This window comes from Humulus lupulus, chromosome 2 (assembly GCF_963169125.1).
Source record: "Humulus lupulus chromosome 2, drHumLupu1.1, whole genome shotgun sequence".
Taxonomy (NCBI): Eukaryota; Viridiplantae; Streptophyta; class Magnoliopsida; order Rosales; family Cannabaceae; genus Humulus; species Humulus lupulus.
In genome coordinates, this window is record NC_084794.1 from 69,444,808 (window position 1) to 69,516,896 (window position 72,089).

Sequence of the window (72,089 nt, forward strand, 5' to 3'; positions counted from 1 at the left end):
ATACAAATACAATTATGAATAAAATTCATGGATTAATCTTGTGCATAAAAAAAAAACAAGATGGGGAAATGATAGAATGCTAAAAATGGAATAAAATAGTGAAAATTGGCCCAAAAAAGATCCTTGCACGCGCCCCCACGCGCCCTTTCTTTTTATATATAATGTCCGTACGACATGTCGTTTACCAAAAACGACATGTCGTTCCGGACGAACGACGTGCAGCAGGGAGGAAATGACGTGTCGTTTGGCGCTGAAGGGAGGCTGAGTGTTCGTACGAACGACATGTCGTTTTTTGCCTGACAGAGGCAAAACGACATGTCGTTTTTATCGTCCTTGTCACCCAAAATTGACCCGTGGGTCTGCTTCTCGGGTCTACGCGACCCGGTTCGTGACCCGGTCGGATAGGCCATCTCCGGCCACCAAATCTGACTCCGTTTGAGGGGTTTTGTTCCATTTTTAACCCTTTATCAATTTCCAACATCCATTTAACTCAAAAAACACTAAATAATGGCCAAAAAAATTATGAACCCGAAATGGGTTTTTCTCCATTTTTGAGCTCCATGAAAAGCTCGGTTTTCACAACAACAATGCATGAAATTTTTTCCCAAAAAAATAGCTAAAACCCAATACTCATTATCAAACCCGATTTCCCCATTAACATAGCATGATTTCGAAATTTCTTGTGAAAAAATCATATTTTGAAAAAATTGGGTATATATCAAAATTTCAAACCCTAAAATCAAGTGAACCTGGCTCTAATGCCAATTGTTAATATTTCTAACATATGAGCATTATAACATTATCAATTCTGAAATCAATAACAATAAACCATGCTCATGTAATCTGCAAGATCAAACTTTATTTAGGGTATTGAATTGAATATATAGAGATAAAACATACCTGATATTGAGTCTCCAATGTTCATCTTTGAATCTCTCACGATCTACACAAACAAAATTAGAAAATCGCAATACAAGAGAGAACTTATGGAGAGCAACCCTTACCAAAAACTACATGCATATCTTCACCCAACAACATATATGTTCTATATATATGTCTCGTATACCTTCTTACCCTAAGGGGTATATTGGGCTTATATTATTAGATATGGTGGACTATGGTTTAATGGGTCAACCTATAGTCTTTAGGGTGCTACCATGTGCCTCAAATGCAATTAGATTAATATTAATCATCCCATTGTGGTCTTTAACTATTCGTAGGCACTCTAGAAAATGATTGTGATAATGGAATTATGTTTGTAATTATATTATTCCATATAAAATTCTAACACCACACATTTACAGAAGTACCATTTTAAAGTACCATAATCAACCTAACAATTCGACGCCATTTTGGCTCTTATTTTCTTTGAGAATGAATTTTTTAGACTCCCTAATGTGCATTCACGATAAATTTGTTTTATGTGGTTACTTGTCACTTTACGTAATGAATTATTAAAATTTATAATAAAGTGTTCCATCTCAATCTAAATAATAATTCAAGCATTTTTTAGAAAGAAAAACAATGGTGGAAAACCACTTATACAAATGTGGGAGATATTTATTTCTTCTCAAATGTCTAACCTTGTGATGGTATTGGAAACAATGAAGAGAATTTTTAAAAAATATGGCATTTACACTATTAATGTACAAAAAATATGAGAATTATTCTAGAAAATTTATTAAAGACAAAATTAAAGTATGAGAAACACAATTAGTGACTAACTAAAATATGAAAATACTACATTTTTTTTATCATAGTTATATTTTCTTTGATTTTGAAAGTGATTTTATTTTATTTTTTCAATTTTTTTATTTTTTTCTTCATTTTTTCATTATTTTTTCAGTTATTTTTTCTTTTTTTTTCATACTTATTTTTTCTTCAATTTTTTCCTTTTGTTTTTTTTTTCTATTAATTTTTTCCTATATCCTTTTTTTTATTTCAATTTTTACATTCTTCTTCTTCATTTTCATTAATTTATCTATTTTTTTTTTGTTTTTTTCTTCATATTTTGTAAGTTTTTTTTTTCATTTTTTTCATTCTATTTTTTCTTCATTTTTGTATTTATTATTTTCTTCTTCTATTTTTTTTCTTTCTTCACACACATGAGCTTTTTTTTTCTTTCTTTTTTTCTTCTATTTTTTTCTACCAATTTTTTCATTCATATTTTTTTTCTTTCCATTTTTCCATTATTTTTCTTCTTCTTCTTTTCATTTTTATTCATTCATCTATTTTTTTTCCTTCATCATTTCTTTTGCTTGTTTTTTTCTTTGTATTTTAGTTTTCTTTCCTAATTTTTTTTTCCTTCTTTTTTCTTTTTTTTTTGTACTTATTCTTTTCTCATTCCATTTTCTTTCTTTTTTTTCCTTTTTTTCACACATATTTTAACATTACATAATTATTTTACTATTTTACTATTTTTTATTTATTATCTTTTATTATTGCAATTTTTTTATAATTTTTTTCCACTATTTGTAAAAAAATTCAAATCAATTTTCTCAGCATTTTCTTTTTAGTGTAACACTTGGAGGAACCCCAAAATTTGGAAAGAAAACTAATAAAAATATGAAAACGTGAATGGGTAACCAGTTACCCTGATGGAAACATTCAAATCTAGAAAAAAAAATTATATAAAGAAGATGGGAGAGAAGGGAAAGGGGGTGGATCCGATTTTTTTTCTATCGTCAAATTTTTGGAAACTTGTTACCTTCCCATTCTTTGTGTGTATATTTTTTGGGGTAACTGGCAACATTCACGTTCTTTGTGTGTATATTTCTGGGGGTAACTAGTTACCTTCACGTTATGATGTGTGTGTATATTTATGGTTCTTTATGGTAATTGGTTACTATTATCCTTGTTTCCTGTCGTGGGCCCGGGACCGCGTTCCAGGCCCACTAACTACCCAACTGAGGTTGGGCCCAGTCCAGGTCCTTTTGGCAAGGAGAAGGATGGATATCGACAGCTCAATTCTGGGCGAGGCCTGGAACGTGTCCGGAAAGTATTGTCCGGGACGGTCATCCGGGAGACGGTTCAACTGGCTGGGGATAACAGTCGAGATTGGTATGAACGGTCCCGAAGCCTAGTAAACGATCCAGGCTCCTGGTGGATGATCCGGGCTTATGGTAAACGAAGAGGGACAGAGGTAAACGGACCCGGGTCGAGTCCCCAAGGTTGGCAGGATAAAGCATCCATGACCCTGACTCCGCCCTATGAAGCGTGGGAGTTGTCCCCACGTTTCACCTACGGAAAAAGGCCACCTCGGGATTGTATGCCTCTGGTTCAGACCTGTACCACCACTGCTCTGACCGATCTTGTCTCCTGAATCTATCTCGTAATTCGAGATGCCTAGACCAAAAGCTCCAATTTGTCAGATGATAGTTACAGTTTGGGCTGGCCCAATGGGCTCAAGTTAGCATTTTTCTTTAATGTTTTAATTCTTCTGTATTGGGCTTCCGATAGAGAAGCCAGCAATATTTATACCTTTATTGGGCCTTGGTCAGCCCGGCCCACGTCCAGTGCTCCTGTGAACCTATAAATACATGTAACAGAGCACTAGAGAAGGGACTCTTTTTTAGCAGGCATACTGTTACTCTGCTAAAACTAAGAGAAAACTCCATTGTTGTAGACTCTCTAAGTTCTAATACAACTGTCTCGTGGACTAAGGCTCGTTAACGCCCCAACCACGTAAAAAATTTTCTTATAACCTCTAAACCCTTTCTCTTAATCTCTCTTATCTTTTATTATTATAGTTTCTGAAAATCTCGGTAAACATTTTGGTGCTTTCATTGAGAGCCTGAGAAAGCTAGTGTTGACATCAAACCTCTACAACAATGGTGAATACAAGACACACCATTTTCGACCCTACTAACCCAGAATAGGGCAATGGAGAGCCACTGCCCACCCAACCTCTTCCTCAAAGTCCACCTGAGGATGCTCCTCATCAGATGTCCCACCCTGACGAGTCACAAGACTACGAAGGTGGAACGGAGTACGAGGAGGACTATTACGAGGAAGAGGAGGGGAATGAGGGGGAATACCATGATGAAGCTGAGGATCCCGAGATCCCAGGAATGGACCCAAACCAAGAGGATCTGGAGGTGACTAGACTGAGGCAGTGAGTCCTGGACAAGGAAGCCAGGATTGCTGAGCAGGGGGAGGCATCTCGGCAGATGCAAGAGTCCCTCCAAGCCTTACAGGCATTCATAGTCATGCAGGGTCCGGCGACCAATCTCCCAGCTAGCCCGCCTCCGGGAGTGTAATAGCCTGCTCCGCAAGCCAGAACCGGAGACCCCGAAGATGTGAGGCCAACCCCTCCCCCGGAGCAGTTTCCTGAGCCAGGCCCAGGAAACCCGGACCGGGAGCAAAAAAAGGCCGGGGAAAAAACCCAAGGGAAAAATCCCCCTGTCCCGAGAGCTGAGACCCGTCCCCAGCCGCTCCCTAGGAAAGAGAAGGTGCGCCCCGTCCCAGGATAGGGCCACCCGACCAATCCGCAAGGGACGCGGCCGCGGGATGCTAGGCCCCAGTATGCCCCAGGGCAAGCCGGACGGGAAAGGACTTTGCACCCCAGTGCTTCGGTGAACAAAAATCGCTGGGAACACCCGCCTAGCGGGGAGCATCACGCCCTTAGTTCTGGGGACGACACGTCCCGTGTGGACCTGCGCGATGGGCTGAACGCTCGGAAAGAACGGGCCCGTAAGGAAAAGATCTGCCCCCGGGGTGGCGACCTTAGGAACAAAATCAACGACAGGAGGAACGAGAGAGTTCCCCTAGAGGATGGCGTGGCCAAGCAGCTCATTGAGAAACTGGCCGCTTTGAAAAAAGTCACGGACCGCTTGGTCTGCAAGCAAGAAGAAGTGGACACCGACTCCGATGAGGAGGACAAAGAGTCGTGCGCAAGGCACATCCTGGACGTTGTGCTCTCCAAGGGGTTCAAGATGCCGAGTCTCACTACCTATACCGGGAACACCGACCCCAGGGATCATTTGTCCCGGTACAACCGACTTATGACCATGGCCCACGTTAGTTATGACGGCAAGTGTCTCTGTTTCTCAATCACTCTAGGTGTTCCCGCCGAAGAATGGTGGAAGAGACTCAAGCCAGGATCCATCCAATCCTGGTCAGGGCTACAATCGGCGTTTCGCAAACAGTTCATGGCCTCCATGAGGATGGACATGCAAATTAGTGCCCTCGCCAATCTTAAGCAGCTCCCCGCGGAGACATTGAGGGCCTACATCCAACGTTTCACCGAGTAGGCCTCCAAGACCAAGGTGGACGATGGGCAACGCCTGGTGGCGTTGCAATCCGGGATCCGGGCCAGGTCCCCCCTCTAGGATGACATGCAGCGTAGCAAGGCTGCTACCTTAGAAGAATTCATAAGGAGGGCCCAGGGGTTCATCAACTGAGAGGAGGCTCAGATCCAAGCGTTCGGATAGCCGCCGGTGCCTCACCCCAATGCCCCAGTGTTCCCGGGATACAGGGTGCAGTTCCCGGCATAGCCCTACGTCACTCCCCCGATTGCCTCAGGTTTGGCGGCTACACCCGGGGTTACCTACACCACGCCTACAGTGTACGGTCCTGCCTCTTCAGGCTATGCCCCGGTCCAGTCCGCCTCCTTTTCCGGATATTGAGCCGCACCATTGGGTTATAGCGCTGCCCCCGTTGGGGCCCAGCAGTCCCAAGTGGGGGGAACTGAGGCAAGTGCAAACCCCTCCCGGGGGAAGAGGTCCGGCAAGGGCCAAAATCGGTCTGAGCCGACTAAGAAAGGCAGGAGGGGCTACGAGCCGCAGTATTCGGAATACACCAATTTGGTGGACTCTAGGGAGAACATCTTCCTGGCCACAGAAAGGGCGGTTCACTACCAGAAGCCTACCCCCTGTGTTCAAAGGAGGGAGGAATTAGAGAGATACCAATAAACGGTGTGCCTACCATAAGGACGTGGGCCACACGACTAAAGAGTGCCAACAGCTCAAGGATGAGATCGAGAATCTGATCAAGCTGGGGCATCTCCACCAGTGGGTCAGGATGCCCGTGGGAGTCCCGGGCCTGTCAGCAGGTCCCGGACAACCCGCGGTCCCGGGTGCGCCCAATGCATATTCGCCTCTGGGAGGATATGCACCGGGCCCAGCAGCGCAGACCCCTCAGGGGGTCCCCGTCGCGCAAACACCCGGCCCTGGAATGCCTTATCCAACCGGGACGGCACCCCCTCGCTTGGACGGACATGTGGCCACCATTTCAAGCGGGCCTCACATGGGAGGGCCGTCTAGGAATGATCAGAAACGCTACCTAAGCAAGCTCGACCATGATCAGGAGGTGTGCGCTCTGGTCCAGGCCCCGGCTCAGCGCCCGAAACTGATGAACCTCCCTATCACCTTCACGGAGGATGACGCCCGTAACGTCCATTTCCCGCACCACGACCCGCTGGTCATAGACGCTCAGATCGCCAACAAGTTGGTGTCCCGGGTGCTGGTGGACGACGGAAGCTCCGTCAACATCTTTTTCATGCCCTCCTTTGCCGCGGTTGGCTTGACCAAAGCGGATCTGGCATCGTGCCCAACCCAGATCTACAGCTTCAACAGAGACGCATTCCTCCCCATGGGAAAGATCCAGTTTCCCATAACATTGGGTAGCGAGTTGCAGCACTCTTCAAGTTCTGCACATTCGTGGTGGTGGATTGCCCCACTGCTTACAATGTCATTTTCGGCCGGCTCGCACTAGTCGAGTTCAGGGCAATCACCTCCATCCGTCATCTCTGCATGAAGTTCCCTTGCGACAACGGAGGGGTGGGGACAGTCCAGGGAGATCAGAAGAGCGCCCGCATGTCTGCCCAACCAATCTACATGGTCCGGGAGGAACCCTTCGAGGAAGTCATCGGCCCGGTTCCTCCTCCTCCCGCTGGAAGAGTTTGACCCGAGGATAGGAGACGACCGCGTCCTGGAGCCCATGGACGAGATTGAGGAGGTGTGCATTAGTGACACCAATCCGACCAGGATAATCCAAGTTGAGAAAAATCTGCCGACAGAGGTCTGAGACGCCATAATTGCCCAAGTAAAGGAGAACTAGGATATCCTGGCCTGGTCTCATTCAGATATGATGGGGATCGACTGTAACATCATCTTCCATGCATTGAACATCGGCCTGAACGCGACCCCGGTACGATAAAAACGAAGGCCCTTGGGAACGGAGAGGGTCGAGGCCCTCAAGCTAGAGGTAGAGAAGCTGTCATCGATCAACTTCATCCGCGAGGCCGTATACCCCGTGTGGCTGGCATGCATCGATTTCACGGATCTCAACAAGGCTTGCCCGAAGGATTGCTTCCCGCTTCCCCGGATCGACCAGATGGTGGATGTAACATCCAGGTATAAGATCTTAAGCTTAATGGACGCTTACTCCGGCTACAATCAGATTTCCATGCATGTAGCAGACTAGGAGCATACCAGTTTCCAAACCGACAAGGGAATATACTGCTACATTGTCATGCCCTTCCGGCTAAAAAACACCAGGGCCACCTATCAGAGGCTCGTCAACCGAATGTTTCGGGCCCAGCTGGGGCGAAACATGGAAGTCTACATCGACGATATGCTGGTCAAGTCCAAGACATCCGGGAAACATTCGGGCAACCTAGCCGAGGCTTTCGCGGTCATTCGGAAGTATGGGATGAAGCTGAATCCCAAGAAATGCACTTTCGGTGTGGCCTCCGGGAAGTTCTTGGGGTTCATAGTGAGCTTCCGGGGAATAGAAGCCAATCCGGACAAGATCAAGGCACTGATCGATATGCCCTCTCCTCGGAGGCATAAAGACGTACAAAGTCTGACCAGGCGGATAGCCACCCTAAGCTGTTTCGTCTCTAAGGCCATGGGCAAGTGCATCCTGTTCTTCAATGTTCTTCGGGGAAGCCAACGTTTCGAATGGTCGGCTGAGTGCGAAGAGGCTTTTCAAAATCTGAAAGAGCACCTGGCCCGAGCGCCGATCTTGGCAAAACTGGTGGACAGAGAGCCTCTATATCTCTATCTGGCAGTGACCGAGCACGCGATCAGCGCCGCACTAGTGCGGGAGGAGGAAAAATCCCAGCTCTTGGTCTACTACGTGAGTAAAAGGTTGTTGGGGGCTGAGTCACGGTATCCGCTGATTGAAAAATTGACATTTTTTCTACTGATGGCGTCCGGAAACTCCGGCCTTAGTTCCAAGCCCACGCCATAAAAGTTCTGACCAACCACCCCTTGCAGCAAGTGTTGCAGAAGCCCGAGTCATCAGGGAGACTCTTAAAGTGGGCCATGGAGCTAAGTCAGTTCGATATAGCCTACGTTCCTAGAGTTTCAATCAAGGGGCAAGCCCTAGCCGACTTCATCATGGAATGTTCCGGGATCACCCAGGCAGACAACCCTGCGGATCCCGCGATGCCCGTATGGAAGGTGTTCGTGGACGGGGCCTTGAACGAGAGTGGACCAGGGGTCGAAATCATCCTAATGTCGCCACAAGGACACCAGTTGCGAAACGCCATGCATTTAAATTTCAAAGCATCGAACAACGAGGCTGAGCACGAGGCATTGCTGGTCGAGTTGGTTTTGGCCCGGGAAGTAGGGGCCACGAACCTGGAGATCTACAGCGATTCCCAGCTAGTTGTCAGGCAGGTCTCGGGAGAATATCAAACCAGAGGGGAGAGAATGGCGGCCTATGTGACTCAAACGAGAGAAATACTGCAAGCGTTCAAGAGACACACCATCAGCCAGATCCCTAGAGAGCAAAACGTGTTCGCAGACACGCTAGCAAAATTAGCCACCGATGCCGAAGCGGAGTTGTCCGGACTGGTCCCCGTTAACCATCTCCCCGTGCCAAGCATTCAAGTCTCCGCGATCAATGCCATTGACCACTCCACGTCCTGGATGGGACCCCTTATCCACTATTTGACAACCGGTGGGTTGCCAGCAGACAGGACCGCAGCTAGGAAGCTCCAGTACAAGGTCCACAGGTATGTCATGATGGACGGAAAACTCTACCGCATGGGATTGTCCATGCCATACCTCAGGTGCATGTCTGGGACCGAACTAAGCGCCATCATGCATGAAGTGCACAAAGGATTCTGTAGAGACCATACAGCCGAACTTAGTCTATCCAAAAAGATCCTACGCCAAGGATATTTCTGGCCAACTATGAAGAAAGACTGCATTGACTACGTCCGCAAGTGCGAGCAGTGCCAAATGTACGCGAAGGTCCCGCGAGCCCCGCCAACAAAAATAACCCTGATGACAAGCCCCTGGCCTTTCACGGTGTGGGGAATCGATCCGGTAGGATCGCTCCCGACCGGGAAGGGAGGGGTGAAATACACCATCATGGTCGTCGACTATTATACCAACTGGGTTGAGGTGGAACCCATGAGTACAATCACCTCGAAGAAGGCCCTGAATTTTGTCATCAACAATATCGTGTGTCGGTACGGGCTCCCCTACAAGATTGTATCCGACAATGGGAAGCAGTTCGACAGGATCCACTTCACAGATTTCTGTGAAAGACATGGTATCGTCAAAAGCTTCTCTGCGGTCGCTAGGCCCCAAGAAAATGGGCAGGCAGGGGCAATCAACAAAATCTTGAAAGGGACATTAAATAAAAAACTCCAAGCCTGCAAGAGTAAGTGGCCCGAAGAGCTGCCCCGCATGTTATGGGCTTACCGGACCACCGAAAGGACATCCACCGGGCACACTCCTTACTCCATGGTCTACGGATGCAAAGCCATCATCCTCGTTGAAACGACCATCCCATCTCACCGAAGAGACATGTACGATCCCGCCCAGAACCACGCCTTACTTCAAGAATCCCTAGATCTCATCGAGGAGATCCGGGAAGAGTCACAAGTGCAGCTGAAGATGTATCAAGGCAAGATTGCCAGGCATTTCAACTCTAAAGTAAAAAGTCGAAGGTTCGAAACCGACGATCTGGTCCTGCGAAGAGTCTTCCAAGCCACCCAAGATCCGGGAGTGGGGGTTCTGGGCCCGAATTGGGAAGGTCGTACGAGATCCAGCACGAAGTGTGCCCTGGAACGTACCGTTTAAAGTGGCTCGATGGCACGGAAGTCCCAAGAGCCTGGAACGCGGAACATCTCCGTAAATACTATCAGTAGTCAGGAGAACATGTTCCATTTTTATATTTTCGTTGTAAATAATGTACGCCTCAAGGTGATTCCTTGAATAATAAATATGGTGTGTACAAAACGCCATAAAGAAATGTTATTAAACAATGAAAATTCTACTCAAGTGACCCCAGACCAGTCTCCGCTCACTTGGGGGGTATCCTCGGTATGAACAAATACCAGGCGGGGCGCAAGGCTCAGGCCTAGTCCCGACCCAGACCGGAAAGGTCTGGGGGGTACAAACCCCGTTAGACAAAGCCCCAAGCTGGTCCCGCCCTAGATGAACGATGTCCGGGGGTTATAATAAAGAGGACCAAGCCTCAGGCTGGTCCCGCCCCTGACGAATGATGTCTGGGGGTATAATAAAGAGGACCAAGCCTCAGGCTGGTCCCGCCCTGGACGAACGATGTCCGGGGGTATAATAAAGAGGACCAAGCCTCAGGCTGGTCCAGCCCCGGACGAACGATGTCCGGGGGTATAATAAAGAGGACCAAGCCTCAGGCTGGTCCCACCCCGGACGAACGATGTTTGGGGGTATAATAAAGAGGACCAAGCCTCAGGCTGGTCCTGCCCTGGACGAACGATGTCTGGGGTATAATAAAGAGGACCAAGCCTCAGGCTGGTCCCGCCTCGGATGAACGATGTCCGGGGGTATAATAAAGGACCAAGCCTCAGGCTGGTCCCGCCCCGGACGAACACTGTCCGAGGGATAAAAGTATCTGGTATGCCCAAGGGCAAGGACATATCCCGCGACTGTTAGAATGCAGGTCCCTGGTGTGTGCAAAAGTAGTACGGCCCAGGCCGTGGGAACCTAGTCTAGGTTTCAAAATAAACTAATCGAACAACCCCGATGGCCCAGGCCATCAGATTTTTAAAGTTGAGGACTGGACGGGTAGATTCAGTAATGACTATCAACTCCCTAATGGCCCAGGTCGTTGGGTCCTGGATAACGGGATTAAAGTAAGTTGACAAATCAAGAATAATCTATTCCAGGCCTTTGGAACCAGGACCAGATGCTCAGCACGGTGATAAAAAAAAAGAGCAACAAAAATAACATAAACTGGATAAAACACTACAAATTGTCTTGGACGCATACGCGTCCGTACAAATGTTATTACAAAATAAGGGAAAAAAGGTGAGGTGAAGATCTGTGTCTACGCTTCATCATCCAGGAGCTCCGCGTCCTCTTTCTCCTTGGCCTCAAATTTGGCTCTCTTTGAGTCCGGGTCAGGAAAGATCAGGAGGTTCATGCTCTTATCCTTGTGCCAGGCCATGTAGATGGCCTCCTCAAAGGTAACGTGCAGCATGTCGTTCGCCTGCTCTTTTGCGCGGTGGGTCTCCTCATGTGCCTTCACCTCCTTGCGAAGCGAGCCGTCCAGCTCATGGATCCGGGCCTCCAAACCTTTGACCCTCTCCCAGTCCTGGATAGAATGAGTCGCGACTGCCACCTCTGCGGCCTTTACTCGGAGAAGCTCCGCATCCAGAAGGGCCATCTTCTCATCAGCCTCGGCTTCTTTCCGGGACATGGCCTCTTCAAGCCGGAAAGTGACCCGATCGAACTCCGCGCGGTCTGCTTCAGCCTGAGTAACCGCTTTGGCCACGGACTCGTTTGCCTGGGCTGTCTCCCTGGCCAAGGCCTCCTTGGCGGCTTCCCTTTGGTTCACGGCCGCCTCCAACTCTAGCTGGAGCGTCTCCATCTTCATGGCCGCCTTGGGCACCAGGTCAGCATTCCGATAGGATAGTATAGCGTCCTGGAACAAAGCAAAGTTAGAAGAGTCCTTACTGAACAAGGAAAAGGAGAAAGAAGATGCAAAGAAAACTTATAGCAGTGGCTTGATGGCGGAGAGCTTAGGAAATGAACAGCATGTCCGGGTTGGCGATGGTGGCGTATCGCTTCAGTTGGAGATTAGACATGATGTTCCCCACCTGATCCAGCAGGTCCGCCGCGAATGGGTTCGTGTCCTGCCCCAGCTTAGGGCGGAAGCCCGTCTCGGCGACTAGCCGTTCCACGATCGGCTGAGGGGCAATGAAAGTCGGCAAGTGCTCAGCAAATTCAACCTGACGACGAATCGTCAGGGCCTTGTAGGTCTCGTCCCTCCTTTCCCGGCCACTCTCCTAGGTCCAGGAAATAAGCTTGGATTGTTCGTCCCGCAAGACGGCCTCCCCCTCCTCAGGTAAGGCAGGATGGATGGGAAGGGCCGGTGTTGCCGGAAGGTCCTTCGCGGCGAGGCGACTTTCCCCGAAGGACTCTCTAGCCGAGCCAGCCCGCCTCGTTAGGGGCCTCTTGTTCCCGGTATCTGCCTCCGCCGCACTTGGCCCCGCGGCCCTCTTCCCGGAACTCTGGCTTACCACAGGCCCCAGCTCCAGATCGATCACCGGGGGGTGAACGAGAAGGTTAGGGACGGTGGCTGGGTCCACGGCCATAATGGGAATCGCAGCAAGTGCAACCTGGCCGGGTCGAGGATCCGCCCCTGACGTCTCCTAGCTGTGGGGGAGTTCTGGGCCTAGCGCCTCAGATGTTTTCTTGGCAACCTTCTTTGCTGCGGCCTTGGCTGCCTGGATCTCAAGGAGCTGCCTCATCTCGTCCACAGGATCGAACATGTCGGAATCTCCTAAAACAAACACAAATGAAACAGAGTCAGTACAATTAACATGCAAACAGAGAAGTCAAAACTGAGAGTGGCCCGGGACGAACCCTTATCTAAGCCCCGGACATGACTCAATTCATCTAGTGTGAAAGAGTAGACTCGATCCCCATGTCATCCGGGTTCAGGAAATTCCCGTATTAGAGGAACTCGGATAGGTACATGAGAATTTCCGAGCCTACAGGAACGGGAGACGAAGGTCTCGTCTCCCCGTCACCCCCGAACGCGGGGCCTCGAAGTGCTAGCCTATCCCTAGCTAAGTCCCCAACTTGAGGAGCATAAGTCAAAAGCATAGGTGAGTTACCTCGCCCTGATATGCTAACCCCAGGGGTCCCCGTGTTCGGCAGTGTCTCCTCGAAGAGGGCTTCCAGCTCCTCGAAAGTGGCCACCTCCTTCGACTGGGCCAAGTCCCTCTTGCGCATGGCCGCGTCCGCGAGTGACGCGGCCTCTACATCCTTGATGTGCTCCAGGGCCAGCTGCTCCCTTATAGCAGGGTCTTTCTCGCACTGTATTCCCTGGAGGCTCGGACCGTTGATCGTCTGGTGGGCCGCAAGCAGTCCGATCAGTCGGAGGCTTTTGGTGTTGACGTAACCCCCTACGTCCAGATCCTTCGTGCTCAACTCGGAGTAGAGTTTCTTCCGGTCCAGAATGAACTGGGTGAGAGGAGTCTGGGCAAAAGGTCCTGCCACCCGAGGTAATACAGTGAGAATAAAAAATAAAAATAAAAGGGAAGACAGGCAATGTAGAGAATCTACGAAAACACTTACCCACTCGCTGGAAGTCCAGCATCAGCGTGGGGTTCTTCTCTACGAGGAACCCGGACGTCATGAACTAGTAGTGTCGGACGTCTGGAGGGTGCTTCCAGGCGCTAGTAGGAGCGAGGTAGTTGCCCCACGGCTTGAGCCTATAGAAACCGTCCAAGGTCTTGTCCTTGGTGTTGACCTGCGGCTCCATCTTGTAGAAGTACAAGATTTCCGCGGGGGTCGGCTCTGTGATCTCCTTCGCGGCGCAGAAGACGCGCCATCCAGCAAGCAATCGGTAGGCTTGGGGCAGAATGATAAACTTTTCTTCTAGCAAAATGTTTTTGAGGTCATCCAAAAGCTTCCATCCAGTCAGTATCCTTCAATTTTGTAATAAACCCACGACTTAACTTTTCCATTAGCCCATCAAACCCATGGCCTTAGCCATTCCTAGCCGATCAGACTACTTGGATGCATGCCCTTGCTCCTCAGACATTACTCCTCAGGCATGCCAGCCTCTCCTCGGATGCCCAGCTATTCGGACACCCAGCCCTTCAGCGTGCCCCTCGAACCACTCGTACACGCAGCTCCCCCAGCCGCTCGGCAATGCACCTCAACCGTTCGGGCGCGCATCTAGCTGCTCGGACACATGCATCCAACCGATCGGACGTAGCCCCACTGCTCGGACACGCAGCTCCTCCACCGCTCGGCCATGCACCCCAACTGCTCGGCGTGCATCTAGCTGCTCAGACACATGCAGCCAACCGATCGGACACAGCCCCACTGCTCGGACACGCAGTTCCTCCAGCCGCTCGGCCATGCACCCCCACCGCTCAGGCTTGCATCTAGCTGCTCGGACACATGCATCGAATCGATCGAACGCAGCCCCCACTGCTCGGACACCAACCTTCGGACGCGCGCGGGCCTGCCTGGGCACACTCAGCATCCGCTCGGCCATCACCCAACCGATCGGGCATATGGCATAGCCACTTAAGCCTATGCCTAAAACTTATCCCTCAAAATGCCTTGTTCGAATCTCCCAAAAGTATTTTTAGAGATTGATTTCTCTCAATCAATCTTGGGGAAAAATTGACTTCTCTTCTCAAAGACATTTTTTCACTATGTAGTATTTACTTTGCATGCATTTGTTCATGTTTGTTTGATTCACTCCAGGGACTCATCGTTGTTAGTCATGCTCAACAACAGAGTTTCCTACTTGACCAGTGATATATGCTCAGCCGACCAGGGAAGTTGTATCTGCTTTTCCGACCAGGAAAACTTTGCACTTGATCAGCAAAACTTTGCACCTGGCCAGTAGTTTACTCTTTATTCTTGTGAAGACAATTGTGGCTTAGCAGCTTTGATATTTTTCTCGTGCAGCCGAGCTGTTGGCATTTATACTTTACTTTTCTTTGTTAACTTAAAACATTCTAAGTCTTTTTTAGACTTAAAAAGTTATAAGTTTTTTGTGAATAGTAAAGTCACTCTGATGTATGCTTTATACTTTTGCATGAGTACTTAGTTTTCTAACTTTGAAATTCTAGACATTTCATAAGTCCATACTAAGTATACTTTCTCACACTCTTATTGCTCTAACATTTTATGAGCATAATATTTATTGTCACACGAATATTTGCTTCTAACTTGGAATTTTGAAAAATTCCAAGTTACTTAAGCTTTGTCAAACAAGTTCGCTTAATGGCCTATTTTGACTTCAAAATTTTACAAGTCAGCCTAAAAAAAATATGCTTCCTCGTGCTCTTATTTCCTGTGTTAAATTATATACTAGCATACCCCATGTGCCCCCCAATCGATCGAGGGTTGAAAGATCATGGGTCACTTGCTACTTGACCGAATCTGTTCGAGCAATTAATTGCTTGTGAAACACATAGAATATATTAAAAATATTCGAGTGGTTGAACACTGCTTGAACGTATCGACCAGTTGAACAATGTTCGAATAATTAACACACATGCACATTTGTAGCAAGAATCGACCACGCTGTGCGTAGTCTCTTTTATTACTCGTAAATTAAAAAGGACAAAATGTGTCTAATAACGAGTCTTAAACAACAAAAATAGATGACTGGTCAGCAAATAACCAGCTCATAAACCAAATTTAAATAACAAGTTAAACAACTTGAAATTAAACCACCACTCTGAAAGCGGTATTTAGAAATAATATATTCACAGACGCCCGTCGTTCCAGTGGCTCCTGATCCTAGCACTCCCGCTCATGTCAAAGTGTCTCGGCATACCACTCCTTTGCTTTGTTGCTATCCTCAGCCAAGTGTGGACCTCCACATATAGTGTCTAAGGTAAAGTCCACAGGCCCGGGCTGCAAGGGTGGAGATCTTTGTCATTTGAAACCAGGATTGCTGCTGCCTCCTTCTCCTTGGGGTGTCTATGCCCGGTACTTTCTCAACTTGCCCGACCGGAGAAGAAATTCTATCTCGTCCTTGAGGTGATTGCATTCATTTGTGTCGTGACCATAATCTCCATGGAAATGACAAAACTTATTCATATCTCTCTTCCTCATCTCTTTCCTGATGGGTGGAGGTTTCTTGTAGGGAACCTCTTCATGACTAGCAAGATATATTTCCGCTCGGCTGGCCGAGAGAGTGGTGTAATTAGTGAACTGAGGCTCATACTTGGTTGGATTTTCATTTGAACTCAACTTTGCTTTCTTTTCCTCATGGTGGTCTGACCCTTTATTTCCTCGTTTCTTTCCACCATCCTTAGGAGGGTCAGTTGATCCGCCCGGATTGTTTATGCCATTCTCCTCTTTCTCGATTGCATCATTCAATTTCATATACTTGTCTGCTCGGTCAAGAAATTGTCGAAGTGTTGAAATTGGATTTCTATGTATGCTATCCCACAAAGGGTTCCGATAAGTTATCCCAGTGGATATTGCAACCATCTTCCCCTCGTCTCCTACATCAGTTGCTCTATTGGCTTCTCTCATGAATCTCTGTATATAATTCTTTAAAGACTCATCTTTTCCTTGTTTGATATCTGCCAAGTGGTTGGCATAAACTGGTGGAGTCCGGGCAGTGTTGAATTGTCTACAAAACTCCTTCCTGAATGCTTCCCAAGATGTTATGGAGTTCGACTTAAACTTCCAATACCATTCCTGGGCGGTATTTGACAAAGTAGTCAGGAAAACTCTACACCGATAATCGTCACTTACTCTGAGTAATTCCATCTGGTCCTCAAACTTCCCAACATGTCTGATGGGATCTGCCTTTTCTGTATATACTGGCAGAACCGGTGCTTTATATTTTTTCGGAGGCTGGGCTGCTCTAATCCGGGCACAAAATGGGCTGCCACTCCGGTGGTCAATCGCATCCATCCCGGAAGGTCATTTTGACAAACCTTGCACTGCAGCCGTTAACATGTCAAGCTGGGCTTGGATGGCTGGTGCAACTGATGAAGTTCCAAGGTCTTGACCGCCTGGTCGGGCATTACCATTTGGTGCACTGTCGTCAAGTATTTCTACTTGACTGGCAGGGCGGTTCAAATTTTGCCCTTCGACTGGGACGGTCCTCCTCTTGTGGGTGATAACGTCCTTCAGATCCTTCCGGGAAGCATGCTCTCCTGCCCGATTGAACACCGTACTTTTCAATTTTTCAGAGGGCTTACTACGCGGGACTTACTCCTTGCCACTGCGCTGCTGGCCGGGGTGCAGTGGAGGCTTTTCAGTACGTCCCGGGCAATCTTTTCCTCCTTGTTGGTCGTTGCCCCTCTTTTCCTTTGACTGGTCGGTGTGATGACTATCAGCCTCATCACGACCATGCCCATCTCTGAATTGTGAAGTCCTCTTATCTCGAGGAGTCTTGTTCTGATCCTTCCTGGGTGGAGTCCTTTTACTGCCCGATCGGTGACTCCCTGATCTAGATGTTTCTGATTGGTGGCTCCTGGAGGGGGTTCTAGAGTTCTCCCTTTGCATCGAGGCAGTTCCGGATCGGACCCCATCATCTTCCCGACCAGGGGGGTTACTCCTGCTTCTGTCCAGTCCCCGAGAATTGGTTCTGTCAGTGGTCCTCCGACCAGCATTATTATTTCTTGCTCCCTGGGTGGCTGCTTGTGCCGCGGCTTGAGCATTGACTTGGTCCAACTGGGTAGCCGCCTCTAGAGTAAGTGCTGCTTCACGATGTCTCCGGTCGTCCTCCTCCTGTTGCTGTCTGAGCTCTTTGCTTCTGGCCTCCATATCGCGCCTTTGTTGCTCTAACACAGCTATCTGCCTGGCCATCTCTTCAGCAAAAGACTCCTGCCGAGCATTGAATTGCATCATCTCCTCTTGGAAAGCGCCTATTGCTTCCTGGAGTTGTTCAACTTCTAGGGTGGTCTCCTCGAGAAAGACTCTGGGCTCAGTCTCTGGGTTTTGCGGTCGAGGACCTTCTGATCTAGCAGGCTCTTTTGACATGCCTGACTTTTTGGATGCCACATTGGTATTCTTGGGCGCCATCTTGATATGATAGTCGTGTGTTTCTTCTCTTCAGGCTCTCAATGAAAGCACCAAAATGTTGACCACGATTTTGGCCAAGGACGAGTAGACGTCAAAACTACAATAAACATTCAAGAGAAAAATACGACACTCATAATTCTATAGTGGTTCAGCCCCAATTTATTGGAAATAGCCTAATCCACTTGGAGTTGTGATATATATCCTACACTCAAAGATCAGATGAACTTGAGCCAACTGAGTTTCTTAAGTGTAAGTAGAAAAATACATAGCTTCTCTCTCTAAACTCTCTCAGATAATGCCCCAAGAATACCCCAAGTAACAGTCCCAAAGTCTCCAAACTAGAGAATTTTTCTCAGTCTAAACAGATCAGATCCCCCAAAATGATGCCATGAGCCATTTATTTATAGGCTCGTGGATCGTACATCAGATATTCCCTTTGACTGGGTCATTTCTGTTACTCTCACAATATTTAATTAATAATAATATTTAAAATACAACAATATGCGACTTCTTCGGGATAAACTAAGAGATTCCCGCGTAGGTATGACTAATTCTAGCCGAAGCCGTTACTGGAACTTCGCTTGCATAACGATGATCTGTCTAGTCGGCCAACTTCACTCCTTGAAGAAAGATCGGTCGGCCATGCACTCCACCGGTCGGCCAAACACCTCACCGGTCGGCCATGCACTCCACCGGTCTAACATGACACATCTCTGGTCTAACATGACACATCTCTGGTCTAGCATGACACTTCTCTGGTCTAACATGGCACATCTCTGGTCTAGCATGACACTTCTCTGGTCTAGCATGACACTTGACTAGTCAGTCAAAAATCTTCACCGGTCAGACAGAAATTCTATCAGATTGGTCAGATCACTTTATCACAACTCCGAAGAGCCAACACATTTATTGACTATTAATGTGCCATTTACTGACCATGCATTGCCACTTGTCACTTCTGATTGCCATGTCATCGAACTGAAATTTTGGGGATAATAAGAGGCATTAATGAATCAACTCAAGTGCTAGATCTGCTCCATTTCGATCCAACGTCCCAGAGTAGGAGGCTCTTCAAATTCGCCCCATCCTACGGTCCACCTCAGCGCAGAAGCATTAATGAAAAGCCCCTACGCGGATGGGACGCTTCGAAGTCCGAGTTGACGCAATAGCCTAGGCCTAGCGACCCTTGAGGTGGTTGATGACCTTTCAGGGTCAAGTGCCATCGATGCAGCAGTTGCTAGGCGACACGTGTACCCCTCATCACGAACCGGGACTTCAGTAAACGAACCCGAACCTTGGTAAACGGTCCGGGCTCCGCAGTCGCGTGACACGCGAAGCCTCCTTGCCACAGACCAACTATTCTAAGAAGGAACCGGGAAGATAGCCGGAAGTATCCGGGACCAAGGCAAGCCTCCACCGGGCAGGTCCACTAATTGCCCAATTGAGGTTGGGCCCAGTCCAGGCCCTTTTGGCAAGGAGCAGGAGGGATCTCGACAGCCCAATTCTGGGCGAGGCCCGGAACGCGTCCGGGAAGTATTGTCCGGGACAGTCATCTAGGAGACGGTTCAACTGGCTGGGGATAACAGTCGGGATTGGTACGAACGGTCCTGAAGCCTGGTAAATGAACCGGGCTCCTGGTGGATGATCCGGGCTTATGGTAAACGGAGAGGGACAGAGGTAAATGGACCCGGGTCGAGTCCCTAAGGTTGGCAGGATAAAGCATCCATGACCCTGACTTCGCCCTATGAAGCGTCGGAGTTGTCCCCACGTTTCACCTACGGAAAAGGCCACCTCGGGATTGTACGCCGCTGGTTCAGACCTGTGCTTCCACTGCTCTGACCGATCTAGTCCCCTTAATCTGTCTCGTAATTCGAGATGCCCAGACCAAAAGCTCCAATTTGTCGGATGATAGTTACGGTTTGGGCTGGCCCAATGGGCTCAAGTTAGCATTTTTCTTTGATGTTTTAATTCTTCTGTATTGGGCTTCCGATAGAGAAGCCATCAATATTTATACCTTTATTGGGCCCGGGTCAGCCCGGCCCACGTCCAGTGCTCCTGTGAACCTGTAAATACATGTAACAGAGCACTGGAGAATGGACTCTTTTTTAGCAGAGATACTGTTACTCTGCTAAAACTAAGAGAAAAGTCCATTGTTGTAGACTCTCTAAGTTCTAATACAATTGTCTCATGGATTAAGGCTCGTTAACGCCCCAACCACGTAAAAATCTTACTTATAACATCTAAACCCTTTCTCTTAATCTATCTTATATTTTATTATTATAGTTTCCAAAAATCTCGGTAAACAGTTACTTATTCATTTTTTTAATGAAGTGTTCTTCCTCTTTTTTCATTCAAATTTGTTGTTTCTTTTCATATTTAATATGAGTAACCCGTCACCCCTCTTATGGTAACTGGTTACCCCTCTTATGGCAGAATGTTACTCCTCTTGGTACATGTTATTTAACATAGCTCTAGGATTTTTTTTTTTTTTACATAATTGTCAAAGATCAATCAAGTAACTAGTTACCTTACCCAGGATTTGAAAAAAAACATATAATATAAAAATAAAGAAAAAGTGTTTATACTAAATAAAAAAATAATAAACACAATTCATATCACAAAAAAAAAACAAAAATTTTGCAAAACAACCAAAGAAAATTTTAATATAAAATTAGCTATATAAAAATAATATAAAAAAACAAATAAGCTAAAAAATAATAATCAAATTACAAGCATACCCTTCCAAATTAATAAAACTTGATTAAGAGTAAAACTATGACATAAACCAACTTTTATAAAAAAAAATATGGAAAAATAAACACATAAAAGTAAAAAATCTTTAAAAAAAAAAGCCGTAGATGAACTTTTTTTTGAAAAAAAGCTGTAAATTATTATTTTTTAAAAAAAAAAGCCATATTTTTGCACACTTTATTTAAAATCTCATATAAAATATAATTTCGTCAACAGTGTATATTACATATTCAGGCTCATCAAAGTAAAAAATAAAAAGGGAAATTCATAAAAATAGCTAAGATTTAAAAAAAAATACTAAAAATACAGAATCTGGAAAAAATTACAAAAATACGAAGTGACATAATCGTAAATACGAAATTTTAAAAAAAAAAAGACATAGTTACAAATTTGTAACAATACAATTTTTTTAACCAAAATTTACATATTGTAACTAAAATTTACAAGTTTATAACCATGTGTGTAATTTTGTAAACAATATTTACGGACACAATAGAAAAGTGTAACAGGCACTCACAAAATTTTTACAAATTGTTTTCTCTATTTTTGTAAAATTTTATAATTTTCAAAACATTTTTAAATTTACAATGCTATGTATAATTTCTCAAAAAAAATATAAAAAAAAAATTATATATATACGAGTAACGCTGCTGAACAGGCATTTTCAGAATGAGCAGACTTGTAGGTCCCTCCTACCCTATTGGCCTGAAAAGAGGAAATAAACATATCCTAAAACCCATCTATCTATCTAACCCAAAAGCCTTTAAAGCAAAATGATGCCACCATCCACCTTGCCACCGGTGATCATATTTATTCTAAAGTTTTTAAGTGCTGAGCATGTGAGTTAATCAAGTTGATTTTGCTTTTTTACTGTCCTTCTTTCTTCTTAAATAGTTTGTTGATGCCATCTCACTCACTAACTCACTCTCTCTGGCTCAATAAAGTGTTACATTTCATGTACATTTTTATTATTACTTAGTCAGATCAGATCTGAGCTTTTATTGTTTTTATAAATTTAGAAAAATCCCACTAAAGAACAAACTCATAAAAGCCATAAAGATTTTCATTGATAATAATAATGGAAGAAAGAGCCACTCTCATTTAGATAAAACTCCTAGCTAAAGGAGTGACTTTTTTTAGTAGACAAAACACTTGTTTTTTTAGTCCTCTCTAAATAGGCCAAAACAACAAAGAAAAACATAGACAACATAGATAGATGATACAAAGATATTACTATGCTTAATAGGAAGGGCATTGTTAATATTGGAACTTCCTAAGGGCATTTAGGGCCTCCTTCCTTGGTCTTCCAGTTGTTGTAGCAAGGGCACACAGCCTTGTTACCATAATACCCCGGTGGCACGCACAGGCAGGTCTTGCAACACTTCTGGCAGAAGAACATGCACGGCTTGTGGTACTGGGTTCTCCCGCATCTCCTCACGCATTCAGATGGGCATTCTGGTCATTTCACACACAAAAATTAGTTTTAAAAAAAACCAAAATTTGTATCCCTAGTTTTCTTTTTGGTCAAACACTATAGAACTATACAAGGCATTGAGCTCCTCAAAGAACTTTGACCTCAGTCAAACCCCATTCCTCCTCGTTACGTTTTTTTTTAAGTTATATTCTGTTAAATAATAATTAATTAGAAGGCCACAAGTGCCATTGTGATTCTCTTAAAACAAGAACATGAGAATATGTGTTGGTCTGGTTAGGCACGGAAGATATTATACTTTTGAGCAAGATAATACTGACAGAATTATGATAACAATTTAATAATAACAAGAATAAATAAATAAAAAATACAGATATGGATTATGGAGAACGAATTAAAATACTTACGGTAACTCTTGAGACTCCCTGGTCCATATCGTTTCTAAAAAAAAAGAAAAAAATTAATTAATCAAACTGTATAGTGCGAAAGTAGTATTAGCTTTGAATCTTTGACGGAGAGAGAGAGAGATCTTACCTTGTTGTTGTGATGTCCTCCACTGCCATTAGAAGCCATGACCTTTAAAAATGTAAAGAAAAGAAAAATGTCAGAGATTCTTTCAGGCAGTGAACAATGTACTATGAAAATATCAAGAAAAAGAAGAAGAATGGGTCCCTTACGGTGGTTTGGATCATGGAAATGACGATGAAAGCCAAGATCATCAAAGCCAGAAGCTTAGCCATGGCCATTTCTTGCTACACACAACACGAACCCCTTTCTCTCCTCCGACAATCGACACAAAAGCCTTGAAACGCAGAGCACAGCACAATGAAAGTGAGGAGAGAAGAAGGGTTTGATCCAGATTTGTGAGTGTGTTGGGTATAAATAGTAAAAGCTCTCCCCCTGTGTCCTGTGGTGTGGCCTATGGGTTTGGGAATTGGGATTTTTTTTCTTCATTTTCGGTGTATTTTACTCGCACTGATTTCACTCTATGCTGCTCCAAAAGAAACTTGACACGTGTAAAAATGTACTATAAATTATATTCATTATTCAATAAATAATTTTGGCAAATCCAAAATTCTACTATAAAAATTGTTTATATATTTTTCATATTCCAGGTTTGAACCAAATGAATATAAATAAATAAAATAGGTTTTTTATTATTTTTTTATTTTTTATGACATGTTATAAAGGGTAAGAAAATCAGACATGTTTGACACAAAATCTAAAGATCACATCCAACCATTCATATTATCATAAATGAATATATTTTTTTTTCATACGAAATCTAACGAGCAATCCACCCCTAATAAAGTCAATATTATTCCGTCATATTAAGTTCTTACTTATATTTGTGTTATTAATATTATTATTGGGTTGGAGGGATTCTTTAAAGCAAAATGAAGCTTCAGCTTTGGCACTTGGTTTAAGCCCTATATTAGATATCTAGTTTTGGTGTTCATGTTACTGTATTTGAGAGTGATGTTGTAGCTGTTGTTAATAGTGTCCTTTCTCAACTTTATATATATCTTACTTCTTGGCGAGGTTTTCTATTTTCTGAAATTGGACACTCGTTATCTATTATTCCAAGTGCATCTGAAGTTCATATGTTGATTTGTTATAACAATGTGGTAAATGGATTAGCTAATTATGCATTTAGTATAGATAAATAGTTTACTTAGTTAGACATTCTGAAATTTTATTTTTTAAGATTACCAACTGAATTTATCAAACAATTTAATTAATGCGGAATAGTTATATAATTATTTGATCAGACATATATTCTCATGTATCATGACGTATTGTTGATGAATCAGAATAAACAAACATAAAGTAAATAAAATAAAAGTAACGTGACACAAGAAGTTTTTTTACGTGGTTCAGAAAACCTAGTCTACAGGACCACGCCTACGCCCAGAGATAAAATCAATTAGTAAAGTCTCAAGAATATAATAAGTAATTGACTAATACAATTTTAGACTGCCCCTAAATCATTGTCGCACCTTGAAGTACTCAATTTTAATAATCTGGTTTTGATAAACACCAAGAACATGAAATCCCTAGTGAATTTGATTAGTGTTCGCTTCCTCCCGAAGTGAGACTTGTGAAAATCTTCTCTCGAAAATTGTATGTCACGTTTACAAGCTTTATGACATGTTTAATAATAAACAACACAAAGCAAAACAAACAAACAAAGACTACTATTTACAAAAAAAATATCTCTTCAAAGAATGAAACGTTAGAATGGTGAAGAGATGAGGTTAACTGCTGCTTAGGTCCGGTATTTATAGAGTTTAGGAAATCCTAAGTCAATCAATCTCATTCATGATCTCAATCGCGCTGAATCAGAAAGTTTCTAAAAATAATTCTCAATTATCTTTACTGTAGAATATTCCAGATGTAATACAGAATCATCATGTAGCATCAGGAATATGGACGAACTAGGACTTAAACCCAAACTAGGTTCATTTCGAATTTAACTTACTTGGGCACAAAAAATATTTCAATTTCCTCTTTTTAAATCAAAAAATATATGCACTGATCAATTCTATATCAGTCATGCTTATTATAGACAAAGTTGCCATAAATAAATAGGGAAACTTTGACTATATAAAATTCATTTAATATAGAATTCATACTTTCCCAAAAGAGACAAAATCCAATAATTACCCAAGATAGAATTTTGAAAATAACAAGTAAATTGGAAAAATATATTTAATAAAAAAGACAACCAATATTAGGATTTTACAATCTCCCCCCTTGGCAACTTTTTAGAAAAAATATATATTTAGAAATATGAGCTCAAAACCTACAACAAACACTTTGTTAGAGATATGATTAAGTTCCTAAGAACTCCCCTTGCAAACAAGCATACTAACAAAGATAAGATTTGTCAAGTTTTTAGAAAAAGTCTAATAAGACAAAACCACACAACTCCCCCTAAAAATAGGGTCCTGAGTTGTACACAAAATATTAAAAAATACCAACTACTCTCATTTTTTGTCTATCAAGGATCCAAAGTAACGAAAATAAAAAACAAAAGACAAAGAAACTTGTTCTTTGGACATGTAAAGAAAGTTAGATTTGACATCATGAAGTTCTGATGTCTCAGGATTAACACCAGATGAAGCAGAGGAGCTGGAAACACCGACAGCAGGCTTCAGATTACCGACGGTCTTGGTTCGAACCATTGATTCCTGCACACTAGAAAGCACAAGAATGAAAAAACAGCAAAGAAAAATCAAGGAGAAAGAAAAAAATGATAGAGTGAGTAAATGAGAGAGTGATCGTGGGAATGTGAGGACCAACATGAGGTTATAGGCACAAAATGGGTAGTTACCCGATTTTGACTATGAGAGGAAAAAAAAAGTTTTGTCTTAATTGTGACCAAACCAAAAAAGGCAACCAAATATTTTTTTCAATAGTCATTTTTCTTACACAAAATAATTAATATTCAGACAAACCTTAACTTTAGTAAGAATATTGACAAAAATAATACTTAATCAATTGGAAAAAATTCAAGCAAGATTTTCAAACCCCACACAATTCATTTGGTTTTCTTCCCCCTTAATTTTTTTTTTTCTATATTCCCATTTTTCTTTTGTATTTTGTTTTTATTATTGTATGACCATAACATTTCCTTTTTCCGCTAACAAAAATTCAAAACCTCAAAAACAATTACCAAACGATCAAAAATTAAATGAGTATTATAATGTTATAAAAATAATTTGATCTATATAACATGCTTGAGAGTGTTGGAATAAAAATAAATTTTTCGAGAGCACAAAATATTTTTAGGAAAAACATTAACATAGAGGATGAGACTTACAATTTTTACTTTTTCTTTATTCAGACAAGTATTAGTGTGTGAAGTGTAAAAATAGGGTCATTGCCCATGTTGGCAATTTTGGTATTTTTCTATAGTACCCAATGGAGACGTTGTCACACTACATTAGTAGTAGCCATTTTCAATGGTATCGTATCCTCAACATATGTCTAATTACACAAGCTCAACTTACTCAAAGTTGGCTTTCACACACTGGCATATATAGCTCTATTCTCTCATAGGAACCTGAAACTGAAGAAATTTTGTTAATTTTGCTCAATACACTTTTAGTAAGCGTTTTTCCCAAAATATATCATGAAGAAAATTTTATTTCGAAACCAACATGCTTAGCATGACATATATCAAAAATAATTAATCTAAAAGAAGTACTCACAAATTTTTTGAATAAGTTTGAAAATCGTTTAAATAGGTATACAATTATTTAATTAGCAATTAGGGAAAAAATTACTCAAGAACAAAACAAAAATTACATGCTACAAACCCCCAAGGATTTATTGAGGGAATCAAACCCAACAGAATCTAGGGACTTTGTGAAAATATCAACAATTTGCTTGTCAATCTCAATGTATTCCAAGATTAGTGTTTTATTCTCAACAAGCTCTCTAATAAAATAATGTCTAATATCAATATGTTTTGTGCGTGATTGTTGAACTGGAATTTTAGAAATACTTGTTGCACTAGTGTTGTCACAAAAAACAGTTAAAGTATCCAATTCAAACCCATAGTGAGTCATCATTTGTTTCATCCACAACATTTGAGTACAACGGCTTCCAACATCAATGTACTTGGCCTCAGTAGTAGACAATAAAATGGAATTTTTCTTTTTGATGTTCAACGACACCAAGTTGTTTCCCAGATAGAAACATCTTCCATTTGTCATGCAATCTTCTTCTTGCATAGCTTTAATCCAAGACTCGTCAGTTAAAGCTTCTTTCACATTTTTTGGTTTAAGTGAAAAGGTAAAACACACATATTTGACGAGATTTACATACCTTTTCCTTGTGACCATGCTTTCTGCTAAATCTCCCAGAATGAAATCAGCTGGATGATTCTTTTTAACCTTGGCTGAAGGTTCTCTCTAAATTGGATCAGTGATAATTTTAGGCATTTGCATCTCTGTTTATTCAAATGAGGATGTATCAGATATGTCAGGTGATGATTCAGTATCAGATCCTGTGGCAACAGATGGAATTTCTGATACATCATTTTGGACTTTTGATTGATTAGGAGATTCTTCCATAAATTTATCTATCTCGTCTTCTGTTGAAAATTTTGAAAAATCTTTGCAATCTTCAACAACAAAAACAACAGACTCCATAATAGTTTGGGTTCTCATGTTGTACACACGATATGCCCTACTGTTTATGGAATAACCAAGAAACACACCTACATCACTTTTAGCATCAAAATTTCCAATATTTTCTCGATCTCTCAATATGTAACACATACACCCAAAAATGTAAAAATAACTGTTGATGCGATTTTTCGCCAATGGTAGATTAAGAAATCTAATAGGGATATTAGTGCTAAATTGTAAACCGTAATGCAATAATAAGAACCCTTTCGTACACTGTAACGCCCTGGCTACCCCAGAACAGTTACGGTGAACGGTGGACCGGAAATTTGACTCATTGCCTGAGTCCTTTGGTCAAAAACGTGCTCTAGGTGTGATTAACAGGCTAAGGTATAAAACCAATAAAAAGGAAATGAAGATTTTATTACAAACTGCTCTGCAGAGCTAAACAAAACGTTTACAAGCTGTTCTCAGTACAAAAAGGTCACTACTGTTGTAAAGTTACAATCCCGCCGACCTAAGCGGCAAAAATAGGGTAAACCCCCTAGTTCCTCTGAGAACACCTTGACCGTGGTGGTCAAGCGGCTGCATATGTACACACCACCACATCAGCTCTCCACTCAAGGCTAGGTGAGCTTCTCTTTCCCTTTACCTGCACCACATAGCACCCATGAGCCAAGGCCCAGCAAGAAAACATAACACTTTATACAACATTATCAAATGATTATCATTATAATCACACCGAGCATAAAGCTTTCAAACAAATGAGTAAACACCACATGAGGTTCTGATAAACCACTCTGAGTGACTGCCACGCAAGTCACTAATTCAGATGGAAGAGTGGCTGATGGGTAAGCCACTAGCCTTCAACAGGTTCTGGTAACCACACTGAGTGACTGCCATGCAAGTCACTAATTCAGATGGGAGAGTGGCTGCTGAGTAAGCCACTAGCCTCCAAGCGCTTATTTCATTCATCGACCCTCGGGGTCGGTCTGGCATTAATGCTCTCTGAGCCATTCAATGCTGGTGATCTATCAGATCAAAACTTGTTGCCTTGCGTGACACACGCTAAGGCCGTCCTGACTAATAAGCCAGCTCAAAGTGATCAGTGCCCAGTACCACCCCTGAACCTGACTAATAAGTCACAGCTTCACAGTTGATACTAGCACTCTTGCCAAACCTGACTAATAAGTCAGTGCCATGCACAAATGAGCAACATATGCTAAGCATTCTATATTCAATCCATGTCCATATTCTCACAATCGCATGCCTCATGAATATCCACGCATGTCACATTTGGGGTGCAGTTTTCTTACCTTTGATTCGAGCTAGAATGAACAAAAGAACGACCCTTGAGAACGGTTTAGCTTTTAGTCCTTTAGCGGTTACCTAATCACAACACATATGGGATACCATTAATAATCAAGATAATCAAGGGTTTTCAAACCAATATCTAACCTCCAAGAGATCAATCCAAGCTAATCCAAGTAGCAAGGACACTCCCGAGGCCTAAAACTAGGTTTCCGGGGTCAAAACGAGCAAACGGGGCGAAAACAGGGCAAGGGCTGCAGCCCTAGCACCTTGGGCTGCGGCCCCCAGGGTTCCCAGAGGCAAGGGCCGCGGCGCCCAGCAAGGGTAAAGGCTCCACCTGCTTCTTCAAAGAAGGGCCGCGGCGCCTCAAGAACAGGGCCGCGGCGCTCCACCCTGGACCATTCCCAACCGCGTTTCTAACACTTCAAAGCCTCCAAAATCATCCCTAAACATTCTTCAATCATCAAAACAAAGTTCCCAAGCTCCCCCATGCATCAAAACCCTCAAAACCCAAGGTTCAAACGGATCGGAAACTCAACAATTCACAAAATCAATTCAAAGCTTAGAAACTCGGAAAAACTCAAAACTTAAACTTCGATTACCTTCAATTGGGTTTTTTTTCGTCGAATCCTTCGGTTAAGAAGCTTCTAATCTTCCCTAGGATCGCTATGCCTCGATCCTCACTCGATTCCGACTCCTAGAACTCAAGATTTCGTCAAAAAGGCTCAAACGGTAAAACGAACTTTGAAAAGGGAGAACGGAAGGTTTTCTATCGTATGTTCTATTTGATAAGCTACTTCAACCTTAAGTAACCTCAAATAAAACCTAATGCTCGGGGTCCCGAAAACACCCCCGGGGACATTATAGTCAAAACCTCCAGAATTTCACCATGATCCCAAATATTCCCAATTTATCACCAAATGAACATTTCTATTACCCCAAAATTGACCCCATTATGGTAAAACCGCTAATCCACTAAAAATAACCGTCTCATGTCAAATGGCTCGAATATATCTCCATAATAATGGAATCTCATTCACAAATCAAGTTATGCACCCAAATACACAAATTACCCTCAACGGGCCAAATTACCATCATACCCCTGTAATGAGAAATATGGACTCACATGCATGCATCTCACATCATATCATAATATAATCAACATATACATGAATTTATCAATTAATAACATAATTAAGCAAGTATGGCCCTCCCGGCCTACTATTCATGCCGCTAAACTCATCGGAGAATTCGGGGCATTACACACACACACAACTTTTACGTGGTTCAGTGGTTAAAATCTACCTAGTCCATGAGACGGTATTATTGATTTTCTCTCACAATTTCTACAGAGTTTTAGTAATACAAAAAATCGTCTCCTTCCCTGTCAATTATCCCTGATATTTATAGGGGAATTTCCTGGACAAGTTTGGGTAGCCGCGTGAACAAATAAGGTATACATTTAATACAGATTATTCTCATTTACATTGGAATATGATTTGATAACATAATAGAATATACTCCTGCTATCTCGGATAATAAATGATAGATATGAATACAACATGGGCATTAATGAGTGTATAAGGAGCCTTCAAATTTCTTGGGATCCTTCAGTATGCATTCTGACCAGGTTCCCACGAGCTGAATATCTCACCCGAGCTGGTGTTTAAAGACTATCTGAACCTTAGCTTGTATTAAGCTCAGGGCGCCCAAATGTGGATCTGGCCACTATAAGTCTCGAAGTAGATTGTTATCCTAAGAGGTGGTTTGATAGAAACTTGTACGTCGTGTACGAACTGGATTGAGTGTCGAGCTGCTCACATCATTGTTAACCAGATGTTCTACTTGGCTATTTTTCCACATATTCATCTACCAGTTGTACCCAACCTGAGTAATTGAACTCATGCTAATTTTAGTGTACAACAATAACTTACATTTGGACGCTTACCTATCCACATCTCATAAGGAGTTTTGGCAGTACCCAGACACAAAAATACTCTATTTATTGTGTAGCAAGAAATATTAATAGCTTTTGCCCACAATCTTTTCGACAGTTTCTTGCTATTCAACATTACTCTTGTCATTTCTTGAAGAGTGCGATGCTTTCTCTCAACAACTCCATTTTGCTCAGGAGTTTTGGAGCTAAAAATTCATGAGATATTCCATAAGATTTATAGAATTCATCATACACAACATTCTAAAATTATTTTCCATGATCACTGCGAATCCTAACAATCCTACCAATATTACAATTTTTTTTAACTTTTAATTTTATACAAAGAGTTTTGATAGCTTTAAAAGTGTCATATTTTTCTCTTAAAAAATCAACCTAAGTATACTTGAGAAATCATCTACACACACAAAAATGTATCTTTTTCCGTTTAAGCTTTCAACCTGTATTGGACCTATTAGATCCATGAGAAGCAATTCTAAGACCTTGGTGGTATTCACATTTGTGATACCTTTTTGAGTGATCTTTAATTGCTTACCAAGTTTGCAAGGTTCACTATAATGCCCCAAAATCCCTAATAAGGTTTAGGACCTTGATTAGGAGGCTGGGAGGGTCATAATTGATTTATTATGTTATTAAATGATTATATGCATGTGTTATGTGAATTATGTTATAATATGATGATAAACGCATGCATATGGGTTTATTTTAAATTCTAAGGGCATTTTGGTAATTTGGCTCGTTGAGGGCGTAATTGTATATTTTCATGCATGTGGGTGAGTTATGAATGATACCACATTATATGTGGATTTGTTCGAGCCTTTCAGCATGAGACGATTATGAAATGCAAGTGTTCGGTCTGGTCATAACAGGTTTAAGTTCAGGGCTCAGGGTGAGTCTCGAGGTGATTTTAATGATTAGAACATTATCGGGAATTATAGGGTAATGGGATATGATTTATTGGTATTTGAGAATATTGATAATAGCGGGAATTGGAGGGTGTTAATTATGGTTAACAATATAGGTGCGAAAGGACGATTTTGCCCTTGGTGGCTATTAAGGTTTTATTTTAGACTTGAGGGCATTTAGGTCTTTTCACCTTTAAGGATTTATATCAGCCATTAAGGCTGTAGAAGCTTACCAAAAATAGAGTCTCACTTCCCTTCTCTCCCGATGGTCATTTCTCTCCCATTTCTCTTTGAATTTTCAAGCTCTTTTTCAGGAATCAAGCCAAGGAACCAAGCTGTGATAAGCTAGGGTTATGCTCTACCATTGAAGAGAGTGTGTTTCTGAAATTGAGGTGAGTTTTTAGCCATTATAACTCTTGTTTTTGCTCTGTTTTCCTAGTTGAGTTTCAGCTGGTTTTTGAGTTGGAAAGTTGGGAATTGATTGGAGTTTTGGCTAAGGTTCTTAGGGTTGTGGTGCCTAGGACATGTGGGGATGGCTTTTGGGTTCATTTGGGACTTAATTTGATGTTTGGAAGCTTTTGGTTTGGGTTAGAAATGGTGGAATCGAAGGAAGAAGTTTCTGAGCATTTTCAGGCTTAGGGGGCGCTACAGCGCCTAGTAGGGGGCGCTACAGCACTACCTGAAGAGGTTCTGGGGCGATTTGTTTCTGTCTTGAGCGCTGGAGCGCTAGGGGGGTAGCGCTACAGTGCTACCTTGTTTCTTCAGAACCCCGTTTTGAGTGTTTTTAAGGGTTTTTGGCATGGGGTTTCAATCCTTAAGGCCCAGGATCGAATCTACTCACCGTGTGGGTACATTTCGGGGTCCCGAGAGTGGGGTTTAGATCAAGACCCTATCTTTGTTGATTTTCATTAATGGAGGTTATATTTGGTTATGACTAGGTGACCACTAAAGGATTAAAATGTTGATCGTTCTCAAGGGTCATTTTTGTTCTAATTCTCGCTCGAACAAAAGGTAAGAAAACTGAACCCTGTGTAAATGTGACATGCATGGTTATTGTTGATGCAAATTGAATGTCTAAATGTAATGCATTTGATGCACGAGAAACATGTGATTAGGGCATGCTATGAATATTGAATATGAGATTGTTCAGAGCTTGAGCCTCTGTGTTTATGCATGATCCTAATTGTGCTAGCAATTGTTAAGTTAGCATGCTGAATGCCCTGTATTATGATATTTGACATATGATATAGGTTTGGTAGCATTGCTTACTTATGTATGGCACTGGCTAGTCAGGGTCGGCACTGGTCGTGTATTACAGACCTAAGAGCTGAGAACGGCATAAGCATCATGAACGCAGGGCCGATAAAAGATTAGATCTAATCGATATCAGCGTTGAATGACTCTGGGAGCATTGATTCTGGACCGACCCTAAGGTCGATGAAAATTCTAAGCGCTTGACTAGTCTAGGACTAGATACTCAGAGCCAGGGCCAAAGGCCTAGGTGAAAGTTTGTCACATGGCTAGGGAGCGGAATCCCATGGTTGTGACTCTATGGTCATGCGATAGGTTATATTAGTGACTAGCTCATCGAGTACCTATCTTGTTCAAGCTAGTGAAATGATCACTTATCTATAAAGCCCCGGTGTGTTGGGGTTTTATGCCCTAATTAAAACCCAAATTCTTTGTAATCTCATTTTATTATCAATAAAAGAATAGAAATAATTTTTTGACTTGGTCAATCACTTTTCTCACATGTTTTATTTTCATGATTATTTGTTTAATATAAACTTCTATTAAATCCCGAGCATATAGCTAATCTTATTTATAGTGACGTAATCACAGTGGAATATAAACATGATTATATGTTCAAAAATAAGTTAGTCCTAAGATTAGTCAGTGCACCGGATTTACATTGACTTGCCAATCTATGATATGATCTACTTACACACTACAGTGTTATGTTCTTTCCAGAACATTAGCAAAGTAGATAAGATCGAATGTATTTGTTACATCGGACAGGACCGATATTGACAGTTGATAAGATAAGTAAACATGCCGTTATTATCTATTCTAGTCATATTATATAGTTGACCATAGGTCAATTCAATCTCAATTCTGAGTGGTTAGTATTCTAACTGATTGTATTATTTGAGTTCTTTGACTTGTTCGTTACCAGCTTACCCTACGGACTAGCCCATACTTACATCTTGGGAACTCGGTAGTATAATTGAGTGGGAGTGTTAATCATAGATATGAACATCTATAGCTTCTGATGAAGAAGTGAAACGATGGTTTCCTTTTAGTTTGGTTCAAGGTGTTAAATGATAGATATCTCATTTCAGTAATTAAATTAGTTTACTGAAATATCATTTACAAGGAACTAAGTGTTTTAAGGATAAAATACAATGAGGGGTAAAACGGTATTTTAGTCCTATCTCATTGTAGACCGTCTATAGAGGATTGAGTGACAATTATGGTTGTAACAATGGATAATTAATAGCGTATCTATATTTGTTATAGAGCGTTCTATGAATTCAAGAGTGCAATTCCAAGTCTATAGTGGAGTCATGAGGAATTAATAAGTTAGTAAATTTATTTGTTAGATTTATGATAACTTATTGGAGCTTGATTTCATAGGTCCATGGTCCCCATTGTACCTTGGATAAAATCATCTAGATAGTCTCAATTAATTGATTTAATCATCAATTAGAATTATCAAAGTTGACCAGGTCAATTTTGGATAGTTTCACAGAGTTGTGTAATTTTGAGAAGAAAAGAGAAATTATGGCAGATTTATTAATTAAGATAAATTGGTATCTAAATTAATAAATAATTTTAAATCAAGGTTCAAATTATAAATAATTAATTTGATAAAGGATTTAAATAATTATTTAATTAATTAAATCAATAGAAAATAATACAGGCCTTGATTTTAAGTCCAATGGACTTATAATCAAATGGGAAATTTCACGGGCCTATAGCCCATGATAATTTCGACCTAGGGCTTCAAAATAGCTGTTATTTTATTGATTTTTTAATTAAATTAAATGGCCTAATTGAGTCTATAAAAGGAGTGCTTATAGAGAAGTCAAGATAGGGTTTTTGATAAGTTAGATTTTCTGATAGTTTTATATTCTCTCTAAACATAAGTCCTTTTCTAAGCCTCTTTGTATTTTCTCTTCTTCTCTCTATATCTTTCTCATGTGTTGAGAATTGCCCACACTAGTCTAGGTGGTTCTAAGGATACATTGGAAGATCGTGAAGAAAATAGAAGATCGGTTCAGTTTCTTTATAATACTCTGCGACAGAGAGGATACAAGAGTTAGAGAAACTGAAGGAATGACTCTTTAATTCCGCTGCGTATACTGTAAGTATTATATTATTTGTTTCTCTTTGAATTCAATTTTAGAAATATGTTTTAGGCTATCTTGTATTAATTTGTTTAATATTAGATATACATGAAAATAAATAAAGATCCTGTATAAGTTTTTTCCAACACGGTGACCCTATCGTCACATGGCTAATGGGAATGGAACCCACCTTAGTGACTATTACCATGGTCACTCTTCTATTTAGGGCTATAAGCCCAGTATGGTTACCAGAACCACCAGTGTTAAATCATTATTCTAATTAGGATTGACTTGATAGTTATCCACTCAGGAGGGTAGGATTCCTTATCCTGGATACCCATCATTACGTGGATTTATTTGCCTGCTTGAATAGGGTTATATTTGCTAGGCGTGTGCCTTATGATTTGATGACATGTTATTACTGATCATGAGCATGTTAAGTTTTCTTGCTGGGCTTCGACTCACGGGTGCTATGTGGTGCAGGTAAAGGCAAAAGAAAGCTGGGCCATCCTTGAGCTGGAGAGCTTAGGTGACGATGTGTACATATGCGGCTGCTCGACCGCCACGACCGAGGGTTGAAAGAGGAACTAGGGTTAAACCCTGTTTTGCCGCTTAGATCGGCCAGTTGTAAATATTTTCTTGCAATAGACCTTTAAATTATATTTTTGGGATCCCAATGTATACAGTAAACGCTCTAATGAGACGTTATATCTTAACAAAAAATTTTAATCTCTAAACCGCTAATCATACTTAGTTACATGATTTTGCCCAAATGCTTGATTAGCGAGTTTAGCACTGTTTATAAGGCACACCGTAACGGTCCCTGGAGTTTAGGGCGTTACATTCACACTTACCGGTAGATTCTCTACCCAGTTTGGGTAAACCATGAACTATATCTGCATTTGACAATTTCTTTCAAGTTTTTGAAATTATTGAACAAGTTTTTCATGCCGCATATCAGTAGAATTGCTTGTGGCCGAGTGACATGACATATTTTAAGAGAGAGTATATCAATTATCAACTGATTTGAATCATTTTAGAGCACAATTTCCATTTTGATCAATCATACTACAATCATCACAAGAAAAATTAGCAGTGTATCCTTGATCCCAAAGTTGACTTATGCTAATTATATTAGCTTTCAGTCCATCAACAAACATAACATTTTTCAGTTTAGGTAACCCTTCCAAATTTAGGGTTCCATTTCCAAGAACTTTACCTATTACACCATCACCAAAAGTGACTGTACCACAATTTACAGTCTTGAAATTGATGAGAATGTTTAAGTCACCTATCATATGTCTAGAACATTCACTATCAAAGTACCAAGAATTAGATTTATAAGTTCTATAACAAGTAAATGCAGCAAGACAATTATTCTCATCCTTTTTGACCCATTTTTGTTTAGGTTCAGGGTGTTTCTTTTGCAGCATTTTTAAATTTGCATGATGAAAATAATTTTGAATTGAAAAAATTCATCATTGTAAAACACTTTGGTCGAATGTGACCCTTGACCCCATAAAAATGGCAAGTGGGAATGAATTTCTTAGTCCTTTTGTAGGACGTAAGATTCTTACCTATTTGTCTCTTTGTTAATGAGACATTTTGAGATGTTGATGGATCACAAACATGTAATGTTAGATTAGAAGAAAAAACAAGTAATGAACGGCCTTGAACAAACACAATTTTCCCCTTTGATTGAGACCCTTTAGATCCCAATCCAACATTGTTTCGTTGACCTGCATTCTGGACCTCCTAAAAAATTGTAGATCCTAGATTAAGCTTCTTAACATTTTTCTTAATAATATCAAGCTCTTTTTTTTTAGATGGTTAATTTCGGCATTTTTATAAAAAATCTCAGTTTCAAAAACTTTAGCATTTGATTCAAGTTCATCATTTATGCAAGAAAGAGATTTGATAATTTTTTGCATTTGGCCAATTTACAACACATAATTTAATTCATTCATCATGCATTTTTTTGTAAGATTCTTCCAGCAAACCTTCATTGACTTCTGATTTATCAGAATCAGTGTCAACAACATCATCAGTACCTGTCGTATCATCAGTAAATTTATTTACCGAAACAATATTGTTTAGACAAACAAGTTTTTTATTTTCGTGCAAAAAAACAAGGAAGACTAGAGAACACATATGTTAAAGCAACATTTTCACCATCTTCATCACTACTTTCAGAGTCATTATCACTCCAAGTAGCATTCATACATTTTTTATTTATGTTCAAGGTATTTGCACATTCTAACTGAATATGATCAAAACCATCACATTCCTTGCATTGAACTCCCTTTTTATTGTTAGGAAAAAAATGTCTAGAAGATGTGTTCCCTTTTGAGAATTTATAAAAATTCTTTTTATTGCCCAATTTTTTCATATATTTTTTAAAATTTCTAGTCAATATGGCCAACTAATTATCATCTTCATCATCTGAACTTACATTTTCATAGCTTTTCAAAGCAATAGATTTTTCTTTTTCTTTTACCTTGTTCGACTTTTTTTTTTGTCTGATTTGTTCATTCAGTTCAAAGGTTCGTAGAGAACCCATTAGTTCTACCACTGTCATGGAATTCAGATCTTTGGCCTCCTCCATGGTCGTTAGCTTGATGTTAAACCTGTTAGGTTAAACACGAAGAATTTTTCGAACTAAAACGAATTCATCTAATTTTTCACCTAAGGTGAAATATTCATTAGCAACATCAGACAATCTCTCATAAAAATCAGTAATAGTTTCAGTTTCAGACATTCTAAGATCCTCAAATTTTGTTTGTAACATAATGGACCTAGAATGCATGACATCAACCGTTCCTTCAAATTGAGTTTGAAGGATTTAGTCGAATCACAAGATGATATAAAATTTAATATAACCTTCACCAACACCATTGAATAAAGCGTGTAAGGCCTTGTTATTGTAACTAGACAATAAATCATCAGCAGTTGACCAATTTAACTCAGATTTTACCGTTGTTTCACCCGTTTTTGCGTCAACCTCAGTCAGTGTTGACCAACCTGTCAAGACAGATCTCCACGCTTTCTTATCTTGAGATTTGATGAAGGCTTTCATTCTAACCTTTCAGTAAGGATAGTTTGAATCATTAAGCAATGGTGGACGAGTTATAGAACTCCATTCGGTAAAAAATGACATGTTGCAAACAGAAATACAAACAAACGGAAAGAAAAACACAAGATCTTACTAAAAGTTTAGTGAACTGCTCTGATACCAATTGAAAATTTATTTTTAAAAATTACCAACTGAATTTATCAAACATTTTAATTAATGTGGAATAATTATACAATTGTTTGATCAGAATTATATTCTGATGCATCAAGATAGATTGTTGATGAATCAAAATAAACGAATAGAAAGTAAATAAACTAAAAGTAATGCGACACAAGAAGCTTTTTACGTGGTTCGGAAAACCTAGTCCATGAGGCCACGCCTAGAGATAAATTCAATTAGTAAAATCTCAAGAATACAATAAGCAATTGACTTACACAAGTTTAGACTCCCTCTAAATCCTGTCGTAACCTTGAAGTATTCCACTTTAATAATCTGATTTTGATAAACACCAAGAACACAAAATTCCTTTTGAACTTGATGATTGCTCGCTTCCTCCCGGAGTGAGACTTATGGAAATCTTCTCTCGAAGATTGTATGTCATGTTCACAAGCTTTATGACATGTTTAATAATAAACAACACAAAGCAAAACAAACAAACAAAGAGATAGTTGAACAAAGACTACACTTTACATAAAAAGTATATCTTCAAAGAATGAAACATTAGAATGGTAAAGAGATGAGATTAACTGCTGCTTAGGTCCAGTATTTATAGATGTACGCCCTGAATATCCGCATGTACTTTTTCAAGCTAGGAAAGAGCCGTAACCGATTTTCCACGTGTCCATCGTTCATCCAGAGTTGTTTGTTATGGTCCCCTAAACAAATAGCTTGAGCTGATGGTTCATTTAGCTGTTCATCACTTGGAGCCATTCTGTCGACATAGTAGAAGCCATGAGCTAGCGCCACATTAAGCTCGTGATGCAACAGAGGTCTGACATACCCCCGGATCTTTATAAAGTCAACCACGTAATATAAACATGCATATACCAGACATCACGTGTGTGTTTTATTCCCGAATTCCCGGATACGCAATATAAATGTGCTTGATCAGACATCTCACACCTAATTTGGGCCATGCGGCCCATTACCCATCTTTACCCATTGATTAGACCACACTTCACTGTAAGGTTTGGAGATTAATCAATGGTGTCACGTAAATGACACGATGGATGAAGAGATCACGGGATGACCCCAATACCTACTCAGAGATCAATCGCCTATAAATACTAGAACCCTGGATAATGCAAGGGGTTGGATTCTTCTTGTAATGAGAATACTTTGTAAGAAATAGTAAGGATAGATCAATAATATTGACTCGTGGACTAGGGGGATTTTAACCTCCGAACCACGTAAAAAAGGAGTGACCATCTTTCTCTGCAATTAGTTTCCACATTCTCGACTATTATCAATTTCTGATTACGGTTTGTCATCCGGCACTAATCCATCTTATTTATTCATATAATTAATTGTTGGCGAAAAACTGCGTCGACAGTTTGGTGCTTTCATTAAGAGGGTTTAGATACCGCGTCGACAATAGAGTTTAGGAAACCCTAAGCCAGCCAATCTCATTCATGATCTCAATCAAACCAAATGAAGAAGTTTCTAAAAATAATTCCCAATTATCTTTACTGCAGAATATTCCAGATGTAACAGAGAACCATCCTGTAGCTTTAGAAAAATGGACGAACCTGAACTTAAACTCAAACTAGGTTTATTTCGAATTCAACTTACTTGGGCATAAAGAATATTTCAGTTTCATCTTGAAATTCCATTTTTTATGATTACCAACTTAATTATTCAAATTAAATAATTAATTGTTGAACTGTTATAGAAATGTTTAAACGGACACAGAGACTGTTTGAACAGAAACCAGATATGTTTAAACAGTTTATCACCAGAAGATAAAAACGAACATAAGGTAAAGAACACACGAAATTATACGTGGTATCAGCAATCTTTGCAGATTGCTACTAGTCCACGGGGCCACGCCCAGAGAGTGAAATTTATTAGAAGAATATCTAAACGATTACAAAACAAAATTGACTTATACAAATAAAGACTCCCTCTTGAATTTGTCGCAACTGTTGTAATCTAAACTCCTAATCAAATTTCTGAAGTGCTAAGATCTTGAACTCCCTTCAAATCATAACACTTGCACTTTTCCTCCCGAAAAGTGACTCACGAACAAGACTTCTCCCGAAGCTTGATGACCAATGTCCAAGTGTGTTCAACCTGCACAATTAACACAAAGAAAACAATACAGAAGTACACTGTAATAAACCACTAAGAACTTGCTGGACTCAAGTTCTTCACATAATAAAAAGTCTCTCTAAAACTTGAAAAATATTTGGAAAATAATATACCAAGAGAGATGATCAAAAACCAACGACCTAAGGATGATTATATACCCTTTAGAATCCCTTTAGGTCATGGAAACCAAGTCAGAAACCAATCAGTCAATAAATGGAAAATCTTCCAAAACAAGAAAGTCAGAATTTGTTCAAACAGACTGGCAATCCGTTCAAACATATTCATTGAACCTGAACAGTTTTTTAAACCAGTTTCCCTAAATAAATAAGGAAACTATATATACTTTATCTCTGCAAGCTGTACACGATTTCTGGACAAAATAAATCAGATCAAAAAATAAAATAAATACCAATAATTTCCAATTCAAGAAAAGATATTCTTTTATAGGAAATTATATATTTATTTTATTAACATATATGTAATAATCTGATTATAGGAGACATATCACAAACAAAACAGGAAACTACCCATTTCGAAAATAAGAAATAATTTCACAACAAAATAGAAAACTACCAATTTCAAAAATATCACACAATATATTTCGAAAATACATTCCATAATTAATTTTGTCAATTTTATCAAATATGCCATTAAATAATTTTACACATATTTTTAAATCAAATAAAATCAAGATATATATACAATGATCAATTCTATATCAGTTATGCTTATTATAAATAAAGTTGCCATAAATAAATAATAAAACTTTGACTATATAAAATTTATTTAATATAGAATTCATAATTACCAAAAAAAAAAGAGGACAAAATCCACTAATTACTTAAGACAGAATTTCAAAAATAACAATTAAATTGGAAAAATATATTTAATAAAAAAACAGCCATTATTAGTGTTTTACACATTACATCTTGTACTTACTAACTTTTTCAATGAGCATTGGTCAATTATAAAAATATATATTATTGGGCTAAATAATTAAAATATGAGTTGCTTGAAGTACATATTAATTCTCAGCCACACTCGCAATGCATTTTAAAGCATTTGTGTTAAAAGTAGTCCATCTTTTACAAGTCAACAAAATTAAGACACAAAATTCTTAATTCTTTGGCGGGACAGCTTTTTAGAGAAAACTTATGGGATTTTAAAATATTTTCTCCCATTTAACAATTATATATACTACATTTATCAAAGAAAAAACATAAAACATGTATAAAATAAATTTAATTTGTAAAATAAAACAAAATTAAATATTAACTGTAATACATAAACAGTGTGAATTTAATGTGGAGCAAATAATACCACCATTGCCTTACCTCGCCAATTTTGAAACAGATAATTTTTGTGCTATTATTATTCCTATTCATTATTATTATTTTTTAAATTACAATAATAAAAGCGGATCACCATAATGCACCACCCCAACTAAGTCAAATTATCATCTTTACTCTAACTAGGGAATGTATATTTTCTCCGTGGGACCTGCCCCTAAAGGGGTGGAAAATTCCCGTCTAAATGGGAAATAGAGCGGGAAAGAGGATAATTTTTAAATCTCAAATGTTAAATGAGGCAGGGACGGGAATATCACTCTCCGCCCTGTAAGGGATCCGTTTAATTTTGTATATATATTTTATGAGTTTTTGTAGTATAGTAGTAAAATTTTTAATATTTTAAATTTTATTTAGGACATTGTTTAATATTTTAAATAATAAATATTGTGCAATATTTTTATTTACATATAATTTACGATTTTTATTTTAAAATTTATTTTTTTAAATAAATGAGTTCCCATAGAGATTCCCCACACAATAAGAGATTCTCCACCCCATCTCCAATGGAGAATAAGCTGAAACAGGACGAGGACTGAGATTAGAAATATAAATAAAAACAAAAACAAGAGAGCACTCACAGCCAATATCCGCCCTGTGTGCATCACTAACTTTAACCTCTAACCAATACTATTTCACCATAACTTACAAGACAATAAAGTCTCAACGTTAAAAGACTAATAACATTTTAGAGCAACTCATTAATGAACCAAGCTCTAAAGTTAATGATATGCGAACATCAAGAATTGATTGGTCATTTCATCAAATGGGAAATAATTTTTTCTTTTACTTACATTTCAATCATTAAAGTTAGTTGAAGATTTCGTTTTTACGTGTGAAACATCATCTCACCGAGTGAGAAAATAAAAAGTATTGAAACTAATAGCTCAACTCATTAATTAATCATAACTATCTGTAATTACCACGTAAAGACATAAAACTAGTTGAACCTTGTGATTGATATTTTCGTGTTTATCAATTATAATCTGTGTTTTTTTAAAAAAAAAATGGGTTGGTGATAACATCAAGGGAAGTAACCTTTGATTGATATTTTTTTATGGTGGAAATAATTACAAAGCACAAGATTTTTTTTTTTATATTTACATGTTATAATTACAGAGATATTACAAAATGTTCCGATGAAACTCAAATTCTTCGTTAAAATTCCCTAAGTCGAACACAAAGCTTAGGGTTAGCTATGGTTTAAAAAGGAAAATTAAGTGGCCACCAGCCCAATATCTACTTCAATGTTCTCACACAAGATTAGAAAAATGAAAATGAAAAATGCATGGCTGTAGTAATTTTTTTTTAAGATAAAAAAGTGGAGAGTAGAGTAGGGTCGGTGCAAGTGCATTGAAGAAGAGAGAGGAGTCAGGTAAGTGGTTAAGTAGATGGGTCCCACATCGACTGAGAAGTCAATAAGATGGAATATTGAAATGAATAAAAGAAATGGGAGTTTGCATGTGCTTCTCTTTTTTCTTCTGAGCACAACCACGTGACCCAAAGCTGGTCCGTCTCTTACAGATGAGACCACCGTCGCCTGCAAACCCATCTTTTTTTCCCATTTATATTAGTCTTTTTTCTACAAAATGTACTTTTTATATAAATATTAAATTAAAGAAAATTCCCATTTGTATTTTTTTTAAATAAATTAAACAATTTGACTCTTCACTGCCATTGCTTCATATTTACCGACACAATTTATCAACAGATTACTCTTCTTCATTATCTTTTACATTTTTCGTAAATTTATGTATATTTTTTCTTTTATATTTTTGTAACTTTTTTTTTTTGAAAAATTCTTTTCGTTACTTCTTGCAAGTTTGTTTTTTCTTCCTATTTTAGTTGACCTTATTTTGCATATGAATGTTTTGTTTCCCCAATTAAAATCCAACTATGTCCATGGGAATTAATACATTTACATTTCGAAGGGACGGCTTGGTTATAACTTAATTATTGTCATTTTACAAAAACATTCGTAAGTACTTGGAATGTGTGTATTATATAATATTTATTATTTTTACTCTTAATTATTGGTCAGAGTTTGAGATTCTTGTCTTCAAATATTTGAATGAATGTTATGGTTTAATAAAGACTAATGTCGAAATAGTCTTAGAAAAACAAAGGAATAAAAGCACTAATCATTATTACATTATGTAATTAGTCAATAATAACTTAATAAATATATGCCATTTGTGGATAGAATTATAAAATAGATTGCCATAGCCAATAGGGATGGATGGAGTGATTGCATGATATCCCTTTAAGTTCAAGACCAAACGGAATTAATATATATATATATATATAAATATATGATAACTATCATAGCAAGTGTTGAAAAATATATAGTAATTTGGGATTTCAATATAGTAGAGATAGGAAGCATGTGCATCATGTCGTTTAATCTCTTCACATGCAAATGTATCTTTTATATATATACTTTCTTTTTCTAAAAAAAAGAAAAAGTATAGTTCCTTACAAAATGAATAAAATAGAATATTTAATAATAAATTAATAATCGTCCGGATGAAATTGAATTGAAATCTAATGTGATTACAAGTTTTTTGTTATTATTATTATTGATCAATTTAAAAACATTCGTATGGAGATCGAGGGAGTGGAAGTTGCATAAAATTAATAAGTTTGGTATAATTAAATATATACATAGGGGTATAGAGGGAATATAAATATATTATAGTGAAATTGTAAAGGAATACCGAAAAAAGTAAATGTTGAATCATATCTAGCCGCAAAATGGGTGAACTGTTGGACCAAAGTGAAAAGTTTTTTCCAAATTGGAGTGGAATTGATTACTAAGCCAAGTGAAAAGTTTTTTCCAAATTGGAGTGGAATTGATTACTAAGCCATGTGTGACCATGTTCCAACTAATCATCCCCACATGCCCTTCTCCCTCCCCTCATATCCTTTTTTATTATTATTTCCAAAACTAGATCTCTAGCTACCTCTTTTATTAATCCGATATTTTTGCAATTGATCTTTAAACAGAACTACTTTGATGAATTACTATATTACAATTCAACATTATTTACATCAATAAACTCCAAGAGCATGAATCAATTGCATTAACAATATATACTTCTTTTACCTTTACTCGAATGATAGTTTTTATTTTTAATTTTATGGCTAAAAAGACAGGCTTGGCCTAAGCTCAAGCGTCCATAATTTTTAAAATTTTAATTAAAATTAATTAAATTATATAATTTACTTAAATTCAAGAATTATTAAATGGATTATGAACCCTTAATTAAATTGTGATGACCCCTAACATGTTAGTGTCCGCTTTGCTCATATACCACAAAATGAAAGTGGCATTGTGTGGGTGTATAGTAGTGAGAGTATACTTTCCATATATTTCCTATTGAAATTTGTAAAAATATCTTTCTATACTATTACAAAATTCGAATATTGCGTCACCCAAGGTTATGTTGAGATTGATTAAATATAATGGATAAGTTATTTACACAATGAAGTGCAAAACACTTAACAGTTTTCACTTAAGTTGAAATGAAAATATGAGAATGTGTAGTAGACATCTAAAATTGACTTTTATGGATCCAAAGTGATACATGGAGATATCAAAGGATCCCCAAAAATTTTGGTAGCATTTGGATCAATTTTAGGCCTATTGGAGGGGTCACAAGTTAGAGGAGGTGGCGATGTGTTTCCTCCTTGGAGGCGTAGCATCGCCTGAATGCAAATGGGCTCAAAATCCCAGTAGGCGACACGTCACCTGCTAGTAGGTGACGCATCGCTTGACGTGTCTGTACGGACATGTGTTTTAAGCATCAAATGATGAGTTCTTTAGCTCTAATCCTATTGGTTAGACGTAATGACGATGCCTACACTATAAAAGAGTCCTAATAGAGTTTTGGAAGACTTGATCTCTCTCTCCAATCCCTCTCTGGCTCTCAAAGACCAAAGAAACTCATCAAGCATTGCTTGAATTGCATGAGTTTTAAGGCTTGTTCATTCGCAAATCTCATTCTACTTGGTTGAAGCTTCAAGCAATTAGGGAAGGCTTGGAATAGAGATTTTGGACAACAATATTTTTATTGTGTATAAGCCTTAGAAGTTCCTCAAGTTGCTCAATACAAAATGTTGTGTCTCTCTAACCCTAATCTTGTATTTTGTCATTATATTGTGTTTATGTTGTTAGTATTGATAATTAAATGTTTTTAAGTTTATCTTATAATCACTTAATCATTTGTTTAAAAGATTTGCATTCATACCATGAACATGGTTATTTGATTATCAAGATTTGCATTCATACTTTGAATAAGGTTCTTGATTAGCATCTAGGGTTTGTAATATTGAACTTTTCCTATTATTCATTGTTGATTAAGAAAGTGTAAAGCCATAAATTCCCAACAATCAAAATCTCCATCTCTAATTACTTTCTTTTGTGTTTTGCATAATCAACAATGAGGGAAATTGGTTCATCTTCTACAACTTTTAAATCTTTGCTTCAAGATTTGGTTTATGTTGATCACATAACCATGAAAGATCAAAGATAGTTCTATTTGGATATGCTCAACATGAACGTGGACATGGATTCAAAGTCTTCATCAACAAAAGATGAGACAACACAATGAGATTACATACTTAAGGAGATTGGTATCATCAAATTCCTTCTTTCTAAATGTGAAGATTTCAAGAATTTGAATGAAATGTGTTTACTGCCATATTTTTGTGAGTTTGAGAATATTGCTTATGTCAAGAGTACAATGGTGAATGTTAATGAACAATTCAAGGGTGATTGTTATACTTGTTTTGTTTATAAAGTTATTGATCATCATGTGTGATATGGTAATTGTAAAATTAACCATAATGAGATTAGGGTTAATACAATTGATGATGAGATTTTTGTGGCCTTAATTAAATTTAATACATTCGATGAGGAATGTATGATAGCCCTAAAGAGAATTGACATAGTTCATGCATATAGTGATGAGGCTAATGCAACCTTAAGAGAATGTAAACATGTCAATGCAATTGATGATGAAATCATTGCAAAAGAAAGTGAAGATACTAAGGTCAATACATGTGATGATAAGATCATTGCAAACCTAAGTAATGATACCTGTTTACCCAAAAATGGCCTCTGATGACGTGGCAAACTTTCCTTACATGTGTCTGGCATGTGGTGATTTCAAATGAAAAGATCCTGCTCGACCATCAACCAGGTGTTCTGTAAACCATCAGATCTCGTGATTAGATACGACCAGTCTGATCGCATGCTCTTAGTTATTTCCCTAAAGATATGTAATCTTGTAATAATTACATTTATTATTTCCTCTTTATTGCCTTGATACGCTGATATTAAGGATAATTAAGGCCCATTGTCCCATGTAACCCCTCTTGAGCCTATAAATATGCATGAGAGGGCTCAAGGAGGGGACTTTTGAATCTTTTCTCTGGATACTCACGGCAAGAGCGTAAGTGTGATTATCCATCATTTTGTTGTAATTCTCCTAAGGTTTGTGAAACTCAAGAACCCTAGTTCTTTGATCACGGCATTGGGATTCAACATCAATAATAACACTAAGTGGACGTAGGTTGTTACCACATTGTTGGGGCCGAACCACTATAAATCATTTGTGTCATTTCCTTACCATTTGATTCTTTTCTTGAATATAATCTCATTTCTTGTCGTAATTTTAACTCTATGTCGTTGGCCAAATCAAGGGTCAACATTCTTGTGCTTTCATTGAGAGTTTGATCAAGAAGCTGTAAGAAAATCAAATGGAAAAGACATCCAAGAGAGCTGGACAGGCCACTGGTGCTGCATCATCTCAACCTCCTCCTCCAAATGTGGCGGAGAATGAACCACATTTGGAGTTTGAAGAGGATGAGTTGGATTCAGAAATGCTGAAGGCAACATTGGGGGTGTTGCAGGATGAGTTGGCTAATCTGAGGGCAAATCAGGAGAATGCAGTGGAGAGCTGCAGCAGAGAGAGATTAAGCGTCAACGCCAGGAGCTGAATGAGGGGCAGGCGGACATGGATCGTCAGCAGAGGGATGCCATGCCGGCTCTTGAAGCAGCCATTCAGTTGACTCGAGGACAGGCTGTGCCGACCTCTCAACCGGATCAACCACCGAGTGAGCTATCACAGCGGGCTCCCAATCCAAGTCCTTCGCTCCAGCTAGCAAGCCCTTAAAGGCCAGCAGCCACCTGTGGCTCAGGATGATGTCCCAATTCGGGATCCTGAGCAGCAGCCTCCATCTCAAGATGGTCGAGGAAATCCCCAGCGCCAGAGGCAAAATAGGGCCGGGCAGCCGTCCCACAGCCCTAGACACCCAGGGAACGAAGAGCCAAATCCACCGAGCAAGGGGCAGCGTCCTTCTACCAACAGCAGGAACAATGAGTCAGGCTCTGCAGTCAGGGCCCCCCCACGGCATAATAATGCATGGGGACCCAATGACCAGTGCAAGCTTCCCCCTGACGCTCGAGAGATGCTAGCCCAAGGAAGAAATAACATGAACAGCCGATCGCGCCATAGTCGGCCACAGTTTAGAGACGGACATGAATATAATGAGGCCGATTCTGCTAGGGGGAATTCTGGTCGGAGGAATGAAGAAAGAGGTGGAGACAGAAACGCCCCACCTAGAGAAAATAGGTCGATAAGCCATAACGCTGGGGGGCAACCCCGACAAAATAACGTCTTTGATCGGCTAGGAGTTAGCGAGCAGAGGCGCAGGGATGAAGATTTGAGGGACGTGCTCAATGACCTTCGCGAGAGGCACGATGAGTACGCTCCCCCGGTGCCAGTCACCCCAATGATCCCAGATGCGGTTCAGACACAAATTGATGCCCTGACTGCAACTAGTTAGGAGTCGAACATCCCACATAGAGTACGATCGGAGGAAAGGCACTCTATTTGTGCAAAGGATTGTTGTGGAACAAACCCCCAGTAAATTCAAAATGTCAGTACTGCCAAAATTTGATGGGTACGGAGACCCAATATATCATGTCAACAAATTTGAGATAGAAATGGATATAAAGAAAGTGTTAGACGATGCCCGCTGCAGGATCTTCCCTGCAACACTATCTGACACCGCCTAGGAGTGGTTCTTTAAGTTCCATTCTGCTAGCATAGTATCCTAGGAGATGTTCGTGAAGGAATTTTATGGACAATTCTATGCGGGTCGCGTACACCCCACTGAGGCCAACCAGTTGGTCGAGATACGCCAGAAGGAGGGAGAGCCCTTGAAGGAGTATGTCCAGTGCTTTATGCGAGTAGCGGTTGGAGCCAAAACAGTGGGCGACGAAGGCAATATGATGGCCCTAACTGCTGGGGTTAGGCGCCATTCCCCTATCTGGAGCAGCCTGAGGAAAAATGGGGTAAAGAGTACCCATAAGTTTTTGGATCAAGCTGATCAATATATCATGCTCGAGGATGCGATTGCCAACGAGGGGAAATTGCCCACAAAGGACAAGGGACTGAAGGATAAACTCGCCAAGGCCGCCAACGGGTCAGATAAACCCAATGGAAACGACAAGGGCAACAGGAACAGAAATGGCAGAAATGGTTGAAAACGGGCGAGCAATGAGTCGTCAGCATCTGAGAATAAACGCCCCAAGGGAAATAGATATGAGCCAAGATTCACCAACTATACGGCCCTTGTCGAAAGTCGAGCAGAGGTCTACCAGGCGACCAGCTCTAATGTTCCTTATAAGCGACCCACACCTATAAGGAAGAATATCTCCAAGAGAGATACAACAAATTCTGTCGTTTTCACAACGACTACGGACATGAAACTAATGAGTGCAACCAGTTGAAGGATGAGATTGAGTTCCTAATTAGGCAGGGACATCTAAGGAGATATGTGCCAGCCACGGGAGGGTCTCAGTGAGAGGCTCAAGGTGGCAACGAGCAAGCGCCTGCATGCCAACGCTTGCCACCTTTACAGCCAGTTCCTACGGCAGGCACATTACTCACCATCTGTGGTGGCCCACACCTTTCAGGGGACAGTAGGAAGGCAAGGGAACATTACGCTCAAACCCTACGCCATGACCAGGACATCAAGATGATGAGTGTGGAGGATCGAGCACCAAAGAAAGCTCGAACAGAGGAGAAATTAATAACCTTCACTGAGGACGATGCCCAGCACGTACGATTCCCACACTCTGATCTGCTGGTCGTTGACGTTCAAATCGCCAACATGATGGTTAAGAGGGTGTTGGTTGACACAGGAATCTCAGTCAACATCCTATACAAGTCTTCACTAGAAAGAATGAAATTGCCCGTCAAGGACCTGGAGCCATGCAACCAAACCATTTATGGTTTTTCTAGCGAAGGGCTAGCCCCAACAGGGTCGATTAGGCTCCCAGTTACAGCAGGTACTGCACCTGCAAACAGGACATTACTCACTACTTTCATAGTAGTTGATTGTCCTTCAACATATAATGCTGTAATTAGGAGGCCAATTTTAGTCGACCTGCGAGCCGTTACCTCGGTATGGCACTTGGCCATGAAATTCCCAACCGACGCAGGGGTAGGATGCATGTTGGGAAATCAGCGAGAAGCAAGGGAGTGCTACAATGCCTCGATATCTAAGGCAAAGAAAGGTGTATCGAGGGAAGTGTCCGGAAAAGAGTTGCAAATGGCAACTGATGTACAAGCCCAATCAGGTGATGATGTCACCAAATAGGGCGTTGCCCAAAGTGAGGACATAGATTTAGATCCTCGCTTTGGGGTTTTTGATGAAGAGATAGGACCCATCGAGGACGTTGAAGAGGTCCAACTCGATGAAGAAAATCTGACCAGGGTTGTGAAAGTCAGTAAAAACTTAGAGACAGCAACGAAGCAAGCACTGGTGAAATTTTTGAGGAAAAACCAGGAAGCCTTTGCCTGGTCGCATAAAGACATGGTGGGAATAGACCCTGTAGTCATCAGCCATGTCCTAAACATAGACAACAGTTTTCCACCAGTGCAACAGAAAAGGAGGCGGCTAGACAAAGATAGATCGAAGGTTCTGAAGGTAGAAGTCGAGAAGCTTAAGGAGAATGGATTCATCAGGGTAGCGTTTTATCCATCATGGGTCTCTAATCCTGTGCTTGTTCCCAAGACGAATGGCAAGTGGCAAACATGCGTGGATTTCACAGACCTTAATAAAGCCTACCCTAAAGATTGTTTCCCACTCCCTAGAATCGACCAACTGGTCGATGCCACTGCAGGGTACGAGATTCTCTCATACATGGATGCATACTCCGGATATAATCAGATCAGTATGCATCCTCCCGATGAGGATCACACTAGCTTTCAGAGTGATACAGGGCTTTACTGTTACAAAGTAATGCCCTTCGGTTTGAAAAACGCTGGTGCGACTTACCAACGACTGGTCAACCACATGTTTAGGGAGCTGATCTACACAAAAATGGAAGTATAAGTCGATGACATGCTGGTTAAGTCAAAGAAGGCAGAAGGGCATATAGGGGACTTGCAAGAACGCTTCAACGTATTGAACAAATTCCAGATGAAGCTGAATCCCCTCAAGTGCTCCTTCGGAGTAGGATCAGGGAAGTTCTTGGGATTTATAGTAAAATCACGAGGAATTGAGGCCAATCCCGAGAAAATCAAAGCCCTGATCAATATGAAATTGCTGCTCTCATTAGGTTTATTTCAAAATCTACAGAAAAATGCATCCCATTTTTTAATCTACTCAGAGGCATTAAGAAATTCGAATGGACGGAGGAATGTGAACAAGCTTTTCAAGCTTTGAAGACGCACTTGTTGCAACCTATGTTCCTATCAAAGCCGGTTGATAAAGAAACTTTGTTCATCTACTTGGCGATCACAGAATACACTGTTGTGCTGTCCTAGTAAGAGAAGAAGAAAGCGTACAGAAAGCTGTTTATTATGTAAGCAAGAGGCTAATAGGAGCAGAGTTGCGGTATCCACCTATTGAAAAATTAGCCTATTAATTAATCTTAGCCTCCAGGAAGTTACGACCCTACTTCCAAGCTCACCCAATCACAGTTTTGACCGACCAACCTTTACGACAAGTTCTGCAAAAACCTGAAGCCGCAGGACGATTGTTGAAATGGGCGGTCGAACTTGAGCAATTTGATATCTCTTACATGCCACGAGCAGCGATAAAAGAACAGGCTTTGGCCGATTTCGTCGCAAAACTCACTGGGCTTCCAGACAACGAGCAGCGTGTATGATCTGAAGAACCCGAGTCTCAAAACCAAACTCCTTCTTGGAAGTTGTTTACAGACGGTTCTTCTAATGAGCACCACACAGGAGCAGGAGTGATTTTGATAACGCCTGAAGGGCATCGATTTCACTGCGCAATCAGGTTTGACTTCACTGCTTCTAACAACGAAGCTGAGTATGAAGCACTGCTCGCAGGATTACGGCTAGCCAGAGACATGCACATAAAATCGCTTGATATCTACAGTGACTCCGAACTAGTGGTCAATCAATTCATTGGATAATATCAGTCCCGAGGCTTAAAAATGGTTGGTTACTTAAATAAAGCAAAGGATCTATTGCCGGAGTTTGATAAGTACACCCTCTAGCAAGTACCTCGTGACTAGAATTCAAACGTTGATGCTTTGGAAAAATTTGCAAGTGCGAAGGATGCTGACACTCTGAACATAGTGCCAGTTGAGCGACTGTCTGCACCAAGCATCCAAGTAGAGGAGACCTCTTTGGTGATCCAGGTGGTAGATACATGGATGGCACCTTACATAGAGTACCTGACACAAGGTGTATTGCCAACGGACAGAAACAAAGTTAGGACCCTTCAGCGGTAGGCTGCTAGGTATATCCTGGTCGATGGACTCTTGTATCGAAGGGGATACTCAATGCCACTCCTCAGATGTATTTCGAAAGAGAAGGCCAAAGAATTGATGAAAGAGGTCCACGAAGGCTTTTGTGGGGACCATGCTGGGGGGCAGAGCTTATAAAAAAAGATCCTAAGGCAAGGGTACTTCTGGCCATCAATGAATGAAGACTCGATGGAATTCGTTCGGAGATGAGACAAATGCCAGAGGTTCTCAAAAATTCCATGAGTAGCCCCTAATGAGCTAAAACAGATGCAAAGTCTGTGGCCGTTCGCAGTCTGGGGTATAGATTTAATCGCATCTCTACCCACAGGAAAGGGCGGCGTCAAGTACGCTGTGGTTGCCGTTGATTACTTCACAAAATGGGCCGAAGCTGAGCCACTTGCAACCATAACGACCAAGAAAGTGATGGATTTTGTGGTTAAAAACATTGTGTGTCGCTATGGATTGCCAAGAAAAATTGTCTCAGACAACGGCACGGGTTATTCATGTGATGGGATGATCAAACTTTGTGCTCTTGATAGTGACAATAATAACATGGCATCTAAATCTTGTAATGTGATTAATTCTAGTTCTATCACTTTTTGGCATAATAGACATGCTCATATAGGTTATAGCACAATTAAAAGAGTTGTTAAATGTGGATTGATTAATTGTGATGTGAATGAACATGATAAATATGAATGATGTGTTAAATCTAAAATGGTAAAGAAACATTTTCTAAGTGTTGATAGATGTTCAAACTTGCTAGATTTAATACATAGTGATTTATGTGAATTGAATGGCATGTTGACTAGAGGAGGAAATAGATTCGTCATGACTTTTATAGATGATTTCTCTAGGTATACTTATGTGTATTTTCTTAAGAGTAAGAATGAGACATTTAATGCATTTTAAATCTATAAAGCCGAAGTAGAAAATCAATTGGAAAGGAAAATAAAGACTCTTATAAGTGATAGAGAAGGTGAGTACTTTTTAAATGATTTCAATATGTTTTGTGAACAGCATGGAATTATACATGAATGCATTGCACTATACACTCCACAAAAGAATGAGATAGCTGAAAGAAAGAACAAGTGCTATCTTGAGATGATTAACTTTATGCTTTTACATGCTAAATTATGTTATAATTTTTGGGGTGAAGCTTTGCTTTCTGCGTGTCATATTTTGAATCGAATTCCTATGAGAAAAGAACAATCTGTCTCCATATGAATTATGGAGAGGAAAGAAGCCTAACCTAGGCTATCTTAAAATGTGGGGGTGTCTTGCTTGTTGTAAGAGCACGAAGCCTAAAAGAACCAAGTTGGGTCCAAAGACCGTAAAGTGTGCATTTGCTGGCTATGCCTCAAATAGCAAGGCCTATAGGCTATTAGACTTGGAGTCTAATGTGATAACTGAATAAAGAGAAGTGGAGTTTTTTGAGAATATGTTATATTGTGATAACAACTCTTAAGAACCCACAAGTGTTGGAGAATCTCGTAAAGAGAATGATCCAAAGGTTGATGAGTAACCAATAGTGCCTCAAAGAAGCCAAATGCTTAAAGAGTTGGGATCAATTGAGAATTGTTCTCAGGTAGAGATACTCTACGGTAAACTTGAAGAAGTCACATGGAAATTTCCTATGCTTCTTCAAGTTGAGGATGATCCCAAAACCTACCAAGAAGCAATGTCTTCGAGAGACTATGTTTTCGGAAGGATGCAATAAATGATGAGGTGGATTCAATTATGTCATACCACATATTGGAATTGGTAGACCATTCACAAAGTTCAAAATGAATTGGGTGCAAGTGGATATTTCAGAGGGAAGATCACATTGATGACACATACAAACCTTCAAATCTAGATGAGTAGCTAAAGGGTTTAAACAAAAGGAAGGAATCGATTATTTTGACACGTATGCATCGGTTGCCTAGGACAACCACAAAAAGAGTTTTATTTACCTTATCATAAATATATAACCTTTTTGTTCATCAAATGGATGTCCAAATGACATTCCTAAATGGAAATCTCGATGACAGGATCTATATGGAACAACCGGAGGGTTTTGTAGGAGAAATGAACATAAAGTTTGTAGGCTTGTTAAATCATTATATGGTTTAAAACAAGCACCAAAACATTGGCATGAGATATTTGATAAAACTATTGTTTCAGATGGGTATAGACACAATAGTGCATACAAGTACTTATACTCTAAGACTTGTGATGGCTATGTTATCTTGGTGTGTCTATATATTGATGATTGTTGATTTGAGTAATAAGATTGTAATCTTTCATTTTCTAGATGAAGGTTCTTGGAGAGGTCGATACCTTCTTTGGTACAAAAGTGAGAAGAAATAGTGGGGGTTATGCCTTAAGCCAAGCTTACTTTGTTGAGAAAGTGCTTGACAAATTTAGTCATCTTAAAGATAAAAGAGGCAAATACACCATTTAATTCAAGCATAAATGGTAGAGTGGTGGCTCAACTTGAGTACGAAAGTGCATTAGGGAGTCTAATGTACGCCGCTCATTGTACAAGAGTGGATATTGCTTATGCGGTTTATAAACTAAGTAGGTTTACTAGCAATCCAAGTATGGAACATTGGAAAGTAATTGAGAGAGTTCTGGGGTACCTTAAGAGGACCAAGCAGCTAGGCCTCCAATATTCAAAGTTCCCAAAGATACTTGAAGGATATTTTGATGCAAGTTAAATATCAACTGTAGGAGATAATCTCTCCACAAATGATTGGGTGTTTATGCTCGGAGAAAGAGAGATTTCTGGGGGTTCCAAGAAACAGACATGTATTTCACACTCAACCATGGAGGCTGAGTTTATAGCTCTAGTAGCAACCGACAAAGAGGTCGAGTGGCTTAGGGATCTCATGTTGGATATCCCAATTTCTGCGAATGAGGTATCAATGATCTCGATACATTGTGATAGTCAAGCCACATTAGCTAGAGCCTATAATGGCATATATAATGGAAAGTCTAGACATATAAGTCTAAGACATGAGTATGTGAGACAATTGATTCAAAATGGAATCATATCAATCTCATATGTTTAGATAAGTGAGAACTTGGCAGATCCATTTACAAAAGCTCTTGCGAAGAGGTTAGTAAGTTCCACTTTAAAAGGGATGAGACTAAAACTCCTTGAATAATATATTCATCAATGACGACATCCTAACTCCAAACTTGTATAAATCAAGGGCAAGGGTTCAATGGGTAAGAACAATTTATTGGGTGAATAGTTTCAACACTAACATAATCGTGAGTTCCATCCAAGGATGGTTTGTGTTGGTTGCGACCGAGTGAGGGTTAAGCCTAGGACTTTTAATGAAGTCCAGTTGTGTGCAACAAGCATCTCTAAAGGTAGCAAAGATGTTGTAGGAACTTCACATATGTGAACTTAGAGGTGGTGCCGCCTCTCATGGGAGTTGGAGTTTCTCCCTGGAAAGTTCATAAAATGGATGAGCACATGGCCATATGAGTGCTAAGCGAGAAAAATGGGAAAATGAATGGTCAAGTGCAGGTGTGTGAGGTGTTACCAATTTTATCACTAAGATAAATTTCAAACTGAAAGGAACTTTATTTTATGCACCAATACTGTATGTGTAACATCCCAAATTTGCTAATCAGACTTAGTGCCTTGATTAGTGTGTTAGGAGGGCATTAACACATATTATGTGCATTTTTATGACTATATGTATGATTATGTGAGTTATATTATGATATGACTATTGTAACATGTTTAGGTGTATTAAGCATGCGTGTGGGCCCGTTTCTTATTAGAATGGGTATTTTCATAATTTTGACCCATTAAGGGTATATTTGTAAATATATGTGTTTTGAGATGTAGACCACATTATTATGTGGATAATTTTGAGTTGTTCGACATGAGATGATCCTAGTAAGAAAATTAGCGGTTTAGTCACAACGTGGCTAAATATCCGTCTTAGGTTGAGCCTAGGGGTATTTTGGTAATTTAGAACACTACCAGAATTTATCGGGTAATGGGAATTATTTGGTGATCATTTAGGGATATTGGAATATATTGGGAGATGTGGTGTTAACTGAGGATAGGCGGGAAATGGGGGCAAATGACCATTTTGCCCTTGAGGGCATTAAAGAGCTAATGTATAGGCAAGGGACATTTTGGTCATTTCATGCCCATGGAATTGACTTAGTTAATTAAAAGCTTTCAGAAAAATCAGATAACAGCCAAACAATGCTCTTTTCTTCTTTCTCGTTTTCCTTTTTCCCCCTTTCTTTGTGGTGAAGTTCTTTAATATGAAGGAGATTCCTTGATTGGAAGCTTGGGGGAGCAACAATTGGATTAAGGTGCTGCTTAGGGTTGTAATTTCTTAGCTGAGGTAAGGATTTAAAATCTGTTTTGGTGAATTTATAGTGAGGTTATAATGTTCTTGAGTTTTGAACTCAAGGTTTTAATTTTGAGTTGTCGTGAGGTTTTGGTTTGGTTTATGGGGTTTATATGCTGTCTGTGATGTGTAGTTATGAGTATAGAACTCAGTTCTAGATTTTGTTGAGTTTTGGGGACTGACTTTAGGGGTTTTGGTTTGGAGAAAATAACTGGAAAAATCTGGAAATCTGGGTTCGCAGGGCAGCCCTTATGAACTCAGAGGAACAAGGAGATGCCTCGAACCACCTTGGCGCCGCGATGCTAGGTGGGTTGCGACGCGGCGCGTGCCCTGTGGTTTTGGGCTTGGAGCTCTTTGACTTGTTGCGTCACAACCCTTAGTAAGGGGCGCCGTGACTCAAATTGAGGAAAATGGCCAAATGAGGTTTTGAGTTGCGAGGACTTAAACCTAAAGGCTCAGGAAGGATTCTACTACCCGGTTTAGTAGAATTCGAGGTCTCGGAGGCTAGGACTCGGTCCTGATGCCTTTATTCGCTCGTTATTGATTGTTATTTGTTATTATGGTTGTGACTAGGGATCACCGATTGGCTCAGGAGGAAAGGGTCGTGCTCAGTATCGTCATACACGTCTAGTTAAGGACCTAAGGTAAGAAAACTGCACCTAGTATGTGGTTAGGGCTTGAGTCTGGTCATTGAAAATGGTTATAACTATGATTGAGATGTTTTATTAAACATGTTTCATTGTATTGAGCATATCTGCGATAATTGATTTATGCTTGTCTGTATTATCTAATTGTAAGGCTTCACTTATGAGTCATGGGCGACAATAGTGCATTGAGCGCCAGCCGGCATGTTAGGCCTATCCAATAGCATGGCATACGCTTGAACGACCTAATGTTCGGTGGGAAAACAAAGCGTTGGGTACACTTGTCTAGCCTTATGGCTAGTTATTAGTAAATAGGGCTACGGGCCTAGGGGTCACTCTATAGTCACTTAGTTGGTTTGTATGCATGCATGAGTAGAGTTATTACTGCTAGGCATGCCAGATAAGATTTTGAAATATATTATTACCTGCATATGAGCATGTCTATGTTTTCTTGCTGAGCCTTGGCTCACGGGTGCTATGTGGAGCAGGTAAGGGAAAATGAAAGTTGGACCAGCCACGAGTTGGAGAGCTTCGGTGGTGGCGTGTACATATGTAGCTTGCTCGACCACTACGGTCGATGATTCAAGGAGGAACTAGGGTCAAACCCTAATTTAGTCGCTTAGGCCAACATGTTTTGTATTCAACTTTTGAGTTGTAAATAACTTTTTAAATGTGTATTTTTGGGATCCCATGAACGAACTTAAACTTTTTAATGAAAGTAAATATTTCGTTGACCAAATTTTTTAACCCTAATTCATTAATTACTTCTAGTTACACATTTATGTCAAAATGACTTGATTAGCGAGTCCAACACTATTTAAAATGCATAGTGTAACAGCCTTGGCTATCCAAGGCGTTATAATATGAGCTAAGAAGAGAGGATTATATTTAACCAAGTGAGGGAATGTTGAGATTGGTTAAATATAATGGTTAAGTTGTTCACATAATGAGGTGCAAAACACTTAACGGTTTTCACTTAAGTTGAAGCTTAAGTGAAAACTTGAGATTGTGTTGTAAGCTTCTAAATGTGACTTTTAAGGGTCAAAGGTGATACATGGAGGTATCTAAGAATCCTCAAAAAATTTGGTAGCATTTGGAGCAATTTTAGACCCATTGGAAGGGTCATAAGTTAGAGGAGGTGGCGATGTGTCGCCTCCTTAGAGGCATAGCATCGCCTGTTGCAAAGGGCCTAAAAATTTCCATTAGGCGACACGTCTTCTGCTAGTAGACGATGCATCGCTGGCAGGCAATGCATCGCCTACATGCAGGTGACACGTCGTTTGATGTGTCCATACAGACATGTATTTTAAGATCCAAATGACGAGTTCTTTAGTTCTAATCCTATTGGTTAGACCTACTAATAGTCCCTACACTATAAAAGAGTCCTAATAAATTTTTGGAAGACTTGATCACTCTCTCCCTCTCTAGCTCTTAAAGAACAAAGTTTTCTCCAAGAAACTCATCAATCATTGTAGACTTGCACAAATTTTAAGGCTTGTTCTATATCAAATCTCATTCTACTTGGTTGAAGCTTTAAGCAATTAGGGAAGGCTTGGAATAGAGATTTTGGAAAATAATATTCTTATTGTGTATAAGCCTTGGAAGTTCCTCAAGTTTGAAGATTCAGATTGCTCAATACAGAATGTTGTATCTCTCTAACCTTAATCTTGTATTTTGACATTCTATTGTGTTTATGTTGAAAGTATTGATAATTAAATGTTTTTAAGTTCATCTTATAATCATTTAATCATTTAATCACTTAATACTTTGTTTTCAAGATTTTCATTTGTTGACCCTCAATTTAGTCAACGACACGGAGTCCCTAAAAACGATAAGAATTATGAAAACTGAATCCAAGAACTAAAATGACACAATGATTATATAGTGGTTTGGCCCCATAGATTGGTGATAACCTACGTCCAATTAGTGTTTTTATTGATGTAAACTACAAAACAGGTGATCGACGAACTAGGGTTCACTAAGTTTCACATGCTCCGAAGTTGAATACCAAGAATCGTGTATAAAATCATTTGTTCTCTCTGAATACAAAATATTGCATGTTTTATAAATGAATCCCACAAGTCCTATTTTTAGGCTCAAAGATGTACAAATGGACTGTTCTTAACTTTTTCTACATGCATAACAAAATAGTAACAGAAATAACGATATTTACATATGAAAGTAATAAAATATATTAGGAATATCTAACTCATAACCGTCCCTGAATACTGGCCTCGGCTTTACGAGTAGATCTGGTCGCATATGTCAGCACATCTTTTTTTCGTGCAGCTCAATTTCCTCTCGATATTCTGGTCGTTGGTCGACCAAGTCTTCATCAATAATTAGTCATGTGCTGTCCATATGCCTCTTAAACATGTCACATCATCATGAAAATATTTTAGGGAAACATTTGCCCCCCAAGTTTACTTTAATGCGATCAGCATTTGATAAACTTATTCGACCAGCAATCCTGCTGACCCTTCACATCTGTAGTACTTACCTTCTCGTAAAGGTAAATAATCATTACCCTTTCGGTTCCCCAGACATGTTTTGACGGTTATTGCGATTTCCCATACATTGAAACCCTATTCTCATCATTACTCACCATTAATGCCTAGAGCAGTATAAATATAAGTCCATTCACTCTTTTTCATTTTTTACCCGAACCTTCTCTCTCTTCAAGAACACTCAGAAAAAACCTCCAAGAAACCTGGAGACTCCAGTGCGATCTGAGGCATCTTCAAGCAAAACCTTCGTGATTTCTTCCACAATTTGTACTTTAAGTAATTTTTCGAACCCATCCTCTTATCTTTGTAGCAATTTTCATGCATTTTGGCTTTGATTCACTTGTTTTTGTAACTAGTTTTACACTATTATTGGCGAGTTTTTGGGTAAATCGGGTTTAGGCAAAAAAACACAAAATAACTATGCTAGAATAGGGATTTCAGGCAATATAATGTACAAAATAATGTTTATAAGGAATATGGGGTATATTTATACTGATTTTGGGTCCAAAATCAAAGTGAAAATTCGATGATGGGTATTTCGGGAAAACTATGTTTTTCCCGCCTATTTTTGGAGAAAAACTTTTCATATTCACTTTTTGATCCATTTTTCCAACTTGTTCGCATGTTTATTGTATTTTAATCAGGATGCTGCTGGTCATACAAAAGCTCAACTTTTATACACGAGCAACACTATCCTTACTTTTCTTTTTCTTCTTTCTCTATTAGTCGTAGATTCTCACTTCCCCTTTGCTCTTCTCATATATTCACGCATGATCCCTGGGGAGGTGAGAGACCAATAGAAAATGACCTTCTTGCTCCACTGTTCGAGGATCAGGAACATTCTTCTCTACCTTTTTCAGAGCCTTTGACCCCACCTCCAATTCCTACGACCAATGTAACGCCTTAATCTCCAAGGACCATTACGGTGTGCATTTAAATAGTGCTATACTCGATAATCGAGTTATTTGGCCATAATTGTGTGACTAAGTATGATTAGCGGCTTAGGGTTAAATTTTTTTTTGGATAAGATACAACGTTTCACTAAAACATTTACCATATACATTGGGATCCCAAAAATATAATTTAAAGGTTAATTACAACAAAATATTTACAACCAGTCGACCTAAGCGGAAAAATAGGGTTTAACCCTGGTTCCTCTTTAAACCTTCGGCGTGGTGGTCGAGCAGCTGCATATGTACACATCGTCACCTAAGCTGTCCAACTAAAGGATGGTCCAACTTTAGTTTGCCTTTACCTACACCACATAGCACCCGTTAGCCGAAGCTCAGCAAGAAAACTCAATATGATAATGAACAAGTAATAACGTGTTACTAAGTCATAATAGGCATGCCTAGCAGTAATAACCCTACTCATGCATGCAAGCAGGTACAAATAAATGTTTGTGGAATCCTGCGCTCTGAGTAGATGACTAATAAGTCTATCGCTCTGAGGTAGATGACTAATAAGTCTCTCTGAGGTAGACGACTACTAAGTCTCTCTGAATAGTTGACTAATAAGTCACTCACTAAATAGATGACTGATAAGTCTATCTCTGTATAGATGACTAATAAGTCTATCTCTGTATGGATGACTGATAAGTCTATCTCGGTTAGATGATTGATAAGTCTATCTCTTAGGTAGATGACTAATAAGTCTATCTCTGTATGGATGACTGATAAGTTTATCTCTTAGGTAGATGACTAATAAGTCTCTCTGTATAGATAACTAATAATTCTCTCTGTATAGATGACTGATAAGTCTATCTTTAAGGTCCCATACCCTTCTAGCCATGTGACGTGTAGTTCAACTTAGCCTTTTGGCTCTGGCTCTAAATAGCTAGCCTTTAGACTATACAAGTGCTTTTAGTTTTCATCGAACTTAAGGTCGGCCAAGCATTTCCTGCTTATGATGATAATGCTTATGTCGATTAGATCTAATCTTTTCGGCTTACGTTAAATACGCTAATACTGTTCTTGACTCATAAGCCAATACTACACGACCAATGCTCAGTGCTATTGCCGAACTTGACTAATAAGTCACAGCTTCGCAATTAATGCTGACACCATTGCCGATTCTGACTAATAAGACAGTACCATTCACAGATAAGCAAATTGCCAAGCATTTGATATGCATTCTAGATATACAAATAGAGCATTCAACATGCTACATCAAAAACCATGCATGTCACATACTGGGTGTAACGACCCCAAATCCGCTAATGAGGCTTAAGGGCTTTGATTAGTGTGCCGGGAGGGCATAATTGGGTTTAATGTGATTTGAATGATTTTATTGATTTAAATGCACAATTATATGATTAATAATGCTTGTATGACTATATTGATGTTAATGTGATATATATATAGTATTTGTGAGAACCACATTATTATGTGGGTAGGTTTGCAGAGCACGACTCAAGGCGATCCTAGGGCTAGATAGCGGGAAAAGTCACAACGAGGCTTAGCAGTTGACTTTGGATAAGTCAGGGGTATTTTAGGTATCGGGTAGTTATTTCGACTATCGGGTTATGAAAATAAATATATGGAGATATATTTGAGGTTAGGAAGTCTAGGCGGGAATATTGGGGAAATTTTACTGTTTTGCCCTCGGGGACGGTTCCGGCACCCCGAGCGTCGAGATTGACTTAACGGGATAAGGGTAGACTAAATTAAAGGAAAACAGTAGAACACAAAATAAACTGACCCTTTATTCTCAGCCTTTTCTATCTCTTCTCTCTCAAGGAAAACACAAGAAAACAGAGAAAATTTAGAGGATTTGAGTTGGGATTTCTGAGAATTGAAGGTGGGATTTAGCAAATTAACTCAAGGGTTATCCAAGGAACTTAATCAGGACTAAGTTAAGCATTGAATTCCCTTCTTTGTGGTTAGAAATTCTGAGTTTTGGATGGGTATTGAGATAATAGTGATTTTGATGTTTAAGGGCAGAATTAAGGTGGAAAGCTTGGGAGTTGACTTGGATTTTCCTTAGAGAAGTGATTCAGCAGAAGAGGTAAGATCTAATTCATGATTTAGAGGTTTTTAATCTGCGTTTCCATGGTTGGTTGGGTGTTTTGAAGTTCTTGAGTTTCAGAAATTGAAAGTAGGAATTCCTTGAGTTTTAGGTTGAGTTTTCAGTTGAATTATGTTGTTTAAGTCATTCTAAAAGTGTTGGGATTAATTGGTTTTGAACTAGGAAGCTTTGAGATGATTTTGGGTAAGGTTTAGGTGTTGAAAATGGTGGAATTTCTGGGCACGAAGGGAAGGGCCGCGACTCTGTTCTAGAGCGCTGCGGCCCTAGGATGCAAAGGAGCCAGGGAGGCTCGGCCAGGGGTAAGCGCCGCGGCGCCCAAAGAAAGGGTCGTGGCGCATGTATTCTTTCAGGGGTGGCTTTGGTTCTATTTTAGAGTAGGGTTGCGGCTAAGCTTCAAGGGCCGCAACCCTTAGGTGCACACTTGAACATTTGGGGATTTTAAAGCACGGGAATCTAGCCTAGAGTGCTCGGGATTGATTTCACCACCGTGCTTGGTGGAATTCGGTTTCCCAAAAGTTAGGTTTGTACCCAAAAACCTATATCTGAATATTAATGGAACCCTATATCTTGGTTGTGGCTAGGTGTTAAGGCTAGGGCTCGGGAACGAATCGTGCTTGAGGAGCGTTGCTCGTAATCAGTAACCGCAAAGATCAAAGGTAAGAAAACTGCACCTGGTTGTATATCTGTACTGGGACTAAGGGTTCCTTATTATGTATGCTTGAAAGGATGGTATTATGCCATGCAAACTAATTAGTGAACCAATGGCCTAAGAGTGCCAAGGGTTACACTAGCGCACAGGGTGCGGCTTGACCACTGGTAGCCGAGGACAACTTAATATGCACTGAACTCGGTTTAAGTGGGCCGGAGTCAGTGGGGTAAATAGAGGGTGCGGCCTAAGTTGTCGGCCCTGATTATTATGTAATATGGATGTTATGAGACTTGAATGTTATAAGTGATTAATTGCATCCTTGATTCTGAATATATGCTGAATGGTTAATGTGGATTATCTGATAAAAGATCATGCTTAGTGAATTTATTATTTGTTATTATTGTGTGTGTTGCCCATTGTGTTTTCTTGCTGGGCCTTGGCTCATGGGTGCTACGTGGTGCAGGTAAAGGCAAGGGCAAACTTGATCAGCCCTGATTTGGAGAGCTCTGCGAGTGGAATGTACATGACAAGCTGCTTAGCCGCCACGGTTGAGGTTTAGGTAGGGACACGAGACCCAGAAAAGTTCATTTTGCCTTAGTATGGCTAACAAATGTCTGTATTTTGGAGAGTCTGTAATCCAACTTTTATACTCTGTTTCTTATGGGATCCCATGTATATAACTGTTTAATTATATAAAGTGAACCTTTTTAACCCTAGCTCATACATGTTTAGTGGCACGTTTTAAATTAATGACTTGATTAGCAAGTCTTGCACCTTTATAAGTACACAGTGTAGCGGTCTTGGCTATCCAGGGCGTTACAACTTGGTATCAGAGCGTCCTAGGTTTAAGGGTTCTTGAAGACCGGCAGGACATGTACATTCGCTGCTAGAGACAAGCTCAAATCAGGGTTTGGTAATGTGTATATGTGTTTATATGCTTATATGCCTGAAATGAGTTATGAATGTCGTTATTTATTGGATTAATAGGAAGCATGAGATACTGATAGGGCCTGGCCCTTGACTGTTGTGTGAGACTATTGAGGCATGTTTACTAGCATTGCTGTGCATGTAAATGAATATTTGGATGATTAATTGTACATGGTGCATGGATGAATGTCTGTTTCATAGCTATCGTGTGATGAGATTAGAGGCATGCTTATCAGCAGCCGATGCATGTGGATGGATGCCTATTGGTTGATTGTTTGTGATTGGTTATGTTCCATTGGTGGATTTTGGTGAAGTTTTTACCCTGTCATCATGGTCTGACCGCCGAGTCGTTGATTGCAGATGTACTTGGATATCTATGCGTCCAAGAAAATCTACGCGACTAGCGGACACTAGGTCTGGGACTGGGGGTGATGACCAGGGCCAGATTCCTTCGCCAGTCCCTGAGAACTGGCAGCAGTTGATGGCAGATATGCAAGCTCGATTGCAGAGCCAGGATGAACAGATTCGCCTACTGCGTCAGCAGGCTCCATTAGGGAGTGCTGCTCCTATTGTACCACCTGCAGTGGTACCGGTTGTTCAGTCTGGGGAGGTTGGGAACAGGTGGGAGCCGTTATATGAATGGTTCAGGAAGCAGCAACCTCCAATCTTTGAAGGGGAACCTGATCCACTGAAGGGTGAGCAGTGGCTGACCATGATTACTATAATTCTAGATTTCATGAGAGTAGAGGGGCATGATAGAGTGGCCTATGCCACGTATATGTTGAGAGAGGATGCCCGCATCTGGTGGGAAGTGGCATCACAGACCTGGGATGTCACTGCTTTGAGTTGGGAAGATTTCAGAGATTTGTTCAGTCAGAAATACTACAACGTTGCCGTCAGGGAACCGAAAGTTAATGAGTTCGTGAGTCTGGTGCAGGGCAATATGACTGTTACTGAATATGCCCTAAAATTTGATAGGCTTGCGAAGTTTGCACCAGATCTTGTGCCTACCGATGCTGCTAGGCAAGATCGATTTATCAGGGGGCTTAATGCTATGATAGCCTGGGATGTCAGGATCACAACGGTACCTGGAGGAACAACTTATGCCCAGGCCGTTGAGAAGGCTCTTACCGTTGAGGAAGCAGAGAATAAAATATGGAGGGATAGTGCAGTGAGGCGTGAGGGCCGCAGAGTGGTGCCTCCTTATTCAAGGACAGGTATGGGCGGAGGTCCCGAAATTAATCCTGTTATGAACAAACCGCTAACTTGCATTCAAAGATCGTCTCATGCCGAATAGCTCAAATAAATCCACATTATACTGTGGTCTTATTCATAATTCACCAACATGCATGAAAATATACAAATATGCCCTCAACGGGCCAAATTACCAAAATGCCTTTATAATGAAAAGTGGACCCATATGCATGCATTAATCATCATATAATAATATAATTCACATAGTCATGCATATAATCATTTAATAACATAATAAATCAATTATGGCCCTCCTGACCTCCTAATCAAGGCACTAAACCTTATTAGGAAATTTTGGTCATTACAACCAGACTTCCTCAAAATCCTCCAAAGAATCAACCAAACATGGATAGTGTCAAACACATGGCCCATAGGAAAATAAAAACCACAAACTCACCTATAACCAAGCCATCTGCTAACATTGAGGGTCCTTCGATTGACCCTCAACCCTTGAACGTTGCACCGCCAGAAATTCAACCAAAGGCCCGACCACATGAAGGGCCATGAGCAAAGGTACCCTAGTACATCGCTCCTCCAAGCGTCATATCGACTAGGATGGTGGCAAAGCATCCCAAGAAGTATAGGCTTCTTGGGATTACTTTAGATAAGCCTACGCCCAACCAGAAGACAAACATCCCCAGAGGTGCTTATAGCGCCTGGTCGAGGTACCATATAGAAGTAGGGGAAATTTCGCCCTTGCACGACTTTTTCTGAGGAGTAGCCAATTATTTCAAGGTCACCCCATTCCAAACAACCCCCAATGGATATAAAGTACATTTTAGCAATTTATATCCTGTATAATCACAAAAAATGCCTTGTGCCTACCCCTCACGAGATCAACTACCTGTGTAACGTCCTGGATAACCAAGACTGTTACACTGTGTATTTGAAATAGTGCTGGACTTGCTAATCAAGTCATTTGGACAAATTTGTGATCCTAAAGTCAATAATCAGGTTAGAGTTCAAAGATTTTGAACGTAGACAGTTAATTTTCATTAAAATAGATGTTTGGTACATGGGATCCCAAAAATAGGGTTTAAGAGACAAATTTACAATTTTAAAAAGTTATATACAACTAGTAGCCACTCTAATGGAAAAATACAAGTTTCAGGCTTCTGTCCTTGTACTCATCCTCGGTCGTGGCGGTCGAGTAGCTGACTGTGTACACTCCTCCCCCAGAGCTCTCTAACTCATGGTTGGTCCAATTTTCCATTGCCTTTACCTGAACCACGTAGCACTCGTGAGCCAAGGCCCAGCAAGAAAACCAAGAATAGCAAACACATGTAACGATTAGAATATTCAAACAAGCTTATCTCATTTTAACATAGAACACAGTATGAATATTCAATCAGTCAATGATAACACACAATCTCAAGTTCTAGAATATTCAGGGTTGGCACACTTAGGCCGAGTCCCTGCTGAACTAGCTGGCTCCGGCTTGCTTAGGCCGGGCTGCGCTCAGTACGCTTACTGTTAGGCTTGGCTCCCTTAGGCCGGTCATTCATGTATATCACATTAATCTTACCAACACATAGTACAAGAAATCAACAATTGGGAAATCTCAGTCCCATTCATAACCACACAAGGGTGCAGTTTTCTTACCTTGAATTCTGAGCGGAGGATATCGAACGGTCCCGAGCACGACCCTTAGTCCTGAGCCTTGGTGACAAACTGTAACGCCCTGGTTACCCCAGAATAGTTACAGTGATCGATGAACCAGAAATTTGACTCGCTACCCGAGTCCTTTGGTTAAAAACGTGCATCTAAGTGTTATTAACAGGCTAAGGTGGAAAACCAATAAAAAGGAAAGGATATATTTTATTAAATACATAAAACTGTTCATGGGCCCATAAAATCTTTTACAAGTTATTTACAACTCAAAATGGTCATTATTGTTTCAAATTTACAAACCCGCCGATCTAAGCGGCAAAAACAGGGTAAACCCCCTAGTTCCTCTGAGAACTCCTTGGCCGTGGTGGTCAAGCGACCGCATATGTACACATCACCACCTAAGCTCTCCACACAAGGCTGGGTGAGATTTTCTTTCCTTTTACCTGCACCACATAGCACCCATGAGCCAAGGCCCAGCAAGAAAACATAATATAACATTAACAATGATCATAATAATCATTCAGGACTTTCAGTCCAAAACAGATGTGTGACAGTCACAAAAGTCACTAAGTTGGGTATAGTTCGCTTTAGCCTTGTGACGATAGGGTCACTGGGGCTTAACAGATAAGTGAACCTTTCACTAGCTTAAACAGGATAGGTGCATGATGACTAGTCACCAACATAACCTTCCGCATGACTCTAGAGTCATAACTATGGAACTCTGTTCCTTAGCCATGTGACAAGCAATCACCTAGGGTTTTGGCCCTGGCTCTGAGTAACTAGTCTTAGACTAGCCAAGCACTTATAAGTTTCATCGACCTTAGGGTCGGTCCAACGGTAATTCCTTAAAGTCATTCAATGCTGATATCGATTAGATCTAATCTTCATTCGGCCTTGCGTTCAGGACGCTTATGCCATTTCTGACTCTTAGGTCAGTGTCCCTGACTAGTCTGTGCCATATACAAGTAACCAATATTTGCTAGCATTTTATATGCAATCAATGTCCACATTTATCAACCAACATGCCTCAACAACAATCATGCATGTCACATACACAGGGTGCAGTTTTCTTACCTCTGATTCGAGCGAGAATGAATAAAAGAACGACCCTTGAGAACGATCTGACTTTTAGTCCTTTAGCAGTCACCTAGTCATAACCAAATATAAGATACCATCAATAAAATGAACATCAAAGGTTCCCAAACCAAGATCTAGCCTCCGAGACATCAATCCCCACTAATCCGGGTAGTAGGAACCATCCCGAGGCCTAAAACCAAGTTCCCGGGGCCAAAACACTCAAACATGGTCAAACCTACTCAAGGGCTGTGGCCCTAACACCTTGGGCCGCGACGCCCCACACCTAGGGCCGTGGCGCCCAGCAAAGGCAAAATCGCTCCACTTGCTTCTTCGAGCTAGGGCCGTGGCGCCCAAGAACAGGGCCGCGGCCCCTAACCCAGAGCCATCACCAAACACGTTCTCCTTCATCCTAAGCCCTCCAAAAACATACCTAAACACTTACAAATCATCAAATCAAAGTTCCCAAGCTTCCCAATGATCCAAAACCATCAAATCCCGAGGCTCAATTGAACCAAAAACTCAACGATTCACAAAAGCCAATTCTAAGCTTAGAAACTCTAAAAACTCAAAACTTAAAACTTAGATTACCTTTGATTGGGTTGTTTCTCATCAATTACTTCGGTCAAGAAGCTTCTAATCTTTCCTAGGATCGCTATGCCTCGATCCTCGCTTAATTTTGACTCCTAGAACTCGAGATTTCTTCGAAAGTGCTCCGAACGGTAAAATGAACTAACGGGAAGAGAACGAGAGGTTTTCTAACGTACGGTTCTATCTGACAAGCTACTTCAAGCTTAAGTAACCTCAAATAAAACCTAGTGCTTGGGGTCCCAAAAACACCCCCGGGGACATTATAGTCAAAACTCCCAGAAGTTCCTCCTAATCTCAATAACTCCCAATTTATCATCAAATAACATTCTCATAATTCAATATCCCAACAAAAGACCCCCGTTATGACAAAACCGCTAATTTATAATATAAGACCGTCTCATACCGAATAGCTCGAATATATCTCCATAATAATGGGATCTCATTCACAAATCACAATATGCACCCCAACATACAAATATGCCCTCAACAAGCCAAATTACCAATATATCATTCTAATCAAATGTGGACCCACATACATGCATATAACATCATATTATAATATAATTCACATAAACATGCATTTATTCATTTAATGGCATAATTAAACAATTATGGCCCTCCCGGCCTACTAATCCAGCCATTAAACCGCATTAAGGATTTTGGGGCATTACACAGACCTAATTATAGTGGCCAATGGGTAATAATCAACTTCTAATCCAAATAAAGGAGACAAAAACTAGCTTCTGGGGCCTCAATTTCTACTAAACTGGGTAGTAGAAATCATCCCTAGTGCCTAGGTTCGAACGCCCGAGCCTTACCAAATCTAGAAACCATCTTAAGGAAAAAATCACTAGGCGGGCCTCGAATTGATGCTAAGGGTCGTGGCGCGCCCCCAAAGTCAGAGAGCCATCTTCAAGTTTCAAGGGGAGGCGGGCCATGACTTGCCCCCTAGAGTCTCAGCGCCCCCCCAAATCAGAGAGCTACCCAGGGCCCTCTGGGCACACTGGCAGCGGTGCCCCTAAGCTGGGTCATGGCGCGCCCCCACGAACCCAGAATTTCTGGGTTTATTCCACCACTTTCCATCCAGAACTTCTAAGATATAAGCCTAACAAACTCCAACCACAATCATTACTCAGCTATGAGTTTAAGATTTTTAATCACCCAATTTAAACACAAGAACTACAACAATAAAACTAAAGCTAACACACTAATTCAACAATAATTTATTACCCAGAAACCCAGTCCAATTCCACCCAAATAACCAGAATTCCTTAACATAATTAAGGACAAGAACTTACCTCGATTGCTTGTTGAATACCCACAAGCTTCCTGCTTCTACCAGCCTCAAGTTCCTAATCCTTAAGCTTCAAATTAAGGTTTTCCCCAGCTTAGCCTAGGTCGTTCCCCTTCACTTTTTTTAGCTACTCAATTTTCAATCACAAGAGAGAGAGAGAGAGAGGGAGAATGTAATAACCCAAAATCACTATTAAGGCTTAGGGGCCTTGATTAGCGCGCCGAGAGGGCATAATTGGTATATGTGTGATTAAATGGTTAAATGCATGATAATGTGGCATGCATGATTAATATGATTATATGATTATGTGACATGAAAATTTGTGAGTATTGGATATGCATGTAGGCCATTTTTTGCTTATAAGGGCATAATTATAATTTTGGCCCGTTGATGGCATAAATGTGATTATATGTGATAATTTGTTGAGACTACATTATTATGTGGATATATTTGCAACATATGACTCGAGACGGTCCTAGTGGGCGGATTGGCGAAATAGTCACAACGGGGTTTAATACCCGACTATGGGGAGCCTGGGGGTATTTGGAAGAAAATTTAGTGGATATTTTGGGAATTATGAATATGGAATATGTATTTGGTGATTAATTGGCTACGATGAGATTAATTGGCTAATGGTAGGAACACTTGAGGAATTAGCGGGAACTGGGGGAAAATGACTATTTTACCCTTAGAATAATTAAAAATTTAATTATAACAAGGAGGGGCATAATGGTCATTTTTTAGGCAGGGGATAGGTTTAGCAATCCTTAGGAATAACTGAGAAAGTGGTGGAATTCTTTTTAGCTCTCTTCTTTTCTCTCACGATTTCTCCCATCTATCTCTTGTGCTTGGATTGTTGAAGGAAAATTGAAGGGAAAGGCTTATTCTAGGCTGGGAAGTCTTGAGGAATTGAAGTTATTCATCCAGAAAGTTCAGCTGGGAACTTAGGAGAATTAAGCTCAAGAACTGAAGGTGGTGGCTGAGGGTTTAGCAGCTAATTGAGGTAAGCTTTAGACTCTAAATTTGTTGAAGTATTGGATTGTTAGGGTAGAATTTAAGCTGAGTAATTGGGTAATGAATTGTGCTGGAATGGGGTATTATTTTTAGTATAATTGTTAGGAATTTCATGGTTAAAATATGTGAATTAAGGTTGTAAAGTCATGGCTAATTTGGTCTGATTGGGAAGGTTTGTTAAGGTGAAGTTCTAGAAAATTAGTTGGGAGGAACATGAGAAAAACCCATAATTTCTGGGTTCGAAGAGGGCGCATGTGCCCAGAACGGCCTGGGTTGGCCTTTGACTTGGGGCGCGCCACGACCCTAGGAGGCAAGTCGCAACCCGCCTTCCCTCTGGCTTGGGGTTCTCCTTTTTGACTTGGGGGCAAGTCGCGACCCACTAAGCCCAGTTGCGACCTGCCTAGAGATTTTAGCCTTAGAGTGGTTTCTAGAAAAGGTAAGGCTCGGGGGTTTGAACGTAGGCGTTCGAGACAATTTCTACTACTCGGTTTAGTAGGCATTGAGGTCCTGGAGGCTAGCTTTTTTCTCCTAAGCTTTTATTTGGATTGGAAGTTAACAATTACCAATTGGACACTGTGACTAGGTTTATCGCCAAGGCTTGGGGCTAAGGATCGTGCTCGGAACCATTCAGTTATCTCTGTTCATAATTAAAGGTAAGAAAACTACACCTTTGAATGGTTATAACGGGACTGAGTTTCCCAATACTTGAACATGTATATTGTATGGCTAAATGAATGATTTGACATGTGAAAATGAATGGCCTAAGAAAGCCGGGGGCTGAGAATTT

The 72,089-nt window shown here is 40.3% G+C and overlaps 1 protein-coding gene across 1 annotated transcript; it reads right to left on the minus strand.

Moving 5' to 3' along the window:
* Positions 1 to 21,762: 21,762 nt before the first annotated feature.
* LOC133817993 (gibberellin-regulated protein 4-like) lies at positions 21,763 to 23,048 on the minus strand. Its single transcript, XM_062250668.1, has 4 exons — positions 22,833 to 23,048; positions 22,690 to 22,731; positions 22,563 to 22,596; positions 21,763 to 22,178 (listed from the first exon to the last, which is right to left on the minus strand). Exons 1-4 carry the CDS (start codon positions 22,899 to 22,901, stop codon positions 21,997 to 21,999), a joined length of 327 nt encoding a protein of 108 aa, XP_062106652.1. The 5' UTR covers positions 22,902 to 23,048; the 3' UTR covers positions 21,763 to 21,996.
* Between the last annotated feature and the right edge of the window lie 49,041 nt (positions 23,049 to 72,089).

Bases quoted from the DNA above. Each gene is read 5' to 3' on its own strand.
- LOC133817993 (XM_062250668.1), bottom strand. From the start codon at position 22,901: ATGGCCATGGCTAAGCTTCTGGCTTTGATGATCTTGGCTTTCATCGTC. The intron at 22,597-22,689 runs GTAAGATCTCTC...CTTTTTTTTTAG, and splicing joins GAGGACATCACAACAACAAG to AAACGATATGGACCAGGGAG. The intron at 22,179-22,562 runs GTAAGTATTTTA...TGAAATGACCAG, and splicing joins AGGGAGTCTCAAGAGTTACC to AATGCCCATCTGAATGCGTG.